The 71,223-nt window shown below is 39.5% G+C and overlaps 5 protein-coding genes across 6 annotated transcripts; 2 read left to right on the top strand and 3 right to left on the bottom strand.

The window, feature by feature from the left end:
• Nucleotides 1–9,662: 9,662 nt before the first annotated feature.
• Nucleotides 9,663–11,551, bottom strand: LOC133717776 (probable methyltransferase TCM_000336). The gene is made up of 4 exons (XM_062144507.1): nt 11,389–11,551; nt 10,895–11,299; nt 10,517–10,789; nt 9,663–10,092 (listed from the first exon to the last, which is right to left on the bottom strand). Exons 1-4 carry the CDS (start codon nt 11,461–11,463, stop codon nt 9,757–9,759), a joined length of 1,089 nt encoding a protein of 362 aa, XP_062000491.1. The 5' UTR covers nt 11,464–11,551; the 3' UTR covers nt 9,663–9,756.
• An 18,844-nt stretch (nt 11,552–30,395) lies between these two features.
• LOC133717768 (heavy metal-associated isoprenylated plant protein 43-like) lies at nt 30,396–32,786 on the bottom strand. The gene is made up of 3 exons (XM_062144499.1): nt 32,648–32,786; nt 31,916–32,214; nt 30,396–30,987 (listed from the first exon to the last, which is right to left on the bottom strand). Exons 2-3 carry the CDS (start codon nt 31,998–32,000, stop codon nt 30,695–30,697), a joined length of 378 nt encoding a protein of 125 aa, XP_062000483.1. The 5' UTR covers nt 32,001–32,214; nt 32,648–32,786; the 3' UTR covers nt 30,396–30,694.
• Nucleotides 32,767–37,573, top strand: LOC133717747 (toMV susceptible protein tm-1(GCR26)). Of its 2 annotated transcripts, none has more exons than XM_062144473.1 (9): nt 32,767–32,899; nt 32,976–33,626; nt 33,922–34,128; nt 34,609–34,824; nt 34,942–35,161; nt 35,610–35,857; nt 36,260–36,438; nt 36,531–36,784; nt 37,150–37,573. In XM_062144473.1, the coding sequence occupies exons 1-9, from the start codon at nt 32,768–32,770 to the stop codon at nt 37,299–37,301; spliced, it is 2,259 nt and encodes a 752-aa protein (XP_062000457.1). In that variant the 5' UTR covers nt 32,767; the 3' UTR covers nt 37,302–37,573. The 2 variants fall into 2 exon arrangements, with proteins under 2 accessions (XP_062000457.1, XP_062000462.1); XM_062144478.1 differs by having other exon boundaries at nt 37,137–37,297.
• Nucleotides 37,565–41,065, bottom strand: LOC133717761 (abscisic acid 8'-hydroxylase 3-like). The gene is made up of 9 exons (XM_062144489.1): nt 40,720–41,065; nt 39,926–40,250; nt 39,549–39,698; nt 38,924–39,175; nt 38,696–38,782; nt 38,411–38,489; nt 38,124–38,230; nt 37,896–38,014; nt 37,565–37,803 (listed from the first exon to the last, which is right to left on the bottom strand). The coding sequence occupies exons 1-9, from the start codon at nt 40,968–40,970 to the stop codon at nt 37,710–37,712; spliced, it is 1,464 nt and encodes a 487-aa protein (XP_062000473.1). The 5' UTR covers nt 40,971–41,065; the 3' UTR covers nt 37,565–37,709.
• A 14,860-nt stretch (nt 41,066–55,925) lies between these two features.
• On the top strand, nt 55,926–59,223 carry LOC133717734 (AAA-ATPase At3g50940-like). Its single transcript, XM_062144456.1, has 4 exons — nt 55,926–56,433; nt 56,877–57,221; nt 57,309–57,579; nt 58,521–59,223. The coding sequence occupies exons 1-4, from the start codon at nt 56,021–56,023 to the stop codon at nt 59,013–59,015; spliced, it is 1,524 nt and encodes a 507-aa protein (XP_062000440.1). The 5' UTR covers nt 55,926–56,020; the 3' UTR covers nt 59,016–59,223.
• Nucleotides 59,224–71,223: the final 12,000 nt, after the last annotated feature.

Genomic DNA, 71,223 nt, shown 5'->3' with positions numbered 1-71,223 from the left:
TCTGGGGTGAGAAGGAGGTGATGATCAAGTTCAACTTTTGTTGGATACATGCAGGACGCCGAGTCAATTCCTTGGGTACGATCCACACAAGTGATTTTCTGCTATCGGATCCTAACGGCAAAGTCTATCTGTACTATATGAACTATGAAGAGTAAAATCTGGGGTAACCCGAGTAGCATTCGTTTGCCCAACAGTGTTGCTCTCAGTAGATTATTCACTAGTTTTTTTTTTTTTGAGAAGGATTATTCACTAGTTATGATGAAACCATTCAACCCTTAACACACGAGGTTTTTTTTTTTTTTTTTTTTTTTTTTTCAATTCCAAGGGTTTTACGCTTATGTCACATATATATAATATGTTGTTTTTGTAATTTTGCCTTGTGACAAACAAAGTAATTCATCCCGACATTAGGGTCAAATTTTTGGACTTCAATTAAAATTTTTAAAAATAAAAATGTAATTAATGAGTATGGTTTCCAAGTTTGTTGCATATATGTCAAATTGTGATTTGGTAGAGAAAACATGAATATATCCAGGAGTCATATCTCACAATCATTACTGCGTAAAAGTACGAGATTATTTGCATGAAGACTAATTACAATCTATCATAAAAATAAAGAGAGATCAATTTTTTTTCCAAAGTTGGAAATTAGGAAAAACCTTGCAAAAAAGAGGATAAACTCACCACTTTTATTTTGTGGTGATATCACTAAACTTGTCACGTCATATAGAATTAATTTAATATTTAAAATATTTTTTTTTAATAAAACATCATGATTAACTATAATTATGTTATGGGTTCTCTCTCTGGGAGGCTCTCCCTAGGTTTCTAGGCAACGCCTCTGCACTGGATTGGCTTCCGGCCTTTCTTGGCCTCTCGAGAGGGTGGCGGCGGCTTCGTTCGGCATTCTCTAGTATGGGTAGGCTGTTGTCTACTCAGTCTTCTCTGCATCTCTCTCCATGGAGGAGCTGTGAACGAAATCCCAGTACCAGATCGAGATTTGAACGGTGGGACTTTCCTTGTACGGGGACGACTAGGTGGAGGTGCGCCTCGTGGGTTGGATCGACCTTGGGCAAACCAGGATTTTGGCGGGCAGGTTGATAGGGGTGGTCGCAGGGGCTCTTCTTATGCTTGGGCAGGTTTCAACGCGGGGCTGATATCGGGTTCTTGGTGCGGTGGAGTAGCGGCTCCAGGAGAGTTTGGCCGTTCGTGGGAGATTACTGGCGGCGGAGGTCTGGTGATTTGCTTCTGGTATGCTGGCAGTGACTGCGACGGTTTGACGAAGACTGAAGACGTCGAGCATGGCAAGGCAGGGTTAGGGTTCCTGGGCTCGGGTTTGGGGTTTTTTCCTCAAACTGTTGGGCCTCGTCTTTGGGCTCTGCTGGCTATGATGGCTGGTTTGGGTCTTGGGTCTGTCCTTAAGGCTTGGGCCTCTTTTAGTAGTGTTGTCTATTTTTTACTTGAACTTGGGGAAGCCCCCTCTGCGTAGGGAGGTCCTGGGTTCCGTCGAATAAGTTGGGGTTTTTCTTTTCTTTTCTTGCCCTAACATTGTCTAGGTTTTGGTTCTTGGTCCTATTACCATAGTGATTTCATTTGGTTGCTTTAGGGTAGCCTGCATGGCTTGATATTGACGTGGCCCTTTCGGGGGTAGGTCATGTTGTATAATCACTTATATTCGAATATATGAAAGGCTTGACGTCCTATTTCAAAAAAAAAAAAAAAAACTATAATTATGTTTTCTTAACATATGACAGTTTTATATTTAGGGGGGTGTATTGTATATGGAATTACTGGCACTTTTAAAGAAATCCATGGAATTTAAAAGTCTGGGTGTATTCAATAGAGACTTTTAACAGTCCATAAAAGTCTGGGTGTATTCAATTAGGATTTTAAAAAATCTTTATGAATTCCACCAAAGTCTAGGGGTATTCAATTAGGACTTTTAAAAATGAATAGAAGTTTAGGGGTATTCAAAATATCATTCATACATACGGAATTAGAAAATCATGGAAAATCATGGACTTTGTAGTGTTCAGTATAAATACCGAATTCCAATATTTTTCCAACCACCAGAGCAAAGATTTTGAGGGTGGAAAAGTCTGTCAAACTTCTTCTCTCTGCGCGTGAAAAGGTTGGTCCTTCATCATCTCTCTTTCATGATTTCTTTTTTCTTTTCTCTAATATTTTGTGATATCAACCTCTAATACCTAACATGTTCGTTGTTGTTGTTGAATTTGATTTTTTTTTTTTTTCAATTGTGATGCTTGTAACCCTAATAACCCAAATATTATCATCAACTCCTAAAACCGTAAAAGCCAAATTTGTCGTCTATATGTATATGCCTAATGCTTTTACGGTTCGATCATAATATCTTACACTATTGTGGTTATTGCTACCTATTGTCGTCCTAATTGTTTGCTGTGTATGTTTCTTCTTCTTATTTGTTTTTCTCTCTAGGTTTTCTGTTTCTTTTGCATTTGTTGCCGTCCTATATGGCATGGTTCTCTTTTTTTTTTTTGCTATTGCTTTGGCCTTGTTGCTTTTAAGTTAGGGTAGATAAGCCAAACGGTGGGTGTGTTTTTTTTTTTTTTTTTTTTTTTTTTTGTGCCGTCCTATATACCAGACCTCCTTTTCTATACCTAAAATAGTGTGTGTGATTTTACCCTGCATTGAGATGGGACTTAAATTGGAATGCAGTTGTTACAAATGAGATTGATAGGGTTATATAGCTAAGGGAATTATAATTACCTACCATGGAAACAGATCGTGATCAAGTTTTGGGGTTATGAGAGAGTCTGATTTGTGCAATTTCTGAGTACTGTTGATAATTATATTGTATGCCATGCTATAAAAAACAAACAAGTGTGGATCAAAATGTAATTGAATGAATTATGAAACAAAGAAAAATTAATCAAAGAGAAGCTGGATAGAACAATGTATCAAAATTTGCTATTTTTGTCTCTACACCCAATTGTCTGAGTTGGTTCCTTTTGTATGCTTAATGCATGTTTAAAGAAAAGAAAGAAAAAAAAACGTTGTACGCGTTTTGAAGTAATGCTTCTTACCAGAATTATTCCTTATCCCTAGTAGCCAAAATCATTGCTCTTAATATGAATAGATTCAAGCTGATGAAGGATACCAGCAACTCTTCTTTATTTTATTCTTTTGTTGTGTCAGAAAGCAATTAGGGAGACTATGAACATAAGACATTGGTGCATGTTTATATTGATATACACACCTGATAGACATTAGTTAACATAGCTACGGCATTGTATTTTATTCTCTGACTAATAAACTAGCTTGGTTTTTTTTTTTTTAAAGTATTGTGAAATCTATAGAAGTCATTCATATAAAGTCTGTAGATTTTTACAAATCAGTAAAAAATCTATGCTAAAAGTCAATGGTTTTAAAAAATCAATAAAAGTCTATGAACTTTTTATAGAGTCCATGGACTTTTGAAAAAGTCTATCATTTAAAAAAACTCCACACAAATCCAAATACAATACACCCCCCTTAGTGGTGGTATCACCACCAAAGTATTGTTGGTGAGCAAATTTGAATCCCAAAAAAGAGGGGTGTGAGTTCTATAAATTGAAATACCATTTTGACAATAATATTTTACCGACAGTGAATTTATGGCATGAAAGAATTTGAATATAAATAGGGATTGACATAGTTTGTCATTTTTGGACGTGCCAGGAGATGAACTTTTGAATGACATATGCGTGAACTTGCGAGACACTAAAATATCAAACGGATTTCTTTATATAAATTTTCTTACTCTCTGACTTTGAAAAATTGTAAACAAAAAATAAAAATTGTTAGACATTTCGGTATTCCATCAATTGGAACACATTCTAAAATTGCTGCTTTACCAATTTAAAAGACATGAAAATTTGAATATAAGTGAGACTTTGCATGGTTTGACATGTTGGGTAGTGCCACGGGGGCATTTCATGGAAATCAAGGATTGACATGCTGAAATATGTTAAACCTTTTTAATATTATTTTTTGCTTGAAACTCTCTAATATCATAAATTCACTATTCGTAGGACATGATTTTTAGAATATGTTTCAAGAGGAACATTCTAGAACTAACCGGTTAGCTTCGTATTAAGAAGCTAATTAACCATCTTTTATGTCACATATCGACATCTCCACCGTTCATTTTTAGGTCCCTATGAGTAGATTACCTCTGCAATTTTTCAGCTAAATTGATGATAGTTTAGGTATTCATAATCGTGATTTACTAGTTATAAACACGAATGGTTTAGGTTGGATATATTCAGTTCGTCCATTGATTTTATCTAGTTTGGTACCCAAACGATCATCAATTTGGCTAAAAATTTACAAAATTGATCTACTCATAGGGACCTAAAAACTAAACGGTGGAGATGAATATGTGACCTAAAAGTTGGTCTAAAAGATGGTTAGCTTCTTAGTACCAAGCTCACCGGTTAGCTCTAGAGCGTTCCTCTATGTTTCAATTGACGGAACACTAAAATCTCGAACAAATATTTTTTTATGAAATTTATTATTTATTAATTTGAAAAAATTGTAGAAAATAAAATTTGCGTTGTGAATTTTGAGTTTTGGTAGTTCGTGAAGTGTTTAAAATCGTTATTTGAGGGTGGAAAACTTTTGATGAGAAAATAAGAACATGTGATTTCGATAAAAAATCATGTGCTATAGTCCATAGTTTTTAGACAAAATTATGATCTTAAAGGAATTTAAAAAAAAATAAAAAAATTTAGGGTGTTTCTAGTTAGACCTCCAAATTTGATATTTGGACTTCTCCTATTTATTAATTAACTTTTTTGAATACTTAAAAAGCTAAGTACACCTCCTTAATTTTACCAAAGCACCCATGAACAATTAAATCTGTATCTTCAACAATCTTTGTTTTTTTTTTTTTTTTTTTTGAAATGGGTTGGTGTAGGCCTCAAGTCTTGATTAATGAAATTGCTGAATACAAGGGTGTGGCGTATTGCTTAAACCCCAAATTACAATAAGCATAAAAATAACATCCTGAAATAATACCATGACTTTACACAAAATCTATGTATTCTAATAAGCACCAAATAGCAAAGAGTGCACGAATGGCTACTCCATTTGCTTTGATATAGCGGTGATATACTGAAAAGATAACTCTATCACGAAGAAGTATCTTTACAAATAACATAGTTTTCCTAATATGTTGCCGCACAGAGATAAATCTGGTGACGCTCAATTTCATCTTGCCACTAGATGGTTGTGTCAATTTGATTAAGCAAATAGCTCACCGCCTCACTAGGCCAAACAAGGCACACTGAGTGTGCATACTGAAACAACGCCCACATTTCCCTAACAAAAATTGGTAGGGACTTATTGCTGGCATAAAGCCACATCTAATTAAAAGAAAAACATAACATAAATAAAATATTAAATAGCTTGGGCCCAAAGCAACAACCGAAGCCCACATAAACCTTAGCCCAAGCCCAAGTTGAGATCTATGATGCCACCTCACCGGCGTCTCCCATAAATTCCCACTGCCAACCTTCCACCCTCCTCTACCCAGGCCGATCAGTCCAGCTTGGAACCGGGACAAACGAGATCCGGCGTTCTACCTTGAACAACACCAAGGCCAGACCAACCGCGATCAGAACCCAAGCCCTTATCCCTCCTAATCCAGCCTCCTGGATCGATTGTCTCCGGCAAGCCCCTGGGACAATAGCCTGCATGATCTTGCCCTGCCCACGACCTTCTCTGCCAACCGACAGACCATCGCCAGCCCTTCCTACCTTCCCATCTGGATCCCTGCGAACCAACACTGGAAACCGGCAGCACCCGATCTTCACTCCGGCTAGGCATATTTGAGGACTAACTCTTGGCTCTTACCTTTTGAAAAGCCTATCCAACGACCCCTCCAAGAAGGCGTGCCGTCGGACAAGGCATGACCGAGCAATGGAGACGGCCAAGAGTGTTCTAGGGTTTTTTCTATATTGCTCCAAGTGAAGAAAGCTATCTCATTCTTTGTTCTTTCTTTATCTCTATCAATTCAACAAAGGAGAATTTTGTAAGGGAGTTGCCTACATTTTTGGTGTACTTTCATCCAGTGACGGAATTTAAAATTGATTCTTGGAGGGGCCGAACAAGTAGACAATTATCAAAAAATTTTGCATAAGTGAATCCAAATCATAGGTTCTTTCTTTCTTTCTTTCTTCTTCTTCTTCTTCTTCTTTTTTTTTTTTTTTTTTTGCAATATGAATGGTTCTAAAAAAACACTTTGGTTCTCAAATATATAATATATATCCCCTTCAAAAAAATATATAATATCTATTGAATAAATGTAATTTTTTTTTTAGAATATGAATAAATCTAATTAAAGAGTTGACTTTGGTCAACCTATTTTGCAGGCTGGCATTGCTTGGCATGTGGGAGATGGCACAAGCATTAGAGTATGGCAAGATAAGTGGATCCCTCATTGTCCACAGTATCTCATCCAGAAGCCTCCAAATTGCAATGTGGAATTTGTTTCGGACCTTATAGATGCCAACACTAGAATGTGGAAGGAAGCCTTGATGAGACAGATATTTCCTGCAGATATTGTCAACAAAGTGTTATGTATACCATTGGCCAGAAGACATGTAACTGATCGAGTATATTGGATGCCGGAAAAACGGGGTTTTTACTCGGTGAAGTCGGCATATTGGATAGCTCGAGACAAAGTTCTAAGCCGGGTGCTCACATCTACATCCCAAGGAGACCCTTTCAAGCCTCTGTGGAAGCGTTTGTGGCAGGCCAAAATACCGGGAAAAGTTCAGATCTGTTTGTGGAGGGCATGCAATGACCTCTTGCCAACAAAAGCTGCTTTAACAAAGAAAGGCTTTCAAGGTGATTTGCGGTGTCTGCTGTGCCCTGCGGCTTTTGAAGACAGAGAGCATGTACTCTGCAGGTTCCCTACTGCACAAGCTATACTAGCAGCTCCTCCATTGAGTTTAGAGAACACCATCCTTCCTAACATGAATTTCAAGGAGTGGTGTCTGGACCAAGCCATCAACCTACAACAGGATAAGTTTGAGAAACTGCTCATGGTATTGTGGTCCATCTGGAAGAATAGGAACACAAAATTTTGGCATGGCACAACTCAAACTGCAACTGACATTGTGTTCAGTGCTTTATCATGGTTGGAAGAGTTTAGAGCTGCCAATCGAACCACACAGCAGCAAGGTACGAACTAGAAAAGGAAGTGGAAGCCAGATGAGAATGGAAATTGGAAATTAAATGTGGATGGAAGTTTTCTTCCAAATCACACCAGAGGTGGTCTTGGTGGAGTGTTGCGTGATGGGCAAGGCCATTTCAAGGCAGCTTTTGCACTACCAGTGTGCAATGTTGCGTCAGCTAAACATGTTGAGCTGTTAGGCTGCAGCTGCTTCAGTCCTTCCCTAATCAAGAAGTCATAATTGAGACAGATTGCTTGGAAGCCACTAGTGATATAGCCAAGAACTTGCAATGCAGTAGCACATAGATTGGCTAGTTTAGCCTTTGAAGACAATTACAATACCATTTGGTCTCATGTACCTCCAGATTGCATTCTGGATCTTCTACAATCAGATTGTAACCAAATGTAATTTTTCAATCAATGAAGATAATTCTCTTATTCAAAAAAAAAAAAAAAACTAGTGATAATTACACCAAAAAATTCAATGAAATTAGTTTAAGGAAATACCAAAACAGATTATTTTGAATTTACTTTTGTAGCAAATGAGGAGTCATGTACTCAGACTAAGGCAATCTGGGCCCTAATGAATTAGGGTATTGAGCCTGTGTGAGGTTGAATTAACTTCTATGAGTCTTCTATGACGTTTCTAGTATCTTGCTTGTACCACAATTGCGTGATTGGCAAGTGGGAACTAGTTGAATGATTTCTTTTCCGTGGGAGGCGAGGTTTTTTCATTTTTGTATAGGCTCGCTTAAATGTGAGCGTCCCAGAGATTTTAATGATCTGCTTTAGCTTAGTTAGTTTAGTTCGGTTTTTCTTGCCGAGTTTTGCATTGTAAGTTATGGTAGACTCTGGCTTATTGGTTGTTGATCTATGATATCAACTTCTATTAAAAAACAAAAAAAGAGGAGTCATGTATTGAAATTAATTATTTTCCTTAATTGTTTTAGACAACTTATATTAATGGGGGAGGTAAGAAGTTCTTCCTGGGTTGCTCCTTATTGCCATCTAAAACTCTCTCTTAGCTCTAGCGCCGCGAGAGAGCAACTACAACACCAAAACGTTTCCTGTTCAGCGGCGGCCAAGAGTAGTGCAGGCATCGCCTCATTTTCACTATGCTGGCTGCAGGACATGTACTTCATTGCCCTGGGCTGATGTAAGGAGAGAATGTGTTTGGCTTGTGGTTTTGGCAGGATGGTTGGCGGCAAGTATTGGGCAGCATCTCTGGGCGTTGAGGTCGCTTTCTGTGCAGGGACGACGCGTTCATCGAGGACTTTCAGATCCAGTTGCGACGTGAGTTTTGGAGCGTCTGGGCGGCGAAGCGGGCTCGTGGAGCTTGGGGCAGGGCGCTACATAGGCAAGGAGGTTTGTGGGGCTCGAAGCAATGCTGGCTCGGGGCGGAGCTCGACGGCGCGATTCTCGTAGGCTGCTCGTGGTGAGGCTGGTGGAAGTGTTGATTTCGTAGTGGGGCCACATTCTCAAGGTCAACCCTATCTTGCTGGGCCTTGAGTTGGGCCTCTTTTCTTGGGACTGCCCTATTGGGCTTTCTAATTTAGGCTGGGGTTTTTAGCCCCAAGCCCATTCCTATATTTTTTTAGTTTGTCTAAATTACTCTATGTACCTCTAGCTCCTCTGGAGTATTACCGAAAGGGGATTCCCGCTATGTCTACGTACATGAATTTCTAATGGGTGGGTCTATTTTTATGTACCACTGTGGGTACTACCACTCTCTTTTTGTCTGTTTGTAGATGACAGCGGAAGGGTATGTAACGGCATATTCTGGCTTTAGATGAATACATTGACATTCGGCCTTAGGATTTTGAGTTTGATTCAAAAATGAGAGAGGTAAGAAGAGAATTTGTTTTTTTTTTCTCTCTTTATCCTTATTTGTCCTTTCATATGAGTGGACAAAATCTAATAATAATTGGAAAAAAAAATAGAGGGTTTTCAAATATCAAATTTAGAGGTTCAACTACAAAAGGGTGGTTATTTATAATTTCCACAGATTGGGGCATGAAGCCATGCATTATAGTTGTTTATAGTTTTTAATTTTTTTTTCTTTTTCACCTTGAGAATAAATAGATAATTTTTTATTTAATATTATATATTACTAATTAGAGGCCAAGTAACATGTTAAAAAAATTTGAGCCTTAGGATGACAGTCACAACACCAAATATTATGTAACATGGAGCATTAGTATTACATCATATTTATGATAGAACTTTTGCGTCTAAATGACCATTCTTGTTGTTCAATGATAAAGGTGGAATCTACCAGAATTTTGATAATTCTCTTTCCGACCCTGTCTTATAATGGGGAGAACCGAATGCGACTATCCCTCAAAGAAATAGTAAAACTAAACAAATTGAGATCCACAAAATTTGTGTACCCAAGGTTGCTAAATTTTTTCTCTTCTTTTTGTCGAACTGATGTAATGAATAGTGTACTACTTGAGTAAAATGATGCTGCAAACAAGAAGTTTTCCTTGATTTAATTAGAATGATGCAAGAGGAAAGTGACAATCATGAGGCATTGCTATTTGTCAATGCTACTATCATAGTTTTCTAAGTACAAGCCCAAAAGTAATAGGCTTAATGTCTTCTTTGGCAATTTCTTCGCCCGCCAATCTTCTATAGTTCTCAAATAAACTGTCCAAGATTTCTTCTCCAAAGTGTTGGCCAATCATTGATTCTTGAATAGCCCTTACAGTCATTGCAACACTTGTTGCATAGCTCTCATTGTCCTTGTGATTGTCCCTCTCTAATTCAAACATCTCGAACCTGTCCAATCCAAAAGAACCCTCTTTCCTCATTGCATCTTCTAATTCATCTTTGGATGGAGCATAGAAATGCACATCATATGAATCCAGCTTTTCCTTCTCAACTTCTCCCTAACAAAGCACAAAAACAAAATTAATTATAAGGTATATATATCCATTTAGGGTTTCTAGGTAGAGTGCTACACTCATGACTAACTATATCCATTTACTAGAAAAGGAATATATATATATATATATATATCAAATTCAGGCACAAAATTGATCTTATTTATGTACATCAAATAAAATATATTGACCTAATAAAAATTGAAATAATTATTTGTTGAACAACTGCTGGTTGTTGCATATTTAAACACTGGTGATAGTTTTATTGCGATAGTTTTATTGTCTTTTATTTATTTATTTATATTAAATCTAAACTCGAAAAAGTGAACCATTTAAACCTCAAAACAATGTCGTTTTTCAACCCAAGTACAACTAGATCTGCAATAATTAGGCACTGTAGCAGTACTGTTATTGTTAGGCATAATAGTACCTTGGAAACCAAAATGGCAATGGACTGATAAAGAAGCTCCCAGAAGAAAGAGTTGCCTCTGTCCACATGATCTGGGCCACTCCTGCCCAACAAGATCAGCACCATTTTTCCTCCTGAAATCAACTCCTCAGACCTTGACTGAAGAAACAAAGTGAAGTCTTCCTGGAATTGCTTCAAGTATGCGTCAGCCACTACAAGAGGGCTTGATTCAGAAATGTAAACACTGCCTTTGTTTAAGGACTTCCCTTGCTCTGAGTAAATAGCTGGAGGAACCTGCATGACAATATAGCCCACTAGCACATAATTAACTATCCTCCACAGTAAAACTGTAAATTAACTGGGAAGATGGGAAGTAAATAATCAATTTCATTATCTCACCCTAGACAGCCAGTGTAAACTGTAAGATGAATATACAAAGTGCAAGGAGTTGTTGGGGAAAAGTCTCCCATAAAATGAGCCTGGATAACCTCCTATATAAATGGAAGGAGGCCCACTGTTCGTTTCTTTGTTGAGGTCCCTTGAGAACTCTGGCAAGGACTTGAAGATTGAGTTGAAGTCATTGGTGGGAAGATCATTAAGGTACACTCTGAATTCTGGTGCTGTGTGGAAGGCTTTTCTACTTGTTCCTTGGACTGCTTCAATGATCTCTTTCATGATTGACAAGGTGTTGGGTCCTGATGAGCAACCCAGATCAGCTATGCCTAAACTCTTTGGAGCTGTTGTAAGGTAAAGTTCTTGGACTGTTTCTAAGGTCATGTCCTTGACCATATCAGAAGCCTTCTTCTATAACACTCAGAAAATGAAGACAATGAGAAAATTTATAAATTTGCATTATGAAACTAAAATAAGCATGAGAAATTAAGAGAGAGTACTTGGAGGGAAGAGTTTTTTGCATAGCTATTGTGGCCAATGCCTCCAGTCATGTGAAAGACTTTCTCTACATCCATGGTGGTTTGAGGCTTGCTGCTTGCTTTTCTCTGTTGCTTTGAACTTGGGTGGTGCTTTACTGGTTTATAAAGGCAAGTTTGAATGATAAGAACTTTACCCTTCTGGGAGACGTATGGTTTTATTAATACATATATTTTTCATCATGGTAGTTCAAAATGCATATAATTCAAGTGCCATCATTAAAGGCACAATCATGGCTTGGGAATAGATGGTCCTAATCAGTCTATCTCAAATGGGGAGCATCATAGCAGGGCAACTTACATGAATATGAAAAAAAAATTACAGCTCGACTAATTAAACTTGGGTCTTAGTGTAACAAGCATTAATGCTTAAGATAATATAAAATTAATTAGTCTCCTAATTCTGAACTATTGGGGAGTTAGTGGCAAGTTTGAGACCTGTAAACCATTCATAATCAACGGCAAGTTTAGACATTCTCTCATCACGAGAGATTCTTACGTAGGCAAACATATCACGTATCTAATAGAATTGACCAATCAATGCACATATAGGGATGATATTTTATTCACTTTAATAAAGTAAAAATAGTTTAGGAACACATTTAAAATTTTCTGGATTTTGATTGGTCAACTCTACTAGACGCGTGGTACGTTTGCTTTACATAAGAATCTATCATTACTATAATAGTGCATGACCAATTATTATACGAAAAATGTCCAATATTTTATTATTGTTTTTGTTTTGACATTCATTACTTAGGGTTTAGCTTCAAATTTAGGGCGTTGCTCAAAGAGTTTTTCTATTGGAACCTCCAAATTTACTCACTTGACCTCTATGCTTTTTACACCTCCTATCAAATTTTCAAATACTAAATTTACTCATTAAACCTCACTAAAGTTCCTCAAATAACCTCACTCATATAATTAATTTACAAACAAACTAAGATCTTTATAATAAAAAACTTAGTCATTTCAATGATTTAATTACTCTATAAATCTGAATTACATCTCCATTCCTTAATCAGATAACATAAATCTCTTATCCAATAAAAAAAAATCAAACACAAGGTATTGAATTTTAAAAATTAATAAAAATAAATTAACATGAACTATTATGTGATTTTTTTTTTATTTACTTTTTCTTTTTTAGCTGTTCAAAAAAAAAAATTAATCATTTTTTCTTAATGTTTCTTTATTTTCTGTACCTCATGATTAATTATTTAAATATTTATTTATTTATTTATTTTTATTTGCTAGCTCTTTTTTGCTTCTTCTTCTTGTGTTCTCCCTGACCAATATGCGTTCAATATGCATATCATACATTTTTATCTTAATCATAGTTTTATTTCTTAATAAATATATATATATATATATATATATATATATATATATATATATATATATATGAATGCTTTAATGAGTATGTAGTGAAATTGGAAAATGAAAATAGATAGGGAAAATAATAAAGAATGCAATCTAATATTATTGAATTGGAAAGTCTAGAGAAAATAAATATAACCATTTTTTTAGTATAATTATTGTCCCTAATAGTCATTTTATAGTAGGTTATATATGTCATTTAATAATTCATAACAGAGTGAGGTCAAGTGAGCAGATTTGGAGGTCCCAATAGAAACTCTCTTGCTCAAAACACGAGCTAAACACCAAACTCACCTTCTAACAATGTTGTAGCACGTTTAATCAACTCTAAACCGTACACATAGCACAAGTCAAGTAACAATTCGTAATACACTATTGAGCATTATCTTCATACATTCGAGATACAAAATTAGTAATAGAAAACAAATTTATATCATGTTAAACACACCTTCACATACAGCCCCAACCAGAACCAAGTCACCAACCTAAAAAATATATAGATTCCAAACAGTTAAAAATAGATACTATTATAGTATTATGTATCAGAGTACCAAACAAACGGTTATAAAGATCTGTATTTCTGTAATAAACTCAACAGTAGGTTGATTTGATGCTCAACTGAAAAGTTGGCGTATTGGTTGCACCAATGGTCTCTGTGGTTTCTTAATTGAGGTCTGTGATATAGATATCGTTCGTGCTTCCAGTGCATGATGATAAAGCAAGCTAGCAGGTGTTGTGCTCCATCAGTGCTTAGGCCCCCCGACTTTTCTTTTTCTCCATTGTCTGGGGGAGCAGCAAAGCAATTAAGTTTCAGAGTTGGACTACTCGATCAATCACCAAGCAAAGTGAAAGTGGTACTACTGAAAGATACCATACCACGGTTGAAATTTGATGAAATCCTTTTGTTATTGTCATAAATATCACGCCTGCTGGACACATGTCTGCTGGGGGCTATAACTGGTAATGTATACGGCTATGAGTGCGACAGGCATGAATAAATGACTATTTTTGTTATACATGCATGAACTAAATATGAGGCTCAAATTTTGGTCCCTGTAGTTGATAGTACAGGTTGAGTAAGCAGATTATCCATCACTATTGCCAAACCGGTAAAACCTGAACATATCAGTATATAACTACATGACCTAGAACTTGATTTGGTTGTCCTATATCTAAATCACATTTTGGAGAAACTCTACATCATTAAGAATGCCTAACCGTCCGATTAGGTACTAATATGTGTATGAAATTAAAGAAAATTAAAGGTGCATTTGATATTTTTACTTAATTTGTGAGTCGGATGTGTCATACAATATGGCCGACACCCGAAATTTTTTCCACACACATATTGAGTTTTGGGAGTTCCTTTCAATGGCAGACTCCATAACATATACTTGACAATGACTTTACAAATTACAAGTTTTTTTTTTTCTCGCTTAACATGATGTACTATCAATATTCGAGAGGACTGAAAAAATGGAATGCCTTATGCACTATCAAGAATCAATCACGTTCTATTCCCCACTTGTTTTTCCTTTTCTTTTAGTAGCTTATGGTTCTCTTCGGTGTCCGTAAAAGTTAATGCGTTTAGGAATCAGTGTTCTTCTTCCGGACAAATCAAAACGTGAGACACTTTATAATGCACATAAATCATTCCATATTCCAGAGGCTAGGAAAGACGGATATCTAATTTCTTTGCAACGATGATTAGGTCCGCTACATACTCCATCTTTTTTAATTATTAGTTTCTTATTGGTGGTTAATTTGTTGTTTTGTACTTGCTAATATTTCTGGAAAATGAGCAAATATTCCAAGTGAATCCTACATCGAATCACTTGCAAAGATTTCTTTTAGTTGGTCACTACTTCCTATTGGAGACTTTCCTTTTGTCATTCTTCCATGAAGACAAAGAGAGTTTGATCATATCTCCTCTTTATAAAAAGGAACATCGATCCTAATCAAGAATTATAGATAATCACTACCAAGTACTGAGTGCTACGTTATATAAAGTCAAAACTTGATGGGGTCTGTTTCTATTTTCATGAAAAAGTTGAGAGATGAAAAACAAAAGAAATTACGAGAGCGGTGATTGGGGACTTTAATCTCTCTTTTTTTTTTTTTTTTTTCTTTCTTTCTTTCTGAAATGCTTTTAGATTGGTTTTAGCTAGTCACAGATTTATAAATTTTTTTCCGTGAAAAGTGAAAAGAAGAAATTGAACACCAACTTACTTGATTAGGGATGGCAATGGGGGGTGTTAAGGGGATTAAATTACTATCCTCATACTCGACTTTATTCTCAATTTCCTTACTCGCCCCAATTCCCGTAATAAGAAACTGGGTATTCCTCGTCCTTGTACCCCGTTAACAATATTACTAATTTATTATATAAAAATTCATATTAATAATTATTTATTGTAAAATATAAAGTTAAAATCAAACATCAACATAAAATAAATTCTTTATTGCAATTAAACAAAAAAAAATACAAACATCGCTTAAAAAAGAACAATAAAAGTTTGCATTCGACAAAAAAATTTCACAATCAACTGCTTAGTGTAACCTAACAACTTGCTCATTCACTCCAACAAGGTGAATTGAATAATATCAAAGATATATTGACAGAATGTAAATATTGACAAAAAGATGAAGTTTACATAAATATTTATTTATAAATAATATCAAAAATATATATAATAAATATATATATATATATTGTTTAAGGAAAACTAAAATTGGGAGAGAATTGAGTCGTGCTTTCATTGATAATAGGGGCCTCTATATATAGAGGATTACAAAATATAGAATCAGAGTTGTACAAGGAAAGATAATCGTACAATTAATCGGATATCTATGAATATCTTTGAGAATATCTCTAATTCAAAACCCTATTACAACTAGGTCAAGTAACCTAGAGTTTGGGCAGGACACATATTCTGGATTTACTTAAACACTCTCCTTTGTGTCGCCCAAACGTGGTGCTCCTCTCATTGCTTCATTAAAAACCTTGCCGAGTAACAAAAACTCTGTGCGACAAAAATAACCTCGGTCGAATGGGAAAAATAGCACAACACACCCTTCACGTTTTGAGACCATACATGTAGACATCTCTCCCTGATGTCTGCATCTCCCCCTGATGACAACGTCATGGGAGTTCGGATAACTTCCGCAAACGATGCTACCAACATGTTTCTCGAAAGTGGAATTTAGGCAATGACTTAGTGAGCAAGTTTGCCATACTGTCCTCAAATCGAACCTAGTTCACTTTGATCTTGAGGAGAGTCTGTTGTTGCTGATTATCCTTGGTGTTGTCGCTTTTGATGTAGCATTGCTTCACTTATTCAAAATAAGCAGCATTATCCTAAATGCTTGTAGGCTCATCTGAGGTAGACTTCAAACCACAATTGTTCGAACATGTGTAACTATGGATCCAATCCATATACATTCACGAACCACTTCGTGAAGAGCAATAATCTCTGCATTGTTCGAAGATATAGCGACTAGGGTCTATTTTGTAGACCTTCAAGATATCACGGTCTTTACCCATGGTGAAGACTTAACCAGTTTGGGAATGACCTTTGTATGGGTCAGAGAGATACCCAATATCAGCAAAACCTTCCAAAACACATGTCGTTTTGGGATGGGGATAGTGGACGCAGGCCACTGTTGGAGGTGTTCCTGGTGTGTGATGGATCCGAATCCATCATCTCTCTATAGGGATAAAACAAGCCCATATCAATCGTACATCTCAAATACCGAAAGATATCTTTTACACCAATCCAATGGCGTCGCGTTGGCGCAAAGCTATATCTAGCTAACAAGTTCATGACAAATGAGATGTCCGGTCTTGTGCATTGAGCTAAGTACAATAATGCGCCTATTGTACTTATGTAGAACACTTCCGCCTCTAGCACATCTTCGCCATCATCCTTCGAACGAAGAAGATTCTTTTTAGGATCAAGACTACGGACGATCATGGGGGTACTTGGAGGCTTGACCTTGTCAAAATACCTAAGCATCTATCAACACGATGCTTAAGTTTCAAACCGAGACATAATCGTGTTCTCCCAATCCTTCATCTCAAACTCGGATTTCAAGTGTTCAGCGGTTTCCCTTAACTCTTTAAAGGTTTCCAATGAAGATCATGTCCAACATGAATCGCGATAGAATCCTAAACTTGTTATGGAAAGGCGTGGGCATATCCCTTCCCAATCAAATAGTCACTTTAGTGAGTGTTTCAACCTATTTGTAAAACGCGCTCCGTGGTCTAGAGCCACTTGACTTGGGTAAATGAAGTTCACCATGAACCTTCATGTATATTCCGTATCTAAATCCCTACAGAGATACGTAGTGACCACATTTGTAAGCTGCATGTTCAGTTGTTCGGAAACTACTAAACTGACAAGGTAGTGGAGTGCAATGACATCCATTACGAGAGAATATGTCTCATCGTAGTCGATTCCAGGGCGTTTTGTGAGAAGCCTTGCTCCATAAGGCAAGATTGCCATATCTTTTTCTCATTACGCTTTCTAACGAAGACCCATTAGTCAACAGGTTTTATGTTAGGAGGTGTTGGCATCACTGGCTCAAAAACCTTCCTCTTCATTAGAAAATCCAACCTAACCTGGATCGCATCTTTCCATTCAGGCCAAATTTCTCTACGTTGGCATTCATCAACGGAGCGTGGTTCGATATCCTCAGACTTAACAAACTCATGCGCAACAAAATGCGTGACTACATCATCAATTATGATGGAGTTTCTATCCCACGTCTCATGTACACTAGTGTAATTTTCATAGAACTCTATATTCTCAGGAATAGGTTCTGACGTTGAGGCGTCCCCCAACGATAACCATAATCCGGAAGATACTCATGAGACGGATTTTGAGTCTTGACGATCAAAGGATTAGAATGTGCCAAAGTATCCTTCGAACCCACGGGCCTCCCACGCATCCTAGCTGGGGCCATGACCTGCAACGCCAGAGTGCAACTTTCTTTGGCGTTGGCGCCATGCCTACCTCTGTGTAGGGTGGCGCTACGTCCGCTCGTAGAGACGTCCTTCCTTGCAGGCATATTTGCAGCAAATATGTGTGATCTCATCACTTTAACAGGGATCGAGATGAGGCTTAGTGGGGACAGGACACGATAGGAATTTCCTGCTGAACATCCGTGTTCTTATCTCCCCCTAACGACGGGAAGACTGTCTTATCAAAGTGACAACCCTCAAATCTAGAGGTAAGGAGATCGCCTTGCAAGGGCATTAAGTGGCGGACGATTGTTGGAGTCTCAAATCCAACGTACTTGCCCATTCGTCTGTAAGGACCCATCATAGAGCGTTGTGGCGGCGCAATTGGCATATAAATGGCACACTCAAATATGCGTAAGTACGATACTTGTACCCAGTCACTAGCTGTAATGTAGAGGTAGATTGAGTGGTAGTGGGTCGTTGACGAATTAGCATAGCTGCATGCGATATTGCATCACCCCAAGCGGTTATAAGGAGATTGGTGTGCATTACCAATGTCCTTACTACCATCGTAGTCGTTTCCGCGAGACCAATTAGGTGTGTTCATGGGAATATGATGTCCAACATCAATCCCAATGCAATAACCATTGAAAGTCTTCGATGTAAACTCTCTAGCATTGTCAAGTCCAATTGACTGAATACGATGATCCGAGGAGTGAGCCCGTTGTCATATGATATATGCTAGGAGTGTAGTATAAGCAGCATTTACAGGTGGACAATGGCACAACACGTGACCAGCGTGTTTGTGTGTCAACCAACACCATGAGATATTTAAACGTCCGCAGGTTGGTTGAATCGGTCCACAGAATCCCCATGGATTCTATGTAAGAACAGAATGAGTATTATTATATCCTTTGCATAGGATGGTCTTAGTCCTAATTTCCCTAAGGAACAGGCTTTGTAAAACGGGCGAGAGGCTTTAGAAGCAACCAATGAGGATTTTGGTTGGGCCTGAGCGTCTGAAATGCTATTTGAAGCAAAGTCAGTGATTGCAACATAACCTAGGACGCCATCCATGGCGTCATGGATAAGGACTGTGCCAACCCTAGGCTGGTGGTGGACGGCGGCGGTGCCAGAGGCAACAGTGGCGGTCACACTTAGTCCAGGAATCAACTTTTGATTCATTCTTCGTTTCGCTCGAAAAATAGATGTCCGTGTGAAGTCTTTAGTAGACGAATCATCATGACTAGGATGATCTATCCTGTCGTGACAAAACCATTATGTGTCTAAATCCAAGAGATCTTCTCGCATAACTTTATTGGATTTAATAGCTCAAATAGTGACATAGAGTACACTAGACAGACACATAAACTTCTCTAAAATGCGCATTTGTTCGCAATCGTTAGAGGTATTGCAAAGCAACTAATTTCCGTTCTCTACATGCTGTTTCGCATGGAATCCGTTGCCTATTCATAGGTGCGATTTGCCCTAGGAGAGTAAAGAGTTTATGTGACAGTAATTAAGGTGCCATTTGGCAAGGGGAATTTGGGCTATTCCATGTCCTTGAATTAATAATAATGGCCCAGCCATCGTAGTCACAAAGTAATATGCTCAGAATCAAAATGGAGTCATAATGAAAAGAACTCAAAATTTTATTCATAAGCCAACGGAGTACATCATTGTCTCTTAACCATTAGGAGAATATAATTCAAATGCTAGCTAATGCAAAACAAAGGTAGTCGTTTGACTTCTTTCGGTAATTCCAAAATAAATATGACCAGGTGAGTAGAGAGATGTCGGTGGAGCAAAGCTCGGTTAAGTACCACTTATCTCAAAATCTTCCTAGACATCACACTCATTTTGGATGAGCCTATGTGAAGAAAAACTAAACCAATGGCATTTACTACAAAGTATATGGCAATTGCCAATTACATCTCTTGGAAAAATAAAGACTTAAACAGAATTGACGATCTATTGATTCCAGCCAGATTTGAAGTCTTCAACCCTTCACTCTAGATCATCTTCTTGATCTTCTTGTTCTACATATATAGTGAGCTTCTCTTGCTTCACAATATGCTTTGTAGGTGGTGACAATTTCTTCACGAGCTCTACAAATGTGTGCCCAATGACCGGATATTCCACATCGAGAACATACATCTCTTTGCTCAGACTCCATTGATTGAGGCGCTTTGAAAGCGTCGTTTAGATGACTCTTAGTGTTGGTGGTGCCACCAACATGGCCAGAGGTGTTGCCTCCATCTCTCTTTCCACGTTGACCTATTCGGTTCCGTGTTCTCCTATTTTGGTGGTTACCTTCCCAAGTAGAGCGATTATATGGACCAGAACGTCTAGAAGTATCCCTAAGATTAGGGTTTCGCTCTTGGTGCCCTCTTTTAGGGGCGCGACTATAATTGGATTCCGGAATATGCTATGTTTCCACGGATTGTGAATTATAGTTCTTCACAAGGATGTTGTCATGCTTTTCCGCGACATTCATAGCTCCAATGAGCTCATGAAACCTTGTGATCCGTCCTGCAGTAACATCGATTCGATAGTTCTTAGCAACCATTAATGCAGAGACGAGGAAGGTAGAGAGAGTCTTCTCAACATCGCATTTGTGATCTCTTTACCACAGAATTTCATTTAGGATTTAATGCGAAGTGCTTCCGAGTTGTAGTCAAGAACTGACTTGAAATCACAGAAGCGGAGGCTGTGCCATCTCACTTCTAGGTCAAGAAGCAGGGAGTCACGGACGTTACCAAATCTTTTTTCGAGTGAGACCCACAACCTTCTGGGGTCTTCTTCATTTATACACTTGTACTTGAGTGAATCATCCATATGACGAGTCATTAGGATGATGGATTTCACCTTATTTGCCTCTAAGGCTGCTCTATTTACTTCCAAAGCTTGAGCTTGCTCAACAATTAGCACGTCCTGGCTAGGCTCGAGAATTGTATCTAGGATTCCATCGGCCTTGAGATGCTGGCGGACATCACGAACCAACCTGTGATATCTAGAGCCAGTTGTTCCCGATGGAGCATAATCCAATTTGTTCAGGTTACTCATCTTGAAAGAGAACAAGAAAAATGGTTAGTTTCGGAGCAAAAAAGCTACCACGAAAACATATAAAATTCCTGAGCGTAATTGCTTCCAAGAAATTCAATTCCAAGAGGTATTGGATTAGATCGAAACAATGACGTAAGTGGTCAATCATAAATTCTCTACAAACTCTAAGTTTGGAGATCTCAACAAGCTCCAAGCTTGGAGTGAGCACGAATCCCCACAGTTCGGCTTAATTAGGTCTCCCCTATGATGAAGAAAGGGGGTTAGAAGAAGGGAAGTTGCAAGTCCCTGAGAAAAAGAAGAGAAAAACAATAAAAACTTCAAAAACGGGAACTAAAGGAACCTTTAAAACATACATTGAAAAGTGTAGAAAATTGCCGGAAAAATCGCCGGAATTTGGTCATCGGAGCTTGGCAGTGGTTGGGCGGAATTGTTTGGTGGTGGGTTGCCCTTCCTCTCTTTCCTTCTTTTTTTTTTCTTTTCTTTTTCTTTGCTTCGGCCCAGGCCCTTCTTTTTTTTTTTCTTTTTCAGTGGGCCGTCTTCTTCTTCTTTTTGGCAATGGGCTGCCTTCTCATTTCTGGCAGTGGACCCGCCTCGCCTTTTTTTTTTCTCTCTTTTCTTCTTCTGTGCCCGCTTCACTTTTCTTTAAATTCTCTCTTTTGGGCTGCTTCTTGCCATGGGCTCGGCTAGGGAAAGTCTGGGCGTCTCCTTGCGCTGGGCTTAGCTGGAGAAGGACTGAGCATCAATTTCTGACGGTTCACGGATGTGGCGGTTTTGCAGGCCGGTCCAGCTACTTTCTGGCCGGTTTTGGTTGCTTTTTCTCCGGTTCCCGGTTTCTGGATTTAGGACGCCGACGGTGACAAAATATTCCGGCAGAATTCGGACTGGAAGGATTCGAACCGGGCAGGAAACTTCTTTTTCTTCTGGGGGCCGGTTACGGTAACGCCGCCTGCGGTTCTGGGCTCCTGAGATCGAGAGCTTCAAGATGTGCGGCGGGGGCAGAAAGGGTTTCAAGGTTTTGTATTCGGATTTAGGGTTTTGGCTATTAGGTTTTAGGGTTAGGGTGTCGTGCTGATAACGTGTTTAAGGAAAACTAAAATTGGGAGAGAATTGAGTCGTGCTTTCATTGATAATAGGGACCTCTATATATAGAGGATTACAAGATATAGAATAAGAGTTGTACAAGGAAAGATAATCGTATAATTAATCGGATATCTATGAATATCTCCGAGAATATCTCTAATTTAAAACCCTATTACAACTAGGTCAAGTAACCTAGAGTTTGGGCCAGACACATATTCTGGATTTGTTTAAACATATATATATATATATATATATATATATATATATATATATATATATATATATATATTTTTAGATCATTCTTATTGGGTGGGTATGGGGATGGGGATCAAAATATCTTCCCCGCCCCGTACCCGATTTCAGAATTCGAATACTGGGGATCCCCATCCCCGTTACCTAATTTCCCCCGAATTTCTTCCCATTAGGGTCGAATACCCGATAGGTACCCTACCCGATAGGGATTATTGCCATCCCTATACTTGATTGTCAACTGCTTTTGTCTTTTTTTCTTTATTTTTGCGACAATTTATTGAACATATTTTTTGAGTGATTTGGGCCGTGATCCATTAGTAAGTTATAAATCCAACATTGTAAATATCATGGTTTGATTCTCACTGACATATGTAAGGGTGGGGTGGGATAAGGAATTAAAAAATATATATATATTTAATGAAAATATTGCTCACTCTTGAACAAAAGCAATAACATGAAGCTGGTGAACAATACTTTTACTATACATAAACTAATGAGAAAATTAGCAACAGTGTCCGAATTCTAGTGCCAAAGCCAATTTGATACACAAACTCTCAACTATATCAATGTGATACCTGAAGTCTTATGTTGATATTGATGTGATACCTCCGTCCAATTTCCGTCAATGCTCTGTTATAATGATGACGTGTAAAACACGTGGGGATAAAAAAAATAGACAAAAGACCAAAATAACCTTCTTTTAATTTTTTTTTTTGAAATTTTTTTAATTCTATCTTCTTCTTCCTCATTTCTCATCCAATTTCTCAGAACCCTTTTCTTTTTCTATCCAATTTCACTGTGGTTGAGCCTTCTCCGGCAAGGGTTTTATATCTTCTTCTTCCTCTTCCTTTTCCTTCTTCCCTTCCCAATCTGATCCTCTCTCTCTCTCTCTCTCTCTTTTCAATATATAAAACCGCTTGACCAGTGTGTGAGAGTTTTGCTTGAACAGAAGAGTGAGTGGGTTTATGTGTTTCGTCTAGTGCTTTTGCAATTATCAGAAGAAGAAGATGATGAAGTACTAGGAGAACAAGCATCAAGAACAAAGAGCACAAAGCTCTTGTTTGGCAACACATGCTTCTTCTTCTCAAGATAACAGACATCTTTTTTTTTTTTTTTTGCTTATTTCAGAGACTATCGACCACATCCAAGTGGGCTTATTCTATGAACTAGACCATTCGAAGCCTCCTCCTACGGCCTCAGAAGAGATGAAGTCGATTCGGATCGTCATGGTACTCATTCTAAAACCCAAAAATATATTTGCTCAATTTTTCTTCTTGTTTGTGTTTTGTGTTTGTAATGAGTTTTTGAATCTGGGTTTAATCGCTTTCAGGTGAATGAAAAGTCTCTGTTCAAGGTTTCAGTGAGGTTTCCAAGCCTTCACTCTCTCCAAACCCATCCGAATGAGGAAAGCTACCAAAACCTAAATGGCTTTCTTCCCTTCACTCTCTTTATTTCGACTTTGACGCAATCGCCGGCGATCGTGCCAGAGTAATGTAACAACCCACCAGTAAAAAACCAATCTTTCACAGCTCAATTTACTAAACCAAACACATTCCAAAACCCAGAAACTCAAAATCCAATCCCCACCCAAATACTAAACCGCAGTCGGGTTTCTGGGATTGGAACCATGAATTGAGGAGTAACCATCTTCTCCTTGCTGTCATTCCCTTCTTCATTCACTACTACAACCACCGCAGCATAACAAATAAGTTGACATAACATTGAAATCACTCGTAGAAATCTCAAAACTCATACCTCTACTTGCATCAATGTCAACGGAATCCTTATTAGAATCTTCGCAAAGCCTCTCCAGCAACTCCTTCTTGGAACCAGTAGCCTGAATTCCGTGAAGAGTTGCTTGTTCGCAGAGTTACTTGATATTCATGAATTGAGGAATTGAGGAGGTTGATTTCTTTGACCTATGAGAGTAGCTTTTGCTTTCGGGTTGTTTTTGATATGGGTTTTCTCATTGTGGCTCTCTATGTTGGAGGTTGGAGACGACCCTAGGTTTTGGGGTTTTAGAAGTGAAGACTAATTACAAGACTTGGAAATTCTGAGAGAGAAAGAAGAGAGATAATTTTGCCCTTAATAAAAAGGGTTTTTATCCATTTACCTCGTTTTTAGAGATTTTTTTCCCACTTACCTTATTAAGTTTTTTTAATTCCCTCTTACCCAAAACACTCTAAGGAGGTATTCCCTAATACCTCATTAAGATTTTTTTTTTTTTTTTAATACCATTTTACCCTCACTTTTGTTACTTAGAGAGAGAGATAATGAAAGAGAGAGAAACCATAGGACTTCGCCGGAGCCCGGTCACCGGCTGCCGGATTCCAGCCACCGGACTTTTCTGAAAACCTCACCGGAAATGTTTATTGCCCCCAATAGACATCTATTGCCCCCCAATAGAGGGGTAATAGACCTTTATTGCCCCCTAATAGACGTCTATTGCCCCCCAATAGACATCTATCAGCCATGTATTGCCCCCCAATATATCTTTTGATCACTGAAATGAAAACTAATCCCTGAAATTAGACAAATAAAACTTTGATTAAGGAAAAAAAAAAAGAATATTACATCAATTCAAAACGTCTATTGGGGGGCAATAGACCTTTAACGGACCTCTATTGCCCCAATAGAACTTTTTTTTTCATTTTTCTTTACTTCTTGGCCTTCTGCCCCGACTTTGCCCCAAAAAAAAAAAAAAAAAAGAGAGAGAGAACGAAATAGAGAGTGATTTAGGCACCCAGAGAATTGATTTCCGCTTCCTAGACCTGGATGCACTCCCTCGAGTACCCGACGGGGATCATCTGCTCAGTGATGTTGCGGAGGTCAGTCACTGATTTGGAGTGGGATGAGATCGAGTTTCCGGAGGCTACTGGTGGACCTATAGCTCGAGGTGTTCGACGAATCGCTGCGGCTGAGGATGACTTGGAGTGGAACCGCCGTCATCGTCGACGGAGAAATCGTCGACTTCGAATTCGGCGCTGTGGTCATTGCTATGATCGGCGGTGAACTAGGACCAACCAGTCGTCGAGGTCGACTCCAATATGGACCGAGTCGTCGAGGTCGATTTCTCTGGTGACGATGCCGTGGTGGGCGGCCCGAGTCTGGAGGAAAGGGAGACGACCTGGGTCCAGTGCCGGAGCCGGAGCCGGAGGGGAGAGAGAGTCTGGGTCGTGCGCCGGAGCCGGAGGTCAGTAGGGAGAGAGGGAGGGGCAGAGAGAGAGATTGGTGTTGAGTGGCAGTGGTTGTAATTGTTTAATTGGGTTGAGGGCAAAATGGTCATTTTTTAATTAAATTGTGTATGTGGGAATAAAAATCTGTTATTGGGGTAAGTGGGATAACTTTGGCTCATTTTGGGGCTTTTGGTCAAGCTCCCTAATAAAAATATCACATGCGTGACACGTCATCATTTTAACATAACATTGACCGAAATTTGACGGAGGTATCACGTCGATATCAAAATAAGACTTCAGGTATTACATTGGTATAGTTGAGAGTTTAGGTATCAAATTGGCCTTAGCACTAGAGTTTGGGCACTATTGCTGAATTTTTCTCTACACTAATTGGGAGGCAATTCCTCTCAACTTTGTTCAAAGGCATCCCGATGATAAGCAGCGTATATTAAGGACCCAACATCTTGATGATGGTATAACTCATATGTAAGCTATAACTCCATTTGAAGTTTAATCAAAGACATGTTGCATATAATTAGAACCAAAAGTCGACTTTTTCTCTCTAGTGGGGAAACTAATCGAGCTCCGATTTACCATGGCGGAGGAGGAGACTATCGTGCATCTTGTTGGGGGCGAGGAGCAATCCAAGATCCTTTCTTCTATGTTTGTAGCCGGATGCCCTCTCAGAAACAGGTATTGTCGCCATCTTTTTCGGCAGTGATTTCTGGCATTTGGGGTTTGAAGGAACGCGTTCTGATCTGCGAAGAGGGAGATGGAATTTTTGTCTTCCAGTTTAAGGAGCAGGCGACGAAGGATCAAGTCCTTAACGGCAGACTGTGGTTTTTCAACAATTCGATGCTTTTCTTGGTGGATTATGATGGAATTCGGGATCTGGCAGATGTTCCTCTGAATTCTATGGCAGTTTGGGTGGCGGTGAAAGGGTTGCGCATGGCTATGCACAATGAGCGTGCTCTAACCTTGCTGGGGAACACCTTGGGGCTGTTTGTAAGGTACGATCAGGTGGTGTTGCAGAGGAAAGACCCCGTGCAACGAATCCGGGTTGTGCACGGCGTACGCCGCCACATATGGGCTCGTAGTACGTACTCGTTCTCTGCGGAAGTGGCGGTGGAATTGGAACTGAGGTATGAGAAGTGCCATGGCATCTGTAGGGGCTGTGGTTTCTTTGTTCATGGGATGGGTGGCTGCGACAACCTGTTGACGACGGTGATGGCGCTGGAAGGCACAGCTTCAGCGTTGGAGGCCTCGCTGATGGTGGCTAACGCGGTCGAAAATAGGCCACTTGGCCAGTTTGAGATGTTGCCGGCTGTTGGTCGTGGTTCAGAGCTTTGGACGGAGGAGGCTGAGGTAGATGGGTCGGTGGCTGTAGGAGGGTCGGCGTCTGGGCTGAAGGTCGTGGCCGCTCCGGAATTCTCTGTGGGAAACCCTAATTTGAATTTAGGGTTCCCTGTTGGGTTGGGCGGCAGTGGGCCTGGGGAGTTGGGGCTGGGCTCGGAGCTTAGGCTTTGTGAAGCTGAGATGGCAGATGACTTTGCTTGTCTCGTGAGGGCTAATGGTGCTCATGGGCTTGATGGGCAGGTAACTGGTGGGCCTGCAGCACATGGGCCTGCTGCAAATTATACAGTTCTGGGGGTGCGCAAATGGAACCATGGTGAGTGGAGCAAGGAGAAGCGGCTAAAGCCTACCTTGGCGGTGATCCCTCATGAATTTCATATTGGTGAACTTGTGGAGGTCCCGGTTACTGTTGGGAAGACCCTGAAGAAAAGGGGTCGTCCTAAGGGTCGTCAGAACAAGCCTAAGTCTCATGATGGAGAGTTGGACAGCAAGAGGACCAACTTGATGCCGAGGTTGTTGGATGCTGAAGAGCCTGAAACATGTACTAACTTCATTCCCAAAGGGAAGGAGAAGGTACTTGCATAGGGTTTCAACAAAACAAGACATTCTGGACTCGAGCCTTTGAAGTAGGGGTAATTTCTATAAGCTTTTCTAAGACGTTTCTAGTTTATATTTGTACCACAATTGCGTGCTTGGCAGATTAGATTAGATGAATATATTTTCCTTAGAGGGCGAGATTATACTTGCTAAATTTATGCTTGATGTTCAGCGGGCGTCCATTTAGATATTAATGAGTTTAATTGTGACTTAGATAAGTTATCTGGTTTGTCCCGGATTTCTTATGTATGTTCTTTTAGACTCTGACTTGTGTTTCATAGCTTGATTATTAATAAAATCAACCATATTCAAAAAAAAAAAAAAAAGTAAGCTATTTTGGTTGACTTAATAAGTTAATAGTCAAATTAGTCCCATCATTTGATTTGATTGAATTTGTCTATATACTTGGTGTTATGACTTTTCATGTATTTCTAGTGAAAAGCTAGCTATTTTTTTTAATAAAAAAAAATACTACAACAACAAAGTTGATACAAGTTCTTTTAAGAGAAAACTTCAGCTACCGTCCCCAAACTATGCTGCCAAGGCCAATTTGATACCCGAACTCTCAAAAGTATCAATGTGATACCCAAAGTCGTATTTTGACATCAACGTGATACTTCCGTCAAAAATCTCTAACGGCTCCGTTTGTTTGCTGACGTGGCAAGCACGTGGCCCCCAAAAAAAGTGCAATGACCGATTTACCCTTTTTTTTTTTTGTTAATTCATTTTTTTTCTTTTCATTTTCTTTTTCTTCTTCTTCTTCTTCTTCTTCTGGGATCGATCGCTCTCTCTCTCAATCTACTCCTCTCTCCTTTCTATCACAAAAAGGCAGATCGAACCAGAAGCACCTGTGGTGCATGAAAGTGGATTCCGATGGCGAAGCGGCGGCGCCGTCGACAGCGAAGAAGAGGGGATCGAGGCGGTGGGGGAGAAGGGTAAGGAGGGGAGGGGAATTGGAGGGGCAGTTCGACAGGCAGAGGATCGAGAGCGCCGGCGACAGCGAAGAGGAGGGGATCGAGGTGGTGAGGGAAGCTCATTATGTGAACCCAATAAAATGCTCCGTCCCCAGTTAGGCATGAGATGTAGATGATTGATTGGCCCTTCTATGGCTTCTGTTGTATTCTAGTATAATATCCCCGCTATATTTGTCATTATATGCATATGGACTAGTGGAGGAATAACAGTGTAACAAAGGAAGGAATAGAATACTATCACTTATTTGTCGTGATTGAAATTTGAATTCAGTTTCCTTGGAACCCAATTATTTTATCTCATTGGTGCATCTTTTAGAAGCATGATAGCTTTCTTTGTTACATTAGCTGGATAGCTAGTTTGCCACACTTCCATGTTTCTTTCATATCCAATTATGCACACTGAGCCTCTGTTAGTGGTAAAGGTCTGCGGCTCTGAGAATTGAGGTCCAAATACTAAAAGCTCATCTGTCGAAAGACTAATCTCATCGTGTTGAACTGCAGAAATGTGTTCAACTGCTACAAAACTCAAATGAAATCTGGTACATTGGCACTGAAATATGGTATATTAATACTGGTATAATTGCAACCAGATAGTGAAGACATACAAAGAATCATAACTCCCATCCTTCTACAACACCAAAAAGAATAGTAGCAGTAGTACAAATGAACCGTAGCACCCAACGGCCTAAGAGGTGGCTTCAAATTTTAGTATACAAAGAATCATCATCATTCATCAATCACAATGAATACAAATGCTAAACACAACAATGCACATAGACAACGAGCACGAGTATGATTCGAATGAATACAAATCCTTGGGCCCGTCCTTCTTCTCCAGACCCAAAACGGAAGCCCCTCGGACCGGCGACGATTCCCCTTCCTCCACAGCCACAGCCTCAGCGTCCTCCTCCTCCACCACTGCCGTCACGTCAGTAACAACAGCAGCAGCAACCAGCGCCGGCTCGTCGTCCTCCTCCTCCACCTCTTCCTTCCCCCCTCTCAAAATCGCATCTTTCATATTGTCCGCCGCCGTTTTGAATTCAAACATGAGCTTCCCTCACCGCCTCGATCCCCTCCTCTTCGCTGTCGCCGGCGCTCTCGATCCTCTGCCTGTCGAACTGCCCCTCCAATTCCCCTCCCCTCCTTACCCTTCTCCCCCACTGCCTCGATCCCCTCTTCTTCGCTGTCGACGGCGCCGCCGCTTCGCCATCGGAATCCACTTTCATGCACCACAGGTGCTTCTGGTTCGATCTGCCTTTTTGTGATAGAAAGGAGAGAGGAGTAGAGTGGGAAAGGAAGAGAGAGAGAGAGAGAGAGAGAGAGAGAGCGATCGATCCCAGAAGAAGAAAAAGAAATGAAAAGAAAAAAAATGAATTAACAAAAAAAAAGGGTAAATCGGTCATTGCACTTTTTTTGGAGGGCCACGTGCTTGCCACGTCAGCAAACAAACGGAGTCGTTAGAGATTTTTGACGGAAGTATCACGTTGATGTCAAAATACGACTTTGGGTATCACATTGATACTTTTGAGAGTTCGGGTATCAAATTGGCCTTGGCAGCATAGTTTGGGGACGGTAGCTGAAGTTTTCTCTATTCTAAATATACAACATTCATACACGCTAACACGCCGCCGTTACTAACACCGTTAATTAAGTGTCACATGGCTTTTTCTATGGGTGTTTTAGTCCTTTAATGTTTTCCCTCTAAAAATCTCATAGTTTTCACTAGATCAGCTAGTTCCCTCCAAAAGTTATAACTCCCTCCAAAATGTGTCATTTCTGTCATTGATATATTGTGAATGGATGGTTATTACCAGAAATGGAAATAGCTTCTAGGACTCACCCTTCTCCGCAATTGTACTCATTTTTGGCTATGTGATTGATTGGTATAGGCCGGGTAATGGTCCAATAGTATCATTGGGGACCTGAGATTGAATTTTTGGGTACTGCAATTTTATTTTCTATTTTTGGTTAACTAGTTTTGTTCATAAGATTTGCCTTTGTATTATCAAAGAATCTCCCTTTGTCCATGATCATGCTACTACAAGTACGTACATAGGGTAAAAATAGATGATTAAGCCATACAATGCATTCTTGTTAAAACCTTCAAGATTTCTACTGCCTCTCTCTTTAAACATTACATAATTAAGTTTCCTTCTTTTTTTTTCCGAATAAATCAAGTCTTAGTTAACAGTTTTATTTTTCAGACCGTGTCATTTTACAAGTACTAACCACACGTACAAATAAATTGAATGAATGTGCATATTTTACATCATGACCAGAACAATAAGGATCCTTATTTTACATGGTTCTTAGGTCTATTCTCAAACATTATACTTCATCTCTCGATCACAGATAGACCTTAACAACAGATCATGAACTCTCAAAATATATACTTCGATTGAGTTTGATCGCTCGATCTATATGGTTGGTCACATGATAGAGCAGGATGGGTTGGGATCATGACAAGGGGGCTCCAACATTATAACGTGGGGATGATACATATAATTGGGACCTTGTGGAACCTTCTGGTCTGCTGGTTTCTTCTCCTCTGGCTTCTTTTTCTCATCTTCTTTCGGTTTAGGTGGAGCCGGAGGAGGCCCGATGGTCACTACATCGGCAAACTTGCCGGCTTTTCTGCACCGGACTATTATGTCATAAGGGTCTGCATTTCCTGTCACTGTCAAAGTTCCCTTGGCTGCATCAACTTCAATTTTATCCACACCTGCAATGGTTGACGCCAACTTAGAAATTACAATAACGATACCACTTAAGACCAAATTAGCTATAGATTCTGAGCCTAGCTAATAATTAATATCCATCAAACCGAGTTGGAGAAAGCAAAATCTCCAATTACCTAGAATTCCATTTTTGTACCAAGGCCTCTCTATATCTTGAGCAGTTTCTAAAGCTACTTCTAATCTACAACAGTAGTTTAAGGGTTTTATCTAATGAGCCGCTTCGGCCCTCAAAATGTCAGGAGTTCAGGACCAAGCTTACAATAACAAAATATATAAAATATGTAAGTGACCTAATGGATCTCCATGCAGGCACACTGGCTGATTAGAAGGTCCTTAATTATTCATTGATAGGAAACTCATTGTGATCATATCGATAAATATGTAAGTGACCTAATGGATCTCCATACTGCAGGCACATTGGCTGATTAGAAAGTCCTTAATTATTCATTGATAGGAAACTCATTGTGATCATATCGAAAACTATAAAAAAAAAAAAAAAAACTACTCTCGCACGCATGAATGACTAACGCTAGTAATTTGTCATGTACCCTCATGCTGATGCTCTCCTTTCTTGTTCCACAAGATGGACAAAGAAGCCCGCGTCAGTTGAGTTGATCTGTTCTACCCTATGGTAGGGGAAAGATTGTTTTACTATAGTACATGTGATGTTTTGCTTTTGTCGATCAATATCCACGATTGCGAAAAAAAAATCTAATTGAATGTTGGTTTATATGGAGCTTATCGTGAGATCCATACCAATCAAGAATGTACGGTTACGTATGCATGCATAAATGATTGATGCTAACATTTATCGTATATGCACTTTATTATTGATGGTTTTGTTCCACAATTAAGGCTAAAGTGATAGTAATAAACAAAAAAACAGAGAAACAAGAGACTAAATTATATTACCTTCTAGGCCAGTAACTGCCTTGAGAATCTTCTTCTTGCATTTTAGGCATGATATATCAACCCTGAGGACAGTCCTTTGTACCATTGAAGCTAGAGCTAGATTACTCCCTTCCTCTCCTAATTTATGAAATCTAGCTAGAGGAATCCATCCTTGCCATAATGTTATTTAAAGAGAAGATCAGTTATGTTCCAGCAGATGGGAATTGAGAACTTTGGGTTGCTCACCTTCCTAGCTTTATGCTCATCTGCTAGAGCTGGTATCTGTCCAATTGTTGTCCTTTCTTTATTTTTCCAAGTACCTTAGAAACATATATAATCAACAACTTGATTAGAATGAAAGCTACAAAAACACGTATATTAGGTCTTAACTAATTTAAGATGAGACCTATGTTTCATTGACTTGTTATATGTTCGATTTGTTGGTATCTATTTGGCCATTTGATTCCGGATGGATCAACCACCATGAATCATATGGCAGTAATTCACAATTACCTAATATCCTAACCTAAAAGGAGGGGAAGTTACACCGATGTGAGGAAACTTAACAAGCTAGCTTTTTTCAGATTTGGCAATATGGTATTCCTCTATCTACTTTCTTAGCTTTTAATTTTAACTTATTTGGCACGAGATGATTTAAAAGAAGAACATGAGATACCAAAGTGTGCAGAAGGAATTTAAGTTGAGATACTCCCCCCCGGGGGATAAAAAGGATAAAATTTTGGCTGTTTTTACCTTTAGCGCCATAATTCACCACCACCAACTACCAGTCCGCCATGTTCTGACTCTGGTTCTGATCTCGCTCTCACCTCTATTCTTTCTCCACTGTCAAACCGCAACTCTCCGAGCTCAATAATGCCGGCGGAAGATAAAAGTCGCCGGGTTTTCTGTATCGGAACCGCCGATACGAAGCTCGAGGAGCTCCGATTCCTCGCCGACTCAGTCCGATCCAACCTCGCCGCATTCGCCACATCTTCCTCATCCAAGGTAACTAACTCCTCTCTCCTTCTCTGATTTCACTTCAATCACGCACCTCAATATGTAAATTCAATCTCCGTATCAGGTTCAAGTCACCGTTGTCGATGTCTCCGTCGGCCGGAACCACTCCGATTCCGATCATAACATAACCGATTTCGCCTTCGTTTCGAGAAACGAGGTGCTTCGTAGCAACTCCGATGCCCCGGACCAGCTTCCGGAGGATAGAGGCGAAGCGGTGGATGTGATGAGCAAGGCGCTGGAGATTTTCGTAACGAAATCACAAAGCGACGGCGTTTTAGTTGGAGCGATAGGCGTCGGAGGCAGCGGAGGCACGGCTCTGGTATCCCCGGCGCTTAGATCGCTCCCGATCGGAGTGCCGAAGCTTATTGTGTCCACCGTGGCGAGCGGCCGGACGGACCATTACGTAGGGACCTCGGATTTGGTGCTGTACCCGTCGATTGTGGACGTGTGTGGGATTAATAGCGTGAGCAGGGTCGTATTGAACAATGCTGCGGCTGCATTTGGAGGGATGGTGATTGGAAGACTTGAGAGGAAAGAGAGTGGTGGTGAGGGTGAGAAGTCAACGGTGGGGTTGACCATGTTTGGGGTTACCACTACTTGTGTGAATGCTGTGAAAGAGAGACTGGAGGAGGAGGGGTATGAGACTCTGGTTTTTCATGCTACTGGGGTTGGTGGTGGGGCCATGGAATCTCTGGTCAAGGAGGGGTTTATAAAGGTAATGTCTTTTGTTTTGATCCCATTCATTTGTGAATGTGGATGTATGAAGTTTCAAAATTTCGATTTGTTTTAGTGGGATTTTTCATCAAGTGATCATGTAAATGTATCAACTTTATGCATCTCTTCATTCGATTTAAATACAAGAGACCTTTACAAGCATTTCTCTGTTTCTCACTGTATCTTGTGTGTGGGTTCGAAAATTGTTATGCAATTTGATTTCCTTTAGCTTTATTATGGTTTTAAACTTTATATGCAAACTTCATTTTTGTTTTCTTTTGCATATTTGTATCTAGGGTGTTTTGGATATCACAACAACAGAAGTTGCAGACTATGTGGTTGGAGGTGTCATGGCTTGTGATCCTTCTCGCTTTGATGCTACTGTAGAGAAAGGGGTTCCTTTAGTCCTGAGCGTTGGAGCTTTGGATATGGTAAACTTTGGAGCTAAAGATACCATACCATCCAATTTTCAAAAAAGAAAGATTCATGAACATAATAAGCAGGTGATAACCTCTCTTTAGTCCACTCCTTTTTCAGTCCTCCCTCAGCTTTGATCGTTCTCATCTGTTTCCTCCGCTGCTTTTTTTTTGTTTTTTGTTTTTTTGTTTTTGCATCAAAATCAGATGCTTAATTGGAATTTACTCTTCTTGTAATACTAATGTGATGCACTGTTGTTCTGACTGTGTAACTTTGCTATATGAGTGGAAAGCATCCTTTATTTCATGTCAACTGTCTTATATCCCCCAGTCTGATGAATGAGGTATTATGGTGTGTGTGCTTTTAACAAGGAGCCTTAGTTACCATTATTGGTCTAACTCATGAGGACAAGAAATGGCCTATATCTGCTCAGCCCCAAATACAAAATTGCACAAGCACACTTTCCTGTTCTAGAACTTAGTTAAAAACCTTTCTAAATAACTTCTTTGTTTGTAAATAATAGGGTTGCGTCTGTCTAATGTGGAGTCGGTTCTTTTCATTTTCAGGTTTCACTGATGAGAACCACAGTGGATGAAAGCAAAATATTTGCTAGCTTTATAGCAGATAAACTGAACAAGTCATCATCAAAGGTCGTTGTTTGCCTGCCGCAAAAGGGTGTCTCTGCTTTGGATGCACCAGGGATGTCCTTTTATGATCCTGAGGCTACTGCTACTCTGATAAATGAACTTAAGAGGCTCATTAAGACAAATGAAGATCGGCAGGTACTGTTTTTGCCAACCAGCTGGTGTGTATGGGTGTATCACTGTCCCAACCTTCTTTTATTGCCTTGATTTCTGTGCAGGATAACTTTACTATTGAAAATAGTGCCTTTTTAATAGGTAAAGGTGTACCCTCATCATATAAATGACCCTGAGTTTGCAAATGCATTGGTTGACTCATTTTTAGAGATTAGTATGAAGAATCCTCTTCAGTCTACTCCTCAAGTTGCTTCTCCCGAGCCCAGTCAAGAAGTTCATGAAAGTTCTGTTGCCCAGATAAATTTCTCAAGCTGTGAGACCACTCCACGCAGCCTGAGTGACTTCCCAGATGCAAAACCAGGTTGCTTTTTGCTGTTGGTTTTCTTTATAACATATCAAACATTGGTGGTTTCAAGTAGATCAGAGTATATTTATATCCAACAGATGCATTTTGTTGCATTATACTGTTAGCCACTTGATCCAGGTTTTTATGTCAAGACATAAGACTTTTTGGGATTCTAGACGGGGCTTTGTTGAATTGAATCAGAACAAAAAAGAGCTACACCACATGAAGTTGCGCATTTTGTTGTTTCACCTATTAGATACAAAAAACAGAAACTTAATCACATTGAAATATTCTTGTAAACAGATTCCCTTTTAATGCATTAATATGTTACACAAAATGATGAATAGATTTGGGATGGATTTTGCAGTTTGTTGCTTGATCTTTATTCATTTCATATGTCGTTATTTTTTTAGCAATATATTGTGCAAATTTTGTAACCTGTAACCTGTTACTTCTGTGACAGAAACTCTGCAAAGAACTTGGGCGATACTACAGCAACTAAGAGATCAAATAAATAAAGGAATACCAATTATAGGGGCTGGGGCAGGGACGGGTATATCCGCAAAGTTTGAGGAAGCTGGTGGAGTTGACCTGATAGTGTTGTACAATTCAGGGCGCTTTCGCATGGCAGGAAGAGGTTCCTTGGCAGGCTTATTGCCTTTTGCTGATGCAAATGCTGTAGTACTTGACATGGCTAATGAAGTTTTACCAGTACGTATTAACTGCTTGCATGTTCCAAAATTTCTTTACCAAAGTGCTTTTTCAACTATTTTCGTTTTAAACTTGCTAAACAATCATCTTCATATAATTTAAGCTTTATTATGATTTCATCTTCTCCTGTAAATGGTCCTAATTCAACTCCTTGATTAGAAAAAGACTTTGAAGAAATGTGGTTAGAAATAGAATATTGTAATTTAATTTTTAATATTGTTGTGCCTTTCAGTTTCTTGAAATATTCTGATAGTTCAACTTTTATTTCCTAATATATCTTGGTAACAAGGAATGACCTGCAAATCTAAAATATAACATTCAACAGAAACCTGATGAGTCATGTTATTAGGGAAAACCTGCTCCCTTTTAGAAAAATTTCTGATGTCTTATAATACTGTATAGGTGGTGAAGAAGGTACCGGTTCTTGCCGGAGTATGTGGGACTGATCCTTTTCGCCGAATGGATTTCTTCCTGAGGCAGGTGGAGTCAATTGGATTCTTTGGAGTTCAAAATTTTCCAACTGTTGGATTATTTGATGGTAATTTTAGACAAAATCTTGAAGAAACTGGAATGGGATATCGGTAGGTATTAAGAGAGAGTTTACTTTAAAAAGATTTGATATCAATGTTTTATGCATTTTGCAATTATTTCTTTTTCTTAATCTATGGAACAGATTGGAGGTTGATATGATTGAAAAAGCACATAAGATGGGTCTCTTGACAACCCCATATGCTTTCAATCAAGATGAAGCTGTGGAAATGGCAAAAGGTGGTGCTGATATTATAGTGGCTCATATGGGACTCACTACAGCTGGCTCTATAGGGGCAAAGACGGCTGTTTCGCTGGAGGAAAGTATAGTTCGTGTACAAACTATTGCAGATGCTGCACATAGGATCAATCCCAATGCTATTGTGCTCTGCCATGGTGGTATGATTTCTGAAGCTTTTTGTGTTTCTTGTATGAAGTTTGTGCGATCATGAAATTACAATTTGACATGGAAAAGAAAATGTATAAACTTATACTAAATCTGTTGCTTTTAGCTACCACTTGTAGCATTTCCTGTTCAGGTATTGATCCTTGTTTACTCTTTCAATAATGGTCTTTAATGCTGATTAAAACAAATGTAAAAGTGTTCTCAAGTGTCAGCTCTACTGCTCAGGCTTCCTCATTTTGATTCAAAGATTCTGTTTTTCTTCAATTTCCACTTTCGGATTTCCTTGAATTGTCTTTTAAATGGTCAATTATAGTATTTTTACTTTAATCAACATAAGATTATTAGGGGCATTTTACAGGTCCCATCTCTAGCCCAAAAGAGGCAGAATTTGTACTTAAGAACACCAAGGGAGTTCATGGCTTTTATGGCGCATCGAGCATGGAGAGGCTACCCGTTGAACAAGCTATAACCTCCACAATGCAACAGTACAAATCAATCTCTTTCCACTGAAGTATGATCCTGTTCTTCACAAAGCCAGTTGCTTCATTTCATTCTTCTTTCATTCCTTTACTGTGTCATATTTGCTTGCTTTAATCATAATGGTAAAGAAAAACATAGAAACTGATTTGATGTACAATCGATGTGATGTCAACATATTTGTTTACTCGTTTCAACTATATACCGATTGTAATATTGTGTGATGTGATCAATGATGATACATGTATGCATCATAAGAGCCACTGGCCGGACACTGATTATTAACAAGCAATCTCTTTCTTCTACAGTTTAACCTCTATTCAATCAGAAAATTCTTACAAAACCATTATTAACCTTTCAAGCATACCAGGTTGTGCTTGAAATTTTCTCATAAACATATTCTTATGAAATTTTCTCATAAACATATTCTTATCGTCCCCCTCACAAGGCCTTCAAAGTAATAGGACATCCACTTCTTAGTCTAGGAATGTGTGCCTTCTTTTCTAAGCTAGTATCCAGATCATTGACTGTCCACCTACACACCAACAGTGAAAAGGGTTTAGGAATCATAAAATGAAAGACGAGAGTAATGAAGGTCTAGCTAGCAGTAGCGAACATTTAACTCACCTGTAACCACTACTTAAACGGTGTAAAAAGACCAGCATTGTCACCTTTGCCATATTGATTCCTAAGCATGTTCTGGGTCCTGAACCAAATGGTATAAAGCCAAATGGCTTTTGCATTTCCTGGATAAATAACGCAAGGAGATGTAACATTTCACTCTAAGCCTAACAGTTATAAATATGGTAATGTCAAATCATCATTGTCTAAGTTTTAAGGCAAGGAGTTGGTTACATCAAATCTATCTGGGTTGAACTGCATAGGGTCTGCATACAAATCTGGATCATAGTGTATGCAAGTTGCATCTATGTTCGCATGCCATCCTTTCTTTATTTTAAAACCTGCAATTGCAATGTCACAGATTAATCTAACAAAGTGGGTAAGGAATCTATCCTCTCAAGATTTTTCAGAAAATTCTGAATTTCGTGGCCTAAAAAAAAAGGCTAGTCTATCAGTCTATCACCATCCAGAAATTATTGTATGATGAGTCTGAGGGAATTGAAGACAACTTGAAAGCTTGCCTTGTATAGTGCAGTCACTGAGTGCAACGCGAGGAAACCAGAGAAGGACATTGGCCATCCTCAGTGTCTCTTTGACAACCTGGAAAACAAAGCAAATGGAATGTTGAAATGCCATCACTATGATTCCCACGATGTCACTACTATTAGTAACATACAGTATACAAATACTATTAGTAACATACTGTATACAAATGCATGATGTATGAAACAAAATCTAAATTGAATGTAAACAGTGAACCACTAAAGACCTTTTCTGTTTAGAAAATCAGAATAGGATGTGCTAACCTTCAAACAGTAGGACATATCTTTGATATCTTCAAGTGTAACTGAAGCTCCATCTGGCTTAGACTTTGCTATTGCCAACTGTTCCTCCTGTACATTCACATGATGCGGCAGTTATGTTAATTAACAGGGGATTAAAATACCTAAGCATCAACAACCGCAGCATCAGGTCGATCGGATAATGTGGTCAGAAAATATGGTGTCTTCAGCAATTTTCCCTTTGTTACTTACTCTGAGTCTGTCTTGGGCTTCTTTGTTCTCGTCCAGAAACTTGACACTCCACATTATCGCAGCTGCAGTGGTTGTCTGCCCTGCAATTATCAGTGTCAATAGGTTGTCCGTAATCTCCGAGTCTTGAAGCTTTTCATTAGGAGGGTATGAATCTCTGTCTAACATGGACTGTAGGAAGTCTTCTGGAGACTCCTTCCCACTTCTTCTTCTGTCAATCATGTCCTTAAAGGTTTCCATAAGACGTCTGCGTGCCTGCTTCAACTATTCTGTTAGTGTGCTGTTTAAAATAAACCAACTATTTCTTTGAGAATATGTTTTTTTTTTCTTTGGTTTGTTAATCAAAAAGCTTCAGCTGATAACTCTCCTTACTGCACTCCCCATTGTGCATGTGAAGAGGGAACATATGCATCTTTATATTCCTATTTTAGACTTGAGATTTTGGTCGAGCACAGAATCTTCAATAACCGGACTTTTGATAGTTTGATACTATGTTAGACAACTACTGAAACCCAACGACTTGAGATATTAATTAGCAAGCTGACAAATTATACAAGACTAACAAAAACACCAAACCATTGCACTGTTAGCTTTTTTTCTTTTCTTGATCTTGGGCAGGCTGCATTACCTTGATGCCTTTGTAATATCTAGTGCCTGGAATCATGACTGGAATGGATAACATTGCATCTGAAATAGTAGTGCAATCTTTCTCAATCTTCCGTAACAATGAATCCTCAGTGACACTCATTAGCATGCTGCACATTGCATCAAATGTCATCTGCAAATCCGATAACATTCAGAGAGGTCAGCCACAACACTATACACACACACACACACACACACACACACACACACATATATATATGCTATTTTCAGTCTATTCTACTGAGTGCTACTTTACTACATTTTCTTGCTGGTTCATATCAAACTGACATTTGGTTAGGTTTTCATTGATGCCGATGTTGTTATACCAAACAGACTTAAGTAATGGCTTCGTGTTGTTACCTTCATACCAAATTCAAGCACCACAAAGCTTTTTCCTCCTTCTTTTAGCTTCTTCAACTTCTGGCACAGCATTTTATCAAATTTCTGAACAAATTGAGATAAAGAGTTCATGGAGAAAGGATCTGATAGAAGGCGCCTTATCCTTCTGTGGTTTTCATGTGGTACACAGAGCACGCTGTTCTTTCCAACACAATCTGCCATTGATTTCACATAGCCTTTGTTGAACTTTACAAAATCATTTGAAAAAATCATTTTTGCACCCTCTGCGCTTGGCACAAATACATGGATCTTTCCAAAAATCATTGTCTTGAACCACTTCCCATACCTAGTTTCATCACAATCATCAACTCTATGTTCTATCACCATGAAAACAAATAACTACATTGTATCAAATGAAAAATTAACTTTATTTGCAAGTCACAAGTGTTTCAATTTGCATAGACTTTTATGAAATGAAAGAAAGTCATGCATCTTTGTGGATTTCTTGCTAATACGGTTAAAAACTTAACCTCATATCTTCTGGTGTAGCCTAAATATCACCTTAGGCGAGTAGCCTCTAGATAAATTTCTAATATGTGTCTTTCTTTTGGTAAATTTCTAATATTTTCTTTTAGGGGAAGAAAGGCAAGTTAATGGTGATGATGTTGCAGATCGAAAAACATAGAATTAGCAGGATCATGATCGATGAGACGAAACTTATTGATGTTCTTGAATCCTGACTACTTGGAGACACAAAGTGTATTGATAAGTCCTAACATGTTACTTCTGCTGGATATATATGTAGAATAACTAACCATTGTCGTCGGAGTCTGACAAACTCGTAGCATCCTTTTGTGCTATTAGTTGCTGAAAGAAAAGAAAAGGTTTCACCTATAAAGGGTAAACCCAACCGACCACGGATATGACCTCTGTAGCTAATTGCAACCGTTTTCCAACCAAATTTTGGAACCAAAAATATTACTCCAATAGAAAGCACTGCAAGAATGAAGGTCACATAGTGCTTCTGAACAAGAAATAGGAGAACTTCTTTTGATGGAATGAACATCTTCAGCTTCACTCTACGGATCAAGAATAGATCGACAGGTCCAAGGTTCTAATGGTGTGTTTTATATAAGAACAGTAAAGATGAGGTTTCAGATGAGACAAAATGCCTTCGGCAGATAATTTTCTTAAATGCGGAGCACCTGAGGAAAGATTAACAGAGACATATTTGGAAGATTCCTCATTCCTATCTCTAAAAGACAAGTGTAAAGGTGTAGCACCCGCACTGTATTTTTTTTTTTTTTTTGAAATAAAGGGCTGGTGCGGCTGTCCTCAAGTCTTGATTAATGAAACTGTCGAATACAAGGGAGGGACATTGAGCCTAAACCCCTTATTACAATAAGCAACGAGAGAACGTCCTGAAATACTATCACGAGTCTCGACCAAACCCGCACTGTATTTATGTGTGTACTGTATACTTTTATTGAAAATGTAGATCCTCACTTAAGTACTGAATTTTATACCCGAAACGCTGTGAAACAAGGTCGTTTTGGATAGAAGCACAATAGCAACACAGAAATTCTAAGCAGAGAATCATATTTTCTGTCGGAAAGTCTAAATGCAGATTGCACATGGATGGTAACCGGATATATAGTGGATTGTAATGCTGCCCCCATTATGCAATAATTGAATACTGAGATACTGAGAACCTGACTATGATTAAGATCTTACACGGGGGCATTCAAATACTATTTGACAAATGAAAAGTTGGAGTTGGATTATATATTTGATTAAGAGAGATCTTACACGAGCATTCAAATATTATTTGACAAATGAAAAATTGGAGTTTGATTATATATTTGATTGAGAAATGAACCCACCTCAGATGGTTTAAGAATTCTGAACAAAGTGGTCCATAATACCCTGTATGATTGGAATGGAATGAGGTCGAGCATCAACAGTTATAGATATTATAGTACAATGGGAGCAAAAGAGACAGATTGGAGTGGGGTGGCCGATCATGATTATAGTAGAAAGATTCTGGTATGCTCAAATTATCAATTAAGTAGCTGGAAAATGTGTTGCCTAATACTCTAATAGACAGGTCTCCAGTGACTCAAATTCATTTTTATTTTATTTTATGTTTAAGTAAAATAGATTCGAGAGAGAATTGTAGAGAGAGATGTGTGTATTATTATTGAGAATAGGAGCCCTATATATAGGGATTACAAAGTACTAGTTCTAATGTTACAAGGAATACCAATCCGTGTAGGATTGGGAAATCTAGAACCTTCTCTCCTATTGCTACTCCTAGTTTGATAAGGCACACTAAATCGATATTCCTTCAACACTCCCCCTTGTGCCGCTTCAAACTTGGTGGTGACGCTTCATCCGTTGCCTCGTTAAAAACCTTGCCAGGTAACAAAAACTCTGTGGGATAAAAATAACCCTGGTCGAAGGACAAAAAGAGCACAACACGTCCTTCACTCTTCGAGATCGAACATGTAGACATCATAACTCCCCCTGATGTCGATATCTCCCCCTGATTGCTACAATCGTGGGAGTTCGGATAACTTTCTCAATCCGATGCTCTTCACATGTTTCTCGAAGGTGGATTTTAGGTAACGACTTAGTGAATAAGTCCGCTATATTATCCTCTGATCGGATTTGATTCACTTCAATCTTTAGAAGTGATTGTTGTTGCTGATTATAAAAGAACTTAGGCGATATATGCTTGGTGTTGTCGCCCTTGATGAAACCTAACTTCATTTGTTCAATACAAGCTGCATTATCCTCATAAATGCATGTAGGTTCATCTGTGGTAGATTTCAAACCACAACTTCCTTGAATATGTCGAATCACAGACCTTAACCATATACATTCACGAACGGCTTCATGTAGAGCAATAATCTCTGCATGATTCGAGGAAGTAGCAACAAGGGTCTGTTTCGTAGACCTCCAAGATATCGCAGTGCTTCCCATGGTAAAGACATAACCAGTTTGGGAGCGACATTTGTGAGGGTCAGAGAGGTACCCTGCATCAGCAAATCCCATCAAAACATCATTGTCGTTTTGATGGAGGGGAGTAGGGTGAGGCCGGCCACCCTTGGTGTTGGTGACGGCGTTGGCGGCAATATGGCCGGCCACTTTGTCATGGTGGACGGTGGCTCCATGCCTAATGGGGTCCGATCCCATTCTTCCGTCATTCCTCTTCTCTCTGTAGGGATAAAATAGGCCCATATCAATCGTACCTATTAGGTATCGAAAGATGGTATTTACACCAATCCAATGGCGGCGTGTTGGCGCAGAGCTATGTCGAGCTAACAAGTTCACTGCAAAAGAGATGTCTGGTCTTGTGCATTGAGCTAAGTACAATAATGCGCCTATTGCACTTAAATAGGGCACTTCGGCCTCTAATGGTTCTTCGTCCTCATCCTTTGGACGAAACGGATCTTTTCCGGGCTCAAGACTACGACCAATCATGGGAGTACTCACAGGCTTTGCTTTATCTTCATTAAAGCGCCTTAGGATTTTCTGAGTATATGCAGACTGATGGATCAAAATCCCATCACTACGGTGCTCGAGTTCTAAACCGAGACAAAACCGTGTTTTCCCAAGATCTTTCATCTCAAATTCGGATTTCAAGTATTTAGCAGTTTCCTTCAACTCATCTAGAGTTCCAATTAGGTTCATGTCATCGACATAAACTGCTACGATTGCAAATCCGGAACTTGTTCTTTTAATGAACACGCATGAGCATATTTCATTGTTAATATATCCCTTCCCAATCAAGTAGTCACTTAGACGGTTATACCACATCCGTCCGGATTGTTTTAATCCATATAGTGAGCGTTTTAACCTTATTGAAAACGCGCTCCGTGGTTTAGAGCCACTTGATTTGGGTAATTGAAGTCCATCTGGAACCTTCATATATATCTCTGAATCTAGATTCCCATGGAGATATGCTGTAACCACATCCATAAGCTGCATGTCAAGTTTTTCAGAAACTACCAAACTGACAAGGTAGCGGAACGTTATAACGTCCATTACGGGAGAATATCTCTCCTCGTAGTCGATTCCAGGGCGTTGTGAGAAACCTTGCGCCACAAGGCGGGCTTTATATCTTACCACCTCATTTTTCTCATTACGCTTTCTAACAAAGACCCATTTATGGCCAACAGGCTTTACACTTGGGGGTGTCTGCGTTACAGGCCCAAATACCTGTCTCTTTGTTAGTGAATCCAATTCAACCTGGATCGCATCTTTCCATTTAGGCCAATCTGCTCTTCGTTGCCATTCTTCAACAGAGCGAGGTTCGATATCATCATATTCTATAATTCCTTTTGCAATATAATATGCAAATGCATCATCAATCGCCATAGAATTTCTATCCATCATCTCATGTACACTAGTGTAATTTATGGAGATATCTATATTCTCTGGAGTTGGTTCTGACATTGGAGCGTCCCCCAATGATGTCTCTTGGACATAACCATAATCCGGAATATTCTCATGAGATGGATTATTCACATCGATGATTAATGGATTATTTTGTGTCAAACTCGCTTTCTTTCTTAGGCGAGAATCCATCGAACCTATGGGCCTCCCGCGCTTCCTGGCAGGAGCCATGGGCCTAGCCAAAACGTCACCATCACTGTGAGAGGGGACGTTGGCGCCATGCTCATATTCTCTTGAGTTGGCGTCATGTCCTCTAGTTTTAGGGACATCAATCCTTGCAGGCATGTTTGCAGCAGGTATGTGTGATCTCGTCACTTTAGCGATATCAGAAAATGCATCAGGCATCGATTCTGCTACGTTCTGAAGATCGAGAATTCTCCGCACTTCAATTTCGGACTGTGCGGTTCGGGGATCAAGATGAGACAGAGTGGGGACAGACCACGACAATTCATGTCGTTCCTGTTGAACATTGATGTTCTTATCTCCTCCTAACGACGGGAAGACTGTCTCATCGAAGTGACAATCCGCAAATCTAGCAGTAAAGAGATCGCCTGTCAAGGGTTCTATGTAGCGGATAATCGTTGGAGAATCATATCCAACATAAATGCCTAATCGTCTTTGAAGACCCATTTTGGTGCGCTGTGGTGGCGCAATTGGCACATAAACTGCACACCCAAATATGCGTAAGTGTGAGACATCATGCTCATACCTAGTCACCATCTGGGACGCAGAAAAGGGTTGAGTGGCAGTGGGCCTCAGACGAATAAGCACAGCTGCATGCAATATTGCATAGCCCCAAGCAGAAATAGGGAGATTGGTGCGCATTACCAATGCCCTAGCGACCATTTGTAGTCGTTTAATGGCGGCTTCTGCGAGACCATTTTGGGTGTGAACAGGAGGAACAGGATGTTCAACATCAATCCCAATGGACATGCAATAATCATCAAAAGTCTTTGATGTAAACTCTCCAGCATTGTCTAACCTTATAGACTTAATAGGATGATCAGGGTGGTGAGCCCTTAACTTAATTATTTGTGCTAGGAGTTTAGCAAATGCAGCGTTCCTTGTGGACAATAGCATGACATGTGACCAGCGTGTCGATGCATCAACCAATACCATAAAATATCGAAATGGTCCGCATGATGGTTGAATAGGTCCACAAATATCACCTTGGATTCTTTGCAAGAATGGTATATTGTCTTTGGTGTCCTTTGCATAGGATGGTCTCGATCCTAACTTTGCTAAAGAGCAGGCTTTGCAGAACGAATGATGGGCTTTATAGACAACCAATGAGGATTTTGGTTGAGCCACAAAATCACAAGTGACTTTAGAAGTAGAAGGAGGAGTCAAACAATGATCCATGGCGTCAATGCCATGTTGTTGCCGTAGGGGGTAGACGGCGCCGGCCCTAAGTGGCCGGTCTGGCACAGTCTTGGCGCCGTGAGGCGCAGGTGCATCTCCTCTAACCAATTTTTGGTTTTTACTTCTCTTCGTTCTGAAGAATGGATGTCCGTGTGAAGTCTTTAATATACGGATCATCATATCACGACCTGGGTGTCCCAGACAGTCATGCCAAAGCCTATATGTGTCAGAATCCCATAAATCATCTCTCATGACATGGTTGGATTCAATTATTCGAATAGTGGTTGCGTACAACCCACTAGAGCGACACAGAAGTTTCTCTAAGACTCGTTTATGTCCGTAGTCATTAGAGGTGATGCAAATGAACTCTTGTCCATTCTCATAATGTGTTTCCACATGAAAACCATTGGCTCTGATATCTTTGAAGCTTAATAGGGTTCTTCCTGCCCTAGGAGCATATAATAAAGTTCAAAATTAAAACATGTCCAAGACATTGAATAAAATAAATCGATACTTTATTAATAATAGCCAATGATTACATCAAAGTTTCTTGACCAAAATCTAATCCAATATAAAAATCAAACCGTAGACAAATCGTAGTCACTCAATCAGTTCGGTAATTTCAATTTAGTTGTGACCAGGTAAGGTAAGGCGAGATTTTGGTGGAGCGTTGCTCACTTTTAAAACCGTTCTCTCAGATCAAACCTTGCCTAGACATCACAATTACTCTTGAGTACGCCTAGAGGGAAAGAGTTAATACAATAAGTCATTTTATTGATTTAAGGCATAATTGCCATTACATGATTCTTGGAAATAATAAAGACTATAAAAATCTGCGGCATTTTGTCTTCATCGCCAGAGTTAAAGTCTTTGTGAACTCGATGTCTTGATCACCCTGATGCGACTACCTTCATAGGTACATTGCAAATTCAGGTCCATTGATCAGACGTTCCATATCAGAAATAGACACCATAAAGAGGATTCTCCCTTGATTGAGGCGCATTGGCGCAATATGCATAGTCCCTAGGACTGGTGGCGTTGGAAAGTGGTGCCCATGGCCAACGTTGGCTCCATGGTTTCCAACCCTATGTCCCTCAAAATCATGCCTCCTACGGTCGTGGGATTGTCGCCTTGAGCGATTACCTTCTTGAGCATTTCGATCGTATGGATCATGACGTCGATGGCGACTTTCTCTAGCCATAGGATGATGCTCTTGATAGCTATCTTGAAGCCTATCAAATCTTCTTTTCACAAGTTCATTGCCATGTCTTTCAGTAGTGGCCATAGCTTCAATAAGCTGTTGAAAACTTGTGATCCGTCTTGCATTTACATGAGTCCGGAATAAGTCAGAGGACCTCATAGCACAGACGGGGAAGGTATTGAGGGTTTTCTCAATCAACTGGTCTTCTGTGATTGTTTTTCCACAAAGACGCATCATTGCTCTGATGCTGAGAGCTTCCGAATAAAATTGACTGACAGTGTCAAATTCAGAGAAGCGAAGATCTTTCCATTCTGCTTCTGTATTCGGAAGTATGGAGTCACGAACATTGCCATATCGTTCGCGAAGCGCATGCCAAAGCTTTATGGCGCTATCCTCATTTATGAACTCAAACTGTAGGTCACTATCCATGTGACGTTTCATGAAGGCAAGTGCCTTGGAATTATCTTTCTCAGTTTGAGGGTCTGGAGCTGTTTCTATAGGACAAAGCTCATAGATTGTATGCAATAAATCACGGGCAATAAGGTGGACCTCGACATCAGTAACCCAAATTAAGTACCTTTTGCCTGCATAATCCAATGGAACAAAATCGAGTTTGTTCATGTTTGACATCCTGAAAGATGAAACAAGGACAAGTTAGTTTCGGAGTCAATGCTTCCACGAAAACTAATAAGATTTCCGAGCTATGCTACCAAGAAATCGATTTCCAAGAATGATTGGATTAGACCGAAACAATGATGTTTGTATGGTCGTAAATCGATGCTTACGGACGCTCTTAGTCCGAAGTCTTACGAACGCTCTTAGTTCGTTAATTGCGTGAATCCCCACGATTCCGCTTTTCAATAATCGAACCCACGTTATAAGAAAGGTGGGATGTAGAAGAAGGGAGGTTTTCAAGTCCCCGAGAAAAGAAGAAGAAATATAAATTCCGAATTATAGGAACTTCAAAACTTACTCTTTTGAATACTTACATGTATTTGGATCACGCGCGTGTCGATGCAGGCGTGATGGAGCGAAGCAATCCGAGTAGAGTCGTGCAGCGAATGCGGGGCAGCAGGGGCTGCGGTGGTAGTAGTGATGCAGGAGCAGCGGAGGCAAACTGCAGGGGCAGCAGCAGAGGTGTAGGGCTGCAGGTGCACGGGTGCGTAGGCGGGGCAGCAGCGTGCGCAGGTGTGCGTGGGGAAGCAGTAGGCGCACGGGCGCGCAGACGAGCAGCAGAGTTGCAGGGACGCTGCAGGGGCAGTGTGGGATGGACGCGGGGGCTGCAGGGCAGCGAACTGGGCGCGGGGGCGCGCTGGCAGGTAGGCAGGCCGAGAGGGCTGCAGGAGCAGGCGGGCTAGCAAGGGGCTAGGTGCTGCGGCAGTTTTGGTAGGGCTGGATTCGGTACTAAACCGATCCATTTTTCCCCAAACCGTTGCCAAACCGACCTCCGTCGGTATCAGAATTTTCAAACCGCCACCGATCCGACATAGTCGGTATACCGACTGTCGGCAAGCCGAATTTTCGGTTGGTATCGTTCGGTTTTGCTGCCGAAAATCAGAGGAGGCCCAATTGGTCGCGGGTGTCTGACTGACGGAGGTTGTTGCGGTAGAAGCACATCACATCAAAGCAGCCATCGAAGATTCAGATCTCATCTGGAGTTTCCCTTGGAGATGACTAGATGAGGACGAAGTGATGATACTGATAATGGAGAAAAGTAGGAGATGAAGGAAATAGAGGAAGAGAAAGATGAAAGAACTGGAAGAAAGCAAAAGCAATGGGACAAGAAACTGATGGAGATTCTGGAAAAAAAAAAAACTGAAGGAGATGAAAGATGAGGATGAATAGGGAGAAGAAAGTGATGGAGATGATGAAAGATGAATGGTTTCTGATTTTTGGGATTGATGGACCCGATGAGGTCTTTTTGTTTTTTTCTTTTAATTGTATTAGGTTAAGAAGGAATAAATATAATAATTGTACCACATATAATAAAAGCAACTTGTGCTCTAGTGGTTGAGAGCTGAGTTGCGGAGTGAGGGGATGGGGGTTCGACTCCTGCCTCCAACCAAATTCTTGCTATTTTGTGTTTTAATTTGATAGTAGGAACTAAGAGATAATAAATATAAAATTTGTGCATATAGTAGTAAGAGAACGAGCTGCTCTAGTGGTTGGGAGCAAACGTGGAGTGTTAGAGGTCCAAGGTTCGAACCTTGCCTCTTATCAAAGTGTAGCCATTTTGGTATGCATATAACACTTTGGTATACATATTTGGTATGAGGTATTGTATACGGTCGGTACGGTATACCGACGGTATGCAATATCTCATACCGTAGCCGAGCCGAAGGGAGCCATACGGTACGGCTCAGCCGAGCCGAAAGTCGGCAGGCCGAATTTTCGGCCCAAATCGGTTCGGACCAGTTCGAAAATCGGCTGGTTCGGTTGCTTCAGCCCATTTTGCCAGCCCTAAGTTTTGGTGAAAAAGGTTTTCAGGTTTTTGGTTTTTTGCTTTGTGGTTAGAACTCGTGCTGATAACGTGTTTAAGTAAAATAGATTCGAGAGAGAATTGTAGAGAGAGATGTGTGTATTATTATTGAGAATAGGAGCCCTATATATAGGGATTACAAAGTACTAGTTCTAATGTTACAAGGAATACCAATCCGTGTAGGATTGGGAAATCTAGAACCTTCTCTCCTATTGCTACTCCTAGTTTGATAAGGCACACTAAATCGATATTCCTTCAACATTTTATTTTTTTTCAACCAAAATTGAGTCCTTATTTTTGAATTAAATCTCTTATATTTTGACATTATGATTGGATTTCATTTTAGTTAATCATTTTATGAAGTCGAGTTATCTTTGTGTTAAATTTTATCTATGTTTCATTAAAATTGAACGTCAGTCACAGGGTCGACCTTGAGGGGTGCAGTCTGAGTCAGCTGTCTCAGGCCACCGACTACTAGCAGGCCTCTGACGGTCTTTTTTGTTTATATATATATATATATATATATATATATATATATATATATATATATATTATAAAGCAAATTGTTGGGAATGATGGTTAAATTTTTGAAACTCCTATTATGCCCTTTATTGATTGAATTGTTTAAAAAATAAAAATGATATTACAAGGCTAAACTAGTAAATAAATAAAATCAGTATTTTCTTTTTAAGAAATTACAAACAAAAAATAAGGGAAAAAAACCCGTGTTTGTAACCGTCAGTGGTATTTTGTTGCGTTCAAATTTTTTTTCTTTTTGTTTAATTTCCTTTAAATTTTAAATTTTTAAATTTGTTTTATAAAAGCAAATTGGCAAGCACGGAGTGCATGCCAAGAGGCTAGTATATATTCGGGGCCTACGCACAATGTGTGTAGAGAGTTTTTTTGTTTTTGTTTTTTCAAGTGTGTGGGGAGGTAGTTAAAAGTAGTGGGGAGTTTCCTCATAGAAATCCACCACGTTTCCACTACTTTTATTTTAATTTTGTTTTTATTTTTATTTTGTAAATTAACTTTATTATTCTTATTGATTATTTCTGATTCAAAGTTTTTTAATATATAAAGGATAAATTGGTAAAAAAATTCAGTTATTGAGAGCAAGCTCTCTTCTCTTAATAATAATATTAGCATGGTCCACTCATTATGTGTGTGGAGATGAGTTAAAGATAGTGGAAAGATTTGCATACAACCACCATGTTTTCTACTATTTCTTTTATTTTTATTCTTTTGTTTTCTATTTTACAATTTACTATATCATCCCTAGTGATTAATTATATTTCATAGTTTTTTAATATATAAGGGTTAAATTAGTAAAAAAATTCAGTTTTGGAGTGCAAGTTCTCTTCTCTTAATATATATTTTCTTCAAAAAAAAATTAATAGAAAGATATATATATATATATACTATTATTAAGAGAAGAGAGTTTGTCAGCCAAAACAGAAAAAATTTACCAAAATATCTCTTAAATATTAAAAAACATTTGAACTGAAATATTTGAGAAAGACAAAATGGTCAATTCACAAATAAAATAAAAACAAAAGAAATATATATATATAACGCCTCTATCTCAGCGGTAAGGTAACTCTCAGGCATCCTTATCCACCTGGTTCGAGCCAAGATGACTTCATTTTATATTGTGTCTTTTCATTTTTTTTTTCTTTTTTTTTTTTTAAACACCTTTCATTCACCACCTTTTAGGAAAAAAATTTAATTAAAATGTTAGCTTCAGGCCTCCAAAACGTCAGGACCCACACTGATCAGTCAAATATTCAACACGTATTCATCAGTTCGATTGATAGCGAATATCGATAACTTTCTCTTCATCGAGGCAAGACTAAGAAGGAAGAAGACTATCTTGTCAAAAAAAAAAAAAGTAAGAAGACTAAGAACCATTCCCGCCATCTTAGTGTGACTCCAAACTTCCCCCATATATTGGTCAATTTTCTTCATTCCTGAACTTACATCAGCCCAAAGAGGTATGCTATAGGCCCATTGACTTGAGAAGACTTTGACTTTTTTATTTGTTTTGGCATTGAAACTTTCATTTCAAAACCACGCAAAGGAAATTTTGACCCAATAGGATTCCAATAGTAATGCTTCTTGGACCAATAGGGTTCTAACGGAGGTCTCTAAAGGTTTGTTATTTGACTCTGTAAACTCGGGTTGCCTTGAAGGTTTTAGTCTCTAATTTATTTTCTTAAAAAAAAAAATTATCCTGGTAGTGGTTTTTGACCAATCTTCTTTCATGATCTCCTTTTTCTTGATTCTTTCCTCTTTTGGATAACGGCATAACGCAAGGTTATTAACCATGCTGATTAGTATAGGTTTTTTTTTTTATTATTTTTTTTTTATTCACTGAATATCTTATTATCATTCTTGTGCGTACTTAATTAGTTAAATTTTGCCTTTGTTTAAATCGACTTTGAACATTATACATTAGACTCTATGTTTAAGAAAAAAAAAACTATTAAACTTCATTATTATTATGAACATATTGAGGTTTTGTCGTATTCTAAAGTTTCTGCTCCGAAACCTAAGGCCGCGTTCGCCGTCTGGTGCAAAATTGGTCTCGTCCGGCGGGGCCCAGGCGTCAGGGGTGGCCTTTGGCCGTCTTGGAGAGTGCTGCCGGACGGGAGATCGATAGCTACTGCCCTTGGGACTCTGTCGAAGAAGGTTGTTTCTCGGTTTTGTCAGTTTTGGTTTGGCTGGGCTAGAGGCGGAGGTGGTGGGTCGTGTCGTTGCAGGTTGGTTGTCAATCCGGTGGAGGTTTTCGTGGACTGACGGTGCCGATTTGGGTTTTTTTTCGATCGGTGGCAGTGCGGGGCTGTGAGGAACCGGATCGGAGACTGTGTTTGTTTGGTGGTGATGCAGGTCGACGATGTACTCGAGACGGTTGGAGCGCTGCCATGGTGGTGTAATCGTGACGAGGGGGTTGGCGGCAAGGATCAAACCAAACTCGGCCGGGAAGTGACGCACGACGAGGGTTGGGAGCAGATGGTGGACTGGGCCCAAACCAGGTTGATGGGTGATCTTCTTGGCCGACTACCATTTTGGGCTTCAGGTTGTTGGGCTCGGATTTCTTGGCCCATACAATTTCTCTTTGTTTTAGGGATACTATGTTAGTAGTTTTTACTTTCAATAATTCCCTGAGTTTTCAGGGATCTATGCACTTGTTGCGTCTATAGTGCCTCTAGAGTAGTACTGAAGGAGGACTTACGCTAGTCTCTGCAAATTTAATGTAAAATGAGTGGACCTATTTCTATGTACCACCGTGGGTACTACCACACCTTCTTGATCTGTCTAGTTGAAGACATCAGAAGGGTATGTAATGGCCATTCTGGCATGCGATGAATACTATTGGCACCCGTTTTGGGTTTGATTCAAAAAAAATATATATGGAGGTTTTGTCACTCAAATCACACTAAATATATGAAAATAAAGTCACAAAAGACACAATATACATAATAAGTGAATGATTATTGCTAAAGCCTCCACACTTTTTTTTTTTTTAGGGCAACGGAATCGAGTTCTATTAATATATCAACGACCTCACTCGGTCAAACTAGAAGGATTTGAAAATCCCTCATAATACAACTCGAAGCCCAAACAAACTGCTCAAAGCAGGGAAACTAAAAAACAAAACCAAGCGACTACTAAAAAGACAAAATCTTAAAGACCCCTAGACCTCATTGGCCGCAATCAAAGCAACTGAATTGACAAACTTGGACGCCTAAAGACCTCTGTGGTGTACATCGCCATTCATCAACCAACAATAGCTAAGACCAAGGACCAAAAGGTTAAGAGCATTATTCAAAGCTAACAACCAAAAAAACCGAAAAAAAAAAAAAAAAAAAAACAAAAGAACCTACACTACCCAAACCAAAACACCTGGCATGGAGGCAAAGAAGCCTAAGACCCAATGGTGTACATCCCTGCAGCCATCCCAGCAACGCTTGACGTAGGATAGTGTAGGACTCCAAAACCTAGCCCTCCTGGGAAGGGGACTCCTGCTCAATCGGACCAACATCACCTGACAAGACTGCAGGCTTAGGTTTGTTCCGCCGACCACGGGGCCTACCCTTCTTCTTCGGCACTTTCTCAACAAAAGCAACCGGGACACTTGTTATTACTCGCAGTTGTTAAATTTAAGATAATATTAGTACTACGTAATACTTGAGTCCTTGGGGTAGCCCAAGTGGTGAGCAGAGGGGGTTGGGGGGTGTTGGGAATTAGTTTAGAACTAAGCAAGATTAAGAGTTCAATTTTCCTCCAATGTCACAAAAAAAAATACATAATACAACAGTATTGAGCTATACGTAGATTTTCTTGCACAAGTTTGAAAAAACACACTTTATCAAGATGGAGCGAATCAAAAACTCAAAGAAAATCATGATAAAAACTCATTAATTAGATGATCATATATAATGACTCAAAATTCAATTTAAAAAAAAATCTAAAAAAATTAAATTTTGGCAATTTCTGAAGATGATAATAGCAAATAACCATATATAAGGAACCAAACCTCTAAGATAAGCGTAAACTACACAATGCCCCTATATTCTTTCTCCCTTGTCTATAAATGTAGAATACTATTAGGGTGCATTTACTAAAATTGAATGGGTGCATTTTCTCTTCAACTATTCGAGTGTACACTATTGTAGCTGCATAACCCAAGGTAGGTCTTCGTCTTCCTGCAAGTCTCAGTCTCCACTGAAATCAAATTTATTCAAATGATCCAGTCTATAGTACTCGTATCACAGTCACACATTCTCAGCCTGCACTTCTGATAGGCTATTTCTATACACCTAAATAGATGCACAAAAATGTCTATAATTTAACCCTACAAGAATGTCGAAAATAGTATAGGTAAGTAGGGATCGTTCCCGCAAGAGATTGTGGTCTAATCACTAATCTAAAGACTCAAAACAAAATAAATCCTAAACTGTTCAGTTAGAAAGATCTGACTGGAAGATGACTCTAAACTACTCTAAATGTCACGAAAATTTACAGACAGACTCTAGACATGATAAACTAACTACTGACAAAGTTTGATAATTTTTGAAGATGTTTTGGTTGACGAACTAATTAAATAAAAACGAAACACTAAATGACTCCGAAAATAAAAAGACTTGATTCAGGGTTTTGAAAATCAAAGATAAAACAAGTCAGGGGAATTGTATCCACCACCAATCAATCAAGTAAACTAATCATGTTCAACCTAATTTCATTTATTTATGGATGAAGATGCTCAAGTTAACCCAACGCCTGAATTAACCTATTGTTTTTCCTTACTTGTATGCTAGGTGAGAGACGCTCTACACCTAACCTATTTTCTAAAATGCAACCTAGGTTGACGCAACTCTAGATTTAACACAAAGAAATCATTACGCAACAGAAAAACGAGACATCACAAGGCATCTTGAGTACGACGCGTCTCAATTAACCTAGGAACCTAATCACTTGCCTTATAGACAATTTACTACTCTAGAACTCTCAACGGAACCCTCGAAGCAAGGCACAGGCAATGATTATTCTTAGCAATAGAACCCTAAACATGCAATCTAAGTTGCGCACCAAAGAAAACATGCAAAGGAATCATCAAAGTGAAGATAGAAATCAGGCTCTCATCCAATAAATAAACAAAACTAATTGAAAGTCATAATAAGTTTACAGTCATGATTTGGGGCTTCAACAACCCCTAACTAATAAAAACTAGTTAAACATAGAAGAAAACAAAACAAAGAAGGGGAAGAGAGAAGAGAAGAGAAGAAAAGAAGAGGCGAGCTGCTGCAGATTGATCCCCTTTTATATGCTTAGAGGTTGCCTTCATCTTTCTTGTTGTGTAGGAAATCCAAAACCTAAAAGAATTAGGGTTCACGTGCTTAGGTGGAGTTTTCCTATTGGCTCTTGAACTTGATGACTTATTCCAACCATTCATATTGTGCCGTTTATCCATCATAAGTCGGAATATGAAGTACAAAATCGTCCTTGGGCTTCTCAGTGTGATTTGGGCTTCGAAACATAAATTCCCGTCCAACCTCAGATTCGCGCGCAGTATGACATTCTTGTACTAAATCGGCCATAACTTCTTCTAGAAAAATGATATTGACGAGCCGTAAAAAGATCTGGAAACTAGACATCCAAGGCTTTCCGTCAATATAAATATCATCCTCTGAATCGTTCTGAGCTGGTCTCAGTGGTCTGTCGAAGTTGACTGATCTGCACAGGCAGATTTGCCGATTTTGCCTTTCAATCCCTCTTTTACTTCTTTTCTCCTTCTTTGCTCAAAATACCTATAAAATAAGTAAACAACGTAAATAACGAGAAAATACACTAAACTAACAAAGAAAGCATAGAGATTAACGTTATCAATATCGCATAATTATGCTCCTATCAACTTCCTTGAATAGTCAAACCAAACCCACTCTTACTCCTATAGGAAACAAGCTTCGATGGTTCCTTCACATTTTTTTAAGTAAAATTCAACACATTTCTCATCATAAAAATCAACTCAAACTCACATTTGCCCTACAAATACTGCACCATTTCTTCTAAACCATAACTTGCTCAAAACCCAATTCCAAACTCCTCCAAAAATATGGCCTCCTCCTCTTCTTCTTCTTCTTCTTCAGCTGAAGCCAACCTAGCCACGGCCAAGACCGTCCTCTCCGCCGTCGCTTCCGTGGCGGCCACGGCAATGTTAGCAAGGTCCATAGCCCAAGACTTCCTCCCCCATGAGGTCCAAGACTACTTCTTCTCCGGCATCAGAAGCTTCTTCACTCGCTTCTCTAACCAACTCACCATGGTCATCGACGAGTTCGATGGTCTCGTCGGCAACCAGATTTACGAGTCTGCGGAGGTCTACTTGGGCTCCAGAGTCTCTCCGTCGACGCACAGACTCAAAGTCAGCAAGCCCGAGAAGGAGAAGAGCTTCACTCTCACTATGGAGAGCAATGAAGAGATTGTGGACTTCTTCAAAGGGGTCAAGTTCAACTGGGTCTTGGTCTGCAGGTATGAACATTTTATGAACCCATTTGGACATTGAAGAGTTTTTTTTGATGTTTTCTTTCCTGAAATTTAGAAACTTCTTGTAGATTCTGAGAACCCATCTGTCTAATTTGGACATGTAATATGCTTTCTGATGTTCTCTACTTTTCTTTTGGCACATTTACACAAAGTTGGAGTCTTTTAATTTAATTAGCTTTTTGGCACATTTACACAAATTTGGACATGCATGTAATTAGCTTTTTGGTGCTTTCTTTTGTCCAATTTAAATATATCACAGCTTTGGAGGTTTTTCTGTCAGTACATTCTATACAAAACTTGAACTTTTGGTAGATTACTAGATTTTGTGAACCCATTTTTCCAGTTAGGGTATATAACTAATAGGTTGGCTTTCTGATGTTTTCTTTTAGTAATTTTTGCTCAAAGTTTGAATCTTTTTGCGTTTTCAGGCAGGTTGAAAGCAACAACTTCTACAACCCTCGTGACCTGAATTCGTCTCTGAGGTCACAAGTAAGGTGCTTTGAGCTCAGCTTCCACAAGAAGTACTTGGACTTGGTTCTGAACTCTTACCTCCACCACATTTTGAAAGAGGCCAAATCCATGAAGCAAGAAAAGAAGACAATCAAAATCTTCACCATGGATCATAACAATCTCTACTGCAATTTGGCGGATGCTTGGACTCCGACGAATCTCGATCACCCTGCAACCTTTGAGACCTTAGCTCTGGACTCGGAGATCAAGAATTTCATTCTTCGAGATCTTGACAGGTTCATCAAGAGGAGGGAGTACTATAGGTATGGTTTGGAACCTCAATAACATTATCAAAAATTTTCAATTGCATTACATTGTATAATTTGTTTTGATTTTGGGTGTATATATAGGAAAGTAGGGAAGGCATGGAAGCGAGGGTACTTGTTGTATGGACCCCCGGGAACCGGAAAATCGAGCTTGATTGCTGCAATGGCGAATTACTTGAACTTTGACATCTATGACTTGGAGCTCACGGAACTGAGGTGCAACACTGAGCTTAGGAGGCTGCTCATTTCAATGGCGAATAGGTCAATACTGGTTGTGGAAGATATTGATTGCACCATTGAATTTCAAGATCGAATGGCCGAGTCAAATGTCGCAAATGGATCCCAAGATAAGCAGGTCAGTTTCTAATTTTCCTTGTCTCTGTTTTCTTCTGCCTCATTGGATTATTCCGCTTGATACGTTTGAACTTGGACACCTTACTCATTACGAAAGTGAACAAGGAAGACCCCTATTTCACTGTGTTTTAACTTTTAATGAAATTATTACACAATATGTATTTTACTTTTGGATCTGGTTGAATTCGAGACTTTACCAGGCTCTTAATGGTGAAAGTGACCCTGTATTGGAAGGACACCCAAAAAAGAAACCAGAAAATTCCGAGTTTCAGAAAAAAGATACATTGTTTTTGAGAAAAATCAATGGTGAAAGATCCCTTCTCATTCCGACTTTACCAGGCTCTTAATGGTGAAAGTGACCCTGTATGAGAAAAATCTGTACAGAAAAAAGACTGTTTTTGAGTCAGCTTCAGGGAAAGTTCCTTTCAATGCATAAAAAGCCAATGAACTTCTGGTACATTAATTGAGTACACCCTTTTCTTGTTATGATCTCCATGGTGATTCAGATGGACCTACTTTGTAATGACCAAACTTTTTTTTTTCATAACACAACAAACTGAATGATAATAATGTCACATGGACCACTTTTACCCATTTTATCTGTTCACATTGCCAATCACATTAGCAAAACTCTTCCCTGTTTATGTAACGTCCCATTGTGAGCATTTTAACCCTATATATGGGTCTTTTTACCTATCTTTCTGGTCAATGTCTGTTTACCCATTTTTGAGGTTAAAATATGAAATGAATCTTAGAAAGGCTTTGTCCAATGCCTATGGAAATCCCTACCGCTATCTTCTTCTTTTTTCTATGGTTCATTTGATATATCAATTTAGGAAGACCCCATTTGTAACTTCTGCATTAGACCAACCATATTAGTTTACATTTTCTCCATGATGCAAGCAAAGTTAACTCACGTTTTTTCATTTTATTATGGCACAGGTGACACTATCAGGATTGCTTAATTTCATTGATGGGCTGTGGTCGAGTTGTGGCGATGAAAGGATCATAATCTTCACAACTAATCACAAAGAAAAGCTCGACCCTGCACTCTTGCGCCCTGGTCGCATGGACGTTCATGTTAACATGTCCTACTGCACTCCAACTGGATTTAGGCTTCTTGCAGCTAATTACCTCGGAATCAAAGACCACACACTGTTTGAGGCAATTGAGAAACAAATTGAAATCACTGAAGTAACGCCTGCAGAAGTAGCTGAGCAACTGATACAGGGTGATGAACCGGACAATGCACTGCAAGGCCTGATTGAATTTCTCAAAGTGAAGAAGAAGGAAAATGAGGAAGCCGAGGCGAAGAGGAAGCAAGAAGAGCTAGAAGCCAAGGAAAAGGAAAAGGAAACCGCTGCTAAAGAAGCTGAGAATAAGAATGATGAGAAACCAGATGGTGATGAGAAAAGTAACAAGAAAGTAGACAATTGATGATGATGGAGCGAATCAAAGACTCAGAGAAAATCATGATAAAAAAAACTCATTAGATGACTACATATAATGACTCAAATTTCAATTAATTTTTTTTTTTCACAAAGTTGAATTTCAGCGGCTATATGAAGTCATGAAGAGGATACATTTTGGTAAATAACCATATATATACAAAGAACCAACCTAGAGGCAAGTGTAAACTACACAACCCTCCTATATTTTTTCTCCCTTGTCTCTCCATGGAATGGAAGAATGACATATCACACCTGGTCGGACCACCCTTGTATGTCAGGTACCTCCAACTACAGGTTTAATCCACCAACACATATTGTCCCTGATTGGACCACCCTCTCTAACACCATGTTTAATCCACAATATCAACATGTATATGATCCTCCAACTATAACCTTGACCAACAGCCTTTGTACCTTAACCCCTTTGTTTTTTTTTTTTAAAAACAATGTACCTTAACCCCTCTTTTAGGAGAAATTTTAAATACACCATCTCAATTAATTACTTAATGCGCACCCCTTTTATTTATTTTTTGTCTCATTTTTTAATCAAATTTTCATCTATATCCTTTCTCATTAAATAAATAAATGCGAGAAGCTAAAAAAAAAAAATTAGGTCAGCTATGTACCATCAATTTTTATTTAATACATTCTTTTACTATAATCTTTTGATTTATTGTGGATTTAATTGCTAATTAATTCCAGCACATATCAATATGGTAATTACTAATCACCTATCTTCTTTCTCACATCAATGAAATTGGTATATCGTTAGAATTGAATAACTTAACTTTTTTACCTTTGTTGTTCTTCAAGTTGAAAAACTTGATGCCTCTAAGATTTAAAAAGATTGTCAAGATCTTCATGATCCATATAGTCATGGTCAATATTAAAATCGGTAAAGAACGAGCCATGGTTGTTTTAGAAAAAAAATTTATTGATGATGATGTATTAATGTATCCAAGATATATTTGATGGTTTTATAAGCTTTTTCAATATGTTTCAACCAATTTGGTTGCTTGCTAATTCATCATGTGGACGACAATTATTTCATATGTTATTAATGTTCACATATGATCTTGAAGAGAAGTTGATTATATCATGAAGACGAGGAGAAAATTTAACCTGTAAGAAAATATTTAATTAATATTCTTTTTGGTTACAGTTTTTAATTAATATTTTGATATATAAAGTATTTATTTCTTATTTTATTTTTTGTGGATTCTTCTTTGTATTGATTTTTATTTAATTATTATTTATATATTAATGAGGAGAGGTATAGATGGAAGTTTGATGACAAAAAGATATAAGGGATGTGGATTAAGTAATTGGGGGTGTGTATATATAGAACTTCTCTATTTAGATATAGAATACCATTAGGGTACATTTACTAAAATTGAATGATTGTTAATCAACCATCAGATTAGTTCTTCTAATAATTAACTTGGTATATCCTTAGAGCAAGTTCACCCGTTGGGTCACCGGGTCACCTACTATTCACTGCTTTTTAGTATATATTTTCATTCTCTGGGTCACGAAATACACTGTGCCCGTGACCCAGGGCACGAAATACACTGTGCAGGTCACCATGGTGACCCAGAACACTGTACAGGGTGACCCAGGGCACGAAATACATTGTGCTCGTGACCCATAGGGTGAAATTAACACTAAAAAGCAGTGAATAGTGGGTGACCTGGTGACCCAACGGGTGAACTTGCTCTTATGAAAAGAACGTGCTTGTATGCGCCCCCTTTCCCCTATCCATGTCTCCACGACTCCACTGACTCACCCGCATCTTACTACCACAAACTTGGGCTTTAGACACCATTATTAATGGTGTGTGTTGGGCTTAAGACCACCAATGAATGGTGTGTAAACTGTAAAGGCAATAGGCACGGGTCCAGTCACTATTATTGTATGGGTTGGTATAGGTCGCGTGACAAATACCCATGGGCTCGCTATCATTTTTTTGATGCGTCAGTTGATGGGTATTGTTCATGCATTGGTGACTATGAATCAACATACATACCAATGATGTGATTGGTGGAGAGATATGGTTGAATAGTTCACTATAGCATTAAACTATAATTATTAATTTGAGTTTGAATTTAATTGTTATTTATTTCATCAACCGATCAAACCCAGTTATTGGTAAAGATGCAAGTCGAGAGCATAACCATGTCAAACAAGTCAAAGGTTCTAGCTTTCAAGTAGCCGACCATGAATTATTGCCAGTATAATAAGAAAACGACTTATCAAATCCACTGGTAAATTCGAAGATCGGTTCAAATTTGGATGACCCTCAATCCAAAATCTCATTTCCAGGCAACTGGTATCAAAAATTGTGAAGGCTTTGAACACTTACCCAGGCTTCGAACAAAATTTTGACCCATAAAATCAAGTCTTCCAAATCTAATCATCATCGTTGTCGTCCTCGTCCTTCACATCCTCCACCACGTACGACTTCATCTTCTTCCTTGTTCTGCAACACATCCAAGTATAATTACACAAACACAAAACTCAATAAAATCAAACACAATTCTAGGAACAATAAATAGACTTGAAGGCCATTCTTGAAGGACTATTTGATGGGCGAGACCTCTTTGACGAGCTCCTCCTTGACGACGGCCGACCACATCTTTCGAGGTTGGTCGAAAGTCTGGTGATAGAAGGCAAGCAGAGAGAGCAATGGATCGAGTTTCTTCTTCCTTCACCTTCTTGGATGAGCTTTTTCTTCAATCCCAGCTTTTCGATCTTCTTCTCACTGACATTGAGAATCTCGCTGTGCCTGCTTGGTGATAATCTGGATCTCATTGGATCTCTTGGATTTCTCGGCCACGAATTCGCGAGATCTGTTGGAGTTTTCAAAGACAAAGTCAGAGATTTTGGAGAGTTAGGGTGGTTACGGACATGGAGGAGCTGGCGGTTTGAGGTTTCTTGGCTGCTTCTTCAGTAAAGCTCTTAATGTTTTTGACAGAGAGAGACAGATACAGAGAGATAAGGCTGAGTAGAGAGTTAAGCTCTATGGTTGCTTTAAGAGAAAAGGCTGAGGTACAGAGTAAAGGATTATAAACAATTAAGAGATGAAGCTGAGATAGCTTAGGAGATAAAGCTAAGGTAGAATAAAAAATTATAAACGTGTTGGTTTTTTTATTTTTTTATAATTAAAATAGAGGATTAGACGATATTAGCCCCTCGTTAGCGGTCATTGCGCGAGACGCCTACCCTCCCCATAATAGAGAAGGGACTACTACGCCCGGGAACCCACCCCCCGTCCCTCTATTTTATTTTATTTTATTAGAATAATAAAAAATAAAATACAAAATGGAAGAGGGGGACATAAACTAAAACCTCTTCAATATCAAGAAAAAGTACAACTAGACTGAAATTTGCAACATTAAAGATAGCAAACCGTCCTATCTTTAAAGAATAGAAAAAATTGAGTACTAATAAGGACCCCCAAAAGAACAACCCAAGAGCAGCAACCAACATCTACTATGCAAACCTGAAATTAGGAAGGCCTGCCAAATCTCGGGAATATGCCGCAAGTGCACAAGGAGGACAAGAGTCCCACCAATGAACACACACCTGATTTGCCCCAAAATTAGCTAAAGAATCAACTACCTTATTACCTTTGCGATAGACATGAGAAAATTTCACCGACATAGATGCAAGCATAACCCGACAGTTGAACCAATTGGTAGACTATCGCCATGGTACATCACTCTGAAGAGAAGACAAAAAATGAATAACCAAAGTCGAGTCACTTTCAATCCATAGGGAGTGCCAACCTTTTTGTGATGCAATGTGAATAGCATGAATCATTGCCTGAAGCTCAGCCTCCAAAGCATAGGCCACCCCAAGAACCCCCGCAAAACAACCAAGCACATGACCCAAATGATCACGAAAAATGCCACCAAAACCTGCTAGACCTGGAGCGCTTCTAGCTATGCCATCAGTATTAACCTTAACTTGTAAAATAGAAGGAGCATGCCACATAACCTCTATAATTTTTGCAGCTTTAGGGGGTCTTCCAAGAATACCAATCCGACGCAGAATGCAAAGCTCAGCAACTGAATTCGACATGGTACCCTTACTTAGGGAGTCAATCTCAAAAAGTTGAAGTCGAATGGAATGGTGTAATGTCCTCACTGACAAAATGGAATCCTGAAAACGAATAGCGTTTCTCGCATGCCAAATAGCATAAAAACCATCTCCAATCATACCCCACCATATAATACTCAATTGAGAACCAAAACCATGGCGAATTGGATAAGAAAAAAAAAATAGATATCAGCGAAAAGAGTAGCCACCTGAAACAAGTCCAATAAATTCCCCCAAATAGCAGTAGCAAAAGAGCAATAAAAAAAGAGATGATGCGAGGTTTCATTACCAAGCCGACAAAGAGAACAGATCGATGATAGATGGAAACCCCGACACTGTAAGATATCATCAGTAAGCAAAAGTCCATGCACAAATTTCCATAAGATGATAGAGTTCTTAGGGTGAAAACTTGAATGCCAAACAAACCGAGCCCAAGAAACATTAGAAAAATGAGTGCACTTCATAAGCTAAAGCAACTATTAAGTTCCCATCCTTTGCCGCTTTCCAAACCAACCTGTCTTCCAAACCAGCCTTGCATGGGAGGGTAAACTCAACAACATCCTCCCAAATAGGTGCACAGACAGCCTGTAACTCCACTGGACATACCCAACTACCGAATGAATGAACATAACTTAGACTGAAGTGTCTTAGCTACTGCAGGTGGAACGTTTAACCTCTCAACAATAGGAGAACCTAACCAATCATGATGCCAAAAGTCAATTTTAGAACCGGAGTCGACAACCCATTGAGAACCATTCCTGATATCAATATATAAAGGACGAAACCCAGGCCAAATAGAGGAACACTTACAATAATTACACAGTTGCCCAAACTTGTCAAGAAACCGATGGCGAAAAAAATTCGCAGCTAAAGAAGAGGATGTTAAAAGAACCCAGAACTTTTTAAAAAGAAAAGATTGATTAAGAATTGGAAAATAATCATAAATGGGACATGGACCTATTTATTGTCAACAAATAAAGAATAGTGGGGTGCTGCCACCATTCTTGCAAAAGTGGGTAAATTATAGTATCTATAGGCCAGATTTGTGGTAGTGTCCTTTGGATTGCATGGGTCATTAAATGGGCCTTGATCATCCAAATTTTAAGTGATTTGGTTTCAGCATGTTTAGATCTACCAAATTCCCATGGTTTCTTTTTCCAATTTCCACCCGTGAGCCTTCTTCCTAGGCCCCTATCTTGGGGAGGGTGGTTACTCATCATTGCATTACTCCCATTTGGTTTTTCTTTTTCCCACATCTTTTGTTTGACTCAAGATTTCGACAATCGACGGCCGCTTCTTTTCGTTCTCCTATAAATGCACTGCTATTTCCAATCTTCTTTCTTCCCTCACCAAATTTTGCTGACCTCTCTCCTCCTCTCTGCATGGATACTCTTAGCTTCAGCTCTCTCCACTTCACTACGCCTATGGACATTTGGTAGCTCCGCCTTCAATCCTCTGACCTTAACTATAGTGTTGTAATCAAACTCTTAGTCTTCGGTCTAATCAAGCTAGCCTTCAAAATAAATACTCTTCATTTTCCAAGTTTCCCCTGCCTTGCATTAATTTCTATTGGAAGTTGTATTCGACGTGTTTTAAGTTGGTAATCCTTTTGGTAGCTATAAATCTGGTGTTTCTCTTCTTGATCTGTTCATCACAACCACTTATCAACACTTCATCTTCTTGTATTTCAATGGCTCAATCCAACCCTCCAAACCCTAACTCCTCCTCTCCCAATATCCCAAATACTAATATCCTGGTGTTCCCTTCCAACCACCACCCTTCTGGTGAAGGACCAAGCAACCCTAATCCACCTTATGCTCCACCACAACCTATTCCAAATGTTGTTCGTTGTGGTTGTTTTACAGTGACCATTGATGACTCTGGTCCATGGATATCCGGATGCCCCGACATAACTTAGTGTTGTTAATAGACAAGTACCAGCGCATTTGTCTCGTAGGCCAAATCTTTGGTGAAAGGCTATCAAAGTTCGTGATAAGAGCTCGTTGCCTCTAATCAGATTGATCCGATTGGCTACAACTGGTATCGAGTTATGTTCACTGAGGAGGACGATCTGCAAATTGTTATGGATAACCGTCCCTGGTTTGTTCAAGGCCAAATTTTTGCCCTTCGGCGCTGGAGCCCAAACTTTAACCCTGTACATGAGGAGCTAACTTCCCTCACTTTGGGTCAGGTTACCACTTCTTCCTATCCATATGTTGAATGTTCAAGATCTATCCTTTATTGCTTCTAACCGGGTTAACTGCATTCGCATTTACCCCTCTACTTTAGATGATTATCGTTCTATGTATGCTTGAATTTGTCTTGAGATGTCTTTGGAAGAGGATTGGCCTTGTGATATTAATGTTTATCCTGACCCAAAATCTGATGAGCTCATTCTGATTCATCTGAATTATGAAACTCTGTTGGAGCCTTGCTTTTTAGTGGTAGGCTTGTTCATCCTGTGAGTCAATGCCCTTATTGGTCAAGTTGACGCCATTTCATTAGGGTTAACCTGATGCTTTCTCAGCTACTATGAACTTAGATCCTGGACTTTCTACCCTGATTCATCCTGGTCTTATGCTAGTGTTTCCTCAAGCAAGAACTGCACCTGCTATTGATCCAGATGCTGACCTGCATGCTGGGTCAGGTTACCACTTCTTCCTATCCGTATGTTGAATGTTCAAGATCTATCCTTTATTGCTTCTAACCGGGTTAACTGCATTTGCATTGACCCCTTTACTTTAGATGATTCTAGTTCTATGTATGCTTGAATTTGTCTTGAGATGTCTTTGGAAGAGGATTGGCCTTGTGATATTAATGTTTAATTATCCTGACCCAAAATCTGATGAGCTCATTCTGATTCATCTTAATTATGAAACTCTGTTGGAGCCTTGTTTTTTAGTGGTAGGCTTGTTCATCCTGTGAGTCAATGCCCTGACTCGGTCAAGTCGACGTCATTTCATAATTATGGTTAACTTGCTGCTTTCTCTGCTACTATGAACTTAGATCCTGAACTTTCTACCCTGAATCATCCTGGTCTTATGCTAGTGTTTCCTTAAGCAAGAACTGCACCTGCTAATGATCCAGATGCTGACCTGCATGCTGGGTATGTGCCCCCCCCTCCCAAAAGAACCTGACTCTCCAGGCTGGCAAGTGGTCCGATTTCGTCGAGCCAACCATACTCCTACTCCTATCCCTACATTTGCTACTCCACCAAACAATACTGCTATCAGAAGAAAAGATGTTTCTATACAGTCAAGTTGCTCGAGCTCGTCCTACCCAGGGCATCGTTATTGGAGCGCCTCAACACCCCCATCCACCTCCTCCTCCCAACTCCCCCACTGGTGAAGGTGTAGTGCCAAATCCCCCATCATTCCCTCTGGACCCTGAAGATCCTCTTAACCAATTTCTGAACTTTAATGCTGATGATAAGCTGGTACTCCCCTCTGATTCATTTCTTTCTGTATTTAAATCTGCTGAATCTTTGCTTAGTTATGCTTTTTTACACTTTGTGAATGAGATCATTGAACCTTTGGTTTCTACTGGCATGTTTCCTAATTATCAAATTGAGCATGCTACTTTTAATTAATATAGATCTTTTTTACTCGATCTTTATTTCTCACGTCCTCGGAATCATTTGGAGCTTGAAGATGATTTTGCTGATGATGAATTGGCTGTGGATGATCTTGCTGATGCTTTAACTTTTGGTGATGATAATGCTATTGATTATGATGTTGCTAGGATCAAATTGTGCCCAATGTTGATGTTGCTAAACCTTCTACTCCCCTCCAACGGCTAGGAAGAGAGGCATAGATGACATGGAATACCAACTATAGTTCACATGCAATAAAATCTAGAAATTCATTTTTATAGTTTAAATACATTTTACTTACCTATGGACCGTAGTCGATCAAGTCCATATAATTTAAAACAAATATTTATTTTCATAAAACAATTTCCACAATTTCCCAATTAAATAAAATCACCGAATTTCGGTTCGTGAATGAACCATGTGCGATTTACTCACCTCGATATTCCCGCTGCGTCTTCAATTCAACACAATACACACCGAAATCGCTCACCCAAGGGAGACCGTCAATCACCTAATCACACATGACCTTAACTTAGCCAATAACTCAAAAACATATTCAAACGACAATCCAACGGTCGGATCGAAATTAAATGATGATCCAACGGTCGGATCCTCACGGATCGCCCTTAGGATCACCCTCCAAAAATCATCACGAAAATCCAACGGTCAGATCTTCCTGAATCGTCCTTACTAACATCTTCACAAATTTATACGAAAATCCGACGGACGGATTCTCACGAATCGCCTCCCTAATCACTGTTTTGCATTTCTACGAAGATCCAACGGTCGGATCTTCGCCCATGACTACACAAAGCCACTGGGACAGTCATAAGATCATCATATCAAAACTACAAGTCCATCTGACGGTCCTAACTTCACAGATCACAAATCTAACGATCGAAATCGATCGAAACTTAAAAATTCATAACTTAATCATACGATATCCAAAAATTGCGTATAATATATCGAAATGATCGTATTGAAATATAGAATCTAAAAATGCACAGAAACTATATTTTTGACCCCCGGAGGTGGCCGGAAAAGGGCCGCCGGAGTTAGTGGCAGAGCCGCCGCCGACCACCGCCAATGGTGTCGGGGCCGGGCTGCTCTTCTTCCTCTCATCATGCTTAACAACTTTCATAACTACCATGTAAGCTGAAAATGACCGGAAGTGGTCGAAATTACCTAACACAGTCAGGGTGGCCGGATTTTTTTCCAGAAACCGGTGAGAAACTGCAGAAACCGGCGAGCTCCAATTCGACGTACAAACTTCAATTTCAGGCTTCGATTCCTTCTGGAGAGTTGTTAAGAACATCAAGGCGAACTCACTGGTTCAAGAATCAATCAAAACGATGCACTGCAGCTAGAGATATACCTATCAAAAGCTTCGGTGGTGGTGGAAAATTTCCAGAATCCGGCGAGCTCCGACGAACGTGAATCCGATCACTCCAGGTGCGATCCTTCTAGAATGATGATCAGAAGGTTGAGGCGAGTTCAGGGAGCTAAGGATCGTGAGTTTTGGTGGTCGGAGCTAGGAGAAAACCGGCGTTGACTACAATCGAACTCAAATCGGTTCAAGCTCCCCGCCGCTGCTACAGACCGCGCCGCCGTGCAAGGCTGCCACATACGGGTGCGCAAGGACCAGGCGAAGCCAAGGGAAGAAGTTTGGTGAAGATTGGTGACCGGTGGAGGAAGATATGGCCGGTGGAAGTTTGGAGGCGATTTCCGGCTTCGGGAGGAAATCTGCAGCCGGTTTCCATTTTTGGAAATTCTGAAAATATTTTCGGAAATTTCCGAAAATGGAAGCTTTATACTAAATTGGAAACTTTTTCAAAAAATCATAACTAATTCATACGAACTCCGATTTTTGCGTTCCGCATATGCCCGCGATCGTATCGACGAGCTCTACAACTTTCATGAAGGAAGTTTTCCCAAATTTTGAACGTATAAAAAGTCAACTTTCGCGAGCCCCTAAATAACGTTCGTTTTCGAAAATTAATCGTTCGAACTAATTCCACAACTTCTCCAAGCCTCGTACTCGCTCCCACTATCGTGAAATCATTTCTAAAAATCCACGGAATTTAATTTAGATTTTTCGGGGTATTACAATCCACCCTCCTTAAAGAAATTTCGTCCCGAAATTTAAGCGTAAGTTAATTCCTCTTGACTAAGGTTGACCTAACCATCGAATCTCCATCATTCCCAAAGTTGTAGTAATCTACAAAGCCACAGCCCTTTGTATAAAATACATTCCTATGGCCACTAAATCCTTTCATCACAATGTAAACTCACAAAACAACTGCTCAACATCACTCCACATCAATTACACAAAATCATCACATGGATCATCACATAGATCATCACTTAGATCTTCACAGAGATTATCTCATAGATCCTCACATAGATCATCACATAGATCATCACCCTGTACTGGCATACAAGCACAGTAAAGACTCCCACAAAGCGTTTCGCTACTCCATTTGCATCACGGTAAATCTCTATAGTAAAACTTAAGCATGCACTATTCTACACAACAATAGAGATGCATCACTCAAAACAAATCATCCCCAAAAGCACGCCAATAAAATATGTCACCCAGTGATGATGACTTGGGCTTGCTCAATCCTTGGGCTAAGCATTAGGGCTGGCCAATTGGGCCGAAGAAACCGAACCATTCACATTTCGAACCGGCCCGAACCAATTTGGGTTTAACATTTGGGCCTACCATTCGGGCCGAACAATTGGGCTTAACATTTGGGCCTACCATTCGGGCCGAACAATTGGGCTTACTATTTGGGCCTACCAATCGGCCGAACAATTGGGCTTACTATTTGGGCCTACCAATCGGCCGAACAATTGGGCTTACCATTTGGGCCTACCAATCGGCCCACCGACTTCCAGCTCGGCTACGGTATGAAATTGTACATACCGTATATATGTATGCATACCGTACAGACCGTATATACGTATGCATATCGTACAACTGTATATACGTATGCATACCGTACAGACCATACATACGTATGTATACCGTACATATCGTATATACGTCCGTATATCAAGCATATACGGGATCCAAAAATATTTGTAAGAGGTAAGGTTCGAACTCCCGACCTCGAACACGAAGGTTTTGCTCCCAACCACTGAAGCAAGAGCTGCCTTCATTAATATATGCTCACGTGTTATATTTATTATGTCATAAGCGACATAAATAAAATAACGGGGGAGGCAAGGTTCGAAACCTCAACCTGCTGCACGAAACCTTTGTCCCCAACCACTGGAGCACAAGCTGTGCTTAATATAATGTGTACAAATGTTATACTTATTATGTCATAAGCGAACATAATAAAAATAAACGAGGCAAGGGTCGAACCTCTGACCTCTTGTACAAGAGCTTTGCTCTTCAACCACTAGAGCACCAGCTGCTCTCGTTACTATCCATGCAACTCCTTTTATTTATTCTATCATAAGCGATAGAATAAAAACAAACTGTCGGTACACTCCACGTGCCACGACACGTCTCTTCCGTGATTTACGGAAAGCAGATCACTTTCGGCGAAAGCTGTCTGCCACAGCGTCTCGAGATTCGCTCGGTCCCCTTACACGCTCTCCACGCGCCAACAGCTTTTCCGTGTTTTCGGGTGACTTTAATCCAACGCGTAGATTGAATCTCAGAGATCGTCCATCCAACGGTGGAGATCTGCTCACCTTGTTCTATAAATAGGTGCATTCTGGAGAAAAACTGTTCACACCAAAGAAAAGAAATTTCTCCAGAGTTTTAGCCTTTCTCTCTCAAACTCTTCAGCCTTTCTCTTCTCAAATTTCCAGTCCTTCCCTCACCAATCTTCAATCCTTCTCTCTCAGATCTTCAGCCCTTCTTTCATCTGAGAAGTTCAAATCTCCAACACCACTTCATCAACTTCAATCCTTCGAACAACAATCTCCCTCAAACACTCAACATCATCGTTCTTCAATTTTCACTTCCTCTCAACCCATCACCATGGAACCACGAACTCTGCAACTAATGGAGCTACAAACCCAGCAACAAATTGAGGATGGAGGAAACAACCAAGCAGTCGGGAGTAGTGCCAACACGGATTTCTGGTGAAGCCGTACCAGGTGGATTCCTACTCCAGATCAAATAAGAATCCTCAAGGATCTTTACTACGACAAGGGAGTTAAGACCCCAACTACAGAGCATATTCACGAGATCTGTCTCCAGCTGCAACAGTATGGACAGGTTGAGGGCAAGAACATTTATTTTTGGTTCCAGAATGTCAGGGCTCGAGAGAAGCAGATGAAGAGGTGCAATCAGGCTGCTCAAGTGCCCGTGGGAACTAGTTCTACTGCTACTGGTGGATCCATTGATATTAATTTGGGGTCCACTAGTCCTACTGGTGCTGGTGGATCCATCGACATCAATTTTGGACCAGCTGGTGGATCCATTGACATCAATTTTGGGCCACGGGTCGACTGCAGTGTTGACCGGTATTCCTCCTCA

This window comes from Rosa rugosa, chromosome 1 (assembly GCF_958449725.1).
Source record: "Rosa rugosa chromosome 1, drRosRugo1.1, whole genome shotgun sequence".
Taxonomy (NCBI): Eukaryota; Viridiplantae; Streptophyta; class Magnoliopsida; order Rosales; family Rosaceae; genus Rosa; species Rosa rugosa.
This window is presented reverse-complemented; position numbering and strand designations above follow the sequence as displayed.

Excerpts from the sequence above, each read along its gene's own strand:
- LOC133717776 (XM_062144507.1), bottom strand. The coding sequence starts at position 11,463 with ATGGATGTAGAGAAAGTCTTTCACATGACTGGAGGCATTGGCCACAAT. Across the intron at positions 11,300-11,388 it reads CAAAAAACTCTTCCCTCCAA|AAGAAGGCTTCTGATATGGT; the intron begins GTACTCTCTCTT and ends TGAGTGTTATAG. Across the intron at positions 10,790-10,894 it reads GTTTACACTGGCTGTCTAGG|GTTCCTCCAGCTATTTACTC; the intron begins GTGAGATAATGA and ends ATTGTCATGCAG.
- LOC133717761 (XM_062144489.1), bottom strand. The coding sequence starts at position 40,970 with ATGTTCATTCCATCAAAAGAAGTTCTCCTATTTCTTGTTCAGAAGCAC. Across the intron at positions 40,251-40,719 it reads GTCAGACTCCGACGACAATG|GTATGGGAAGTGGTTCAAGA; the intron begins GTTAGTTATTCT and ends TGATGAAACTAG. Across the intron at positions 38,015-38,123 it reads TCAACCCAGATAGATTTGAT|GAAATGCAAAAGCCATTTGG; the intron begins GTAACCAACTCC and ends TTATTTATCCAG.
- LOC133717747 (XM_062144473.1), top strand. The coding sequence starts at position 32,768 with ATGCCGGCGGAAGATAAAAGTCGCCGGGTTTTCTGTATCGGAACCGCC. Across the intron at positions 32,900-32,975 it reads CCACATCTTCCTCATCCAAG|GTTCAAGTCACCGTTGTCGA; the intron begins GTAACTAACTCC and ends TCTCCGTATCAG. Across the intron at positions 35,858-36,259 it reads TGGCTAATGAAGTTTTACCA|GTGGTGAAGAAGGTACCGGT; the intron begins GTACGTATTAAC and ends AATACTGTATAG.
- LOC133717734 (XM_062144456.1), top strand. The coding sequence starts at position 56,021 with ATGGCCTCCTCCTCTTCTTCTTCTTCTTCTTCAGCTGAAGCCAACCTA. Across the intron at positions 56,434-56,876 it reads AACTGGGTCTTGGTCTGCAG|GCAGGTTGAAAGCAACAACT; the intron begins GTATGAACATTT and ends TTGCGTTTTCAG. Across the intron at positions 57,580-58,520 it reads ATGGATCCCAAGATAAGCAG|GTGACACTATCAGGATTGCT; the intron begins GTCAGTTTCTAA and ends ATTATGGCACAG.
- LOC133717768 (XM_062144499.1), bottom strand. The coding sequence starts at position 32,000 with ATGGTACAAAGGACTGTCCTCAGGGTTGATATATCATGCCTAAAATGC. Across the intron at positions 30,988-31,915 it reads GGCAGTTACTGGCCTAGAAG|GTGTGGATAAAATTGAAGTT; the intron begins GTAATATAATTT and ends CAACCATTGCAG.